Source organism: Phodopus roborovskii, unplaced genomic scaffold (assembly GCF_943737965.1).
Source record: "Phodopus roborovskii unplaced genomic scaffold, PHOROB, whole genome shotgun sequence".
NCBI lineage: Eukaryota > Metazoa > Chordata > Mammalia > Rodentia > Cricetidae > Phodopus > Phodopus roborovskii.
The window spans coordinates 2,753,902-2,825,990 of NW_026126550.1; the positions used below are offsets into that span (position 1 = coordinate 2,753,902).

At 44.0% G+C, this 72,089-nt stretch overlaps 1 protein-coding gene across 1 annotated transcript; it reads right to left on the reverse strand.

The window, feature by feature from the left end:
- Positions 1–23,868: 23,868 nt before the first annotated feature.
- On the reverse strand, positions 23,869–44,063 carry Lipg (lipase G, endothelial type). Its single transcript, XM_051201260.1, has 10 exons — positions 43,694–44,063; positions 40,064–40,245; positions 38,298–38,477; positions 37,060–37,171; positions 31,884–32,105; positions 30,719–30,961; positions 30,000–30,120; positions 28,746–28,964; positions 26,190–26,294; positions 23,869–24,418 (listed from the first exon to the last, which is right to left on the reverse strand). Exons 1-10 carry the CDS (start codon positions 43,788–43,790, stop codon positions 24,397–24,399), a joined length of 1,503 nt encoding a protein of 500 aa, XP_051057217.1. The 5' UTR covers positions 43,791–44,063; the 3' UTR covers positions 23,869–24,396.
- Positions 44,064–72,089: the final 28,026 nt, after the last annotated feature.

The window sequence follows — 72,089 nt, forward strand, 5'->3', positions numbered from 1 at the left end:
TCTTGTTTAAAAGCCCCCAGGTTAGCGGCTCGATAACACCACGGTTCTGGAGACCCCTCCTGTTATTCAGCCGCTCTGCTCACTCCCTCTAAAGCCCCAACTACAAATCTATAAAAAGCTTCTCTCTAAAACTCACTCTCTGTGACTTGTGGATTTTATTCTTCAAATTTGTGAGACAAGAACACAAAAGCCACTGGCTTGGAGCACATTCAGTGACTGTCTAGTTACTGGGAACTTAGCTCCCCCCAAAAGCTCCAGTCCTCTTAAAGACACCCCAATATTTCATGGTACAGGCAGGACCAAGGGTGGAGCTCAGCAGATTTCTTGTCTAGCATGTGTAAAACCTAGGGTTCAGTCCCCAGTAGCACATAAAACTGGGCATGTCTGATGATGCATGTGACCCCAGCACATAAGGAGTAGTGGTAGGAGGACCAGAGTTTAAGGCCAGTCTGGGATACAAGAGACAAACCAACATAGATGAAGTCATCTGATACATACATAACTACCTCTCTCTCTCTCTTATGACATGTTTGAGGTTCATAAACATTATCAATCTTCATTCCTTTCATGCCTGAATAATATTCTACCACATGTATATAACACTTTTTATTTGGGCATTTATCAGGTGATGGACGTCTGTGTTGTTTCTATTTGGGGGCTATTATAAGTAGTGCTACTATGAGTGTGTATGAGTTTGTGTGGGATGTATTTTCACATCTTGAAGATGTACACTAGGAGTGAAGTTGCTGTGTAGCATGATAGCTCTAACTTTTTTGGGGAGGTATGAACAGAATGATGAAGGTACTCTAAGAAAGAGTAACTTACTCTAGAACATCCATGTTGCCAACAGTGGACTGTGGTCATCCAGATCCTCTCACTAAGGGTAGCCCCTACTTGAATGCTAGCACTCTAGCAGGCCTTGTCATAAATAGACTCTCAGGCTGTTCCAGAAATACTGAGTCTGAAGCAAGTTTAACAAGATTCCCAGGTTATTCATGTGTGCATTAATGCTCGAGATGCAGCCATCTTAAATGATGTCAGTTAAGCAGCATTCAGATTGTCTCCCCATCTAAAACAAACATCTTACCACAGTGAGATATGGGTCCACTAAATTGTACCTTTAGATAACAGGCTTCTCTTCAAATTCAACATTACATAACTCTCAGCTATGCATATCTTAACATAAATCTGTTTATCAAATAGTTTATCCTACACTATCCTCTCTTGGAAGCTTTCTCTATCAGCAAACAGAGTTGAGCCCAGATTAGATCTCATTGCGTCTGACATGTCCCGTATATGCTTGTTCCCCAGCTGGTGGCTTTGGTGCCTGTGGGAGGTAGTGTATAGTTGGTAGCAGTAAGAATGGACCTGCTTCACCTAGGGTGGGGCCTTTGAAGGTGAAAGCTCAGGTTCCAAGTTCAGGTTGTTTTCTGCTTCCTGGTCCGCCATGATGTGGACACATTGCTATGTGTTTCCACTGCTACTGACTGAGCCTCTCTCATACAAGTGACAATGAGGACTCTTAACTTCTCTAGCATGTTTTGTTTGAGACAGGTCTCATATAGCCTGAATATCTATGGAGCTGAGAATGACCTTAAGTTCTTGACCCTTCTTCCTCCATCCCTCTGCTGCTTGGGTTGCAGGCATGTGCCACCACACCCACCCTAATTTCTTGCCATCCAAGTTTAAATTGAGTATCATTTTCTGTTTCCCCTTTTTGTGATTACTGCTGTCCTTGCAGATTGGATATTACCTCCCTCTGTAGTTCTGATTTACATTTCCCCAGTAACTGATGATATTAAATATCTTCTCATGTCTCTCTTGACCATCTGTATATCTTCTTGGAAGAATGTTCCTTGACCATCTTTAGGCTGAAAGGTTTTATATTTAGTTCTGTATGTATCTTGCAGGTCCCTTTTCAAATGTATGATCATGTAAATATTTTATTCAATCTCGTAGGGATTTTCCCCACTCCCACTGTCTTGGTTTGTTTTCTTCTGCACAGAAGTTTTAATTTTGATTATGTCTAGTTCATCTATCTCCTTCTCTCGGTACTTATCCTTTCATTGTTGTATCTAAGACCACTACCAAAGTTATGGTCATGAACATCTAATCTTTTTTCTTCTAAGAATCTTACAGTCTCCCCAGACTGACAACTGGGAAACAAGCATAGGACTGACCCAGACCCCCTGAATGTTGGTCTCAGTTAGGAGGTCTGGGTGGTCTATGGGACTTCTGACAGTGTAACCATGATGTATCCCTAGTGCACAAATGAACTTCGGGAGTCCATTCCCCATCGAGGGATACTCCCTTAGCCTAGAGACATGAAGGAGAGCCTAGGCACTACCCCAAATGGCTTGACAGATTTTGATGATTCCTCATGGATGGCCTCACCCTCTCTAGGGAGTAGATGGGGGGATTGGTGAGGGGCATGGGAGGATAGGAGGGAGAGGAAACTGGAATTGATATGTAAAATGAAAAAGAAACATTAAAAAAATAATCTTAAAGTCTCAACCCCATCTTATTTTACTTTTGAGACAGGGTCTCATATGTCCCAGACTGGCCCTGAACTTGCAATGTAGTAGAAGGTGACCTTGCCTCTTGCTTCTACCTCCCAATTACTGATGTGGTCACAGGTGTGTGCCACAATGCATGGTTTATGTGGTGTCAGAGATCGAACACCAGGCCTTATATATGATAGACAAGGCAAACACTCTGCCAACTGAGCTGAACCATATAGTCAACCCTTTGTTTTAGCTCTTATATTTAGGTTGTTGATTCAATTTTTTGTTGATTTTTGTGCATTTGTGCATGGTATGAGACATCACCCAACCTCACTCTATTGCTCAAAAATATCCAGTTTTCCAGCACCACTTATTACAGATACTGTTATGGTCCCTCCAAAGTTAAACAGTTTGGAGACCTGTGGTAATGCATCGTGATAAAAATATCTCTTACATTCTAAGAGACTGAAACTTGCTGAACTTGCTGAAGCTCACAGCCAGAGTTAATAATATACCTTGAGGTCTCTTAACACGGTCTTAAGACTTGTTTGTTTGAGGAGAGGAGAGAGGAGGAAGGAGAGGAAGAGAGAGAGAGAGAAGAGATGAAGTTGGCAGGGGGAGGATCTGGGAGGAGTTGGGAGAGGGGAAACCATGATCAGAATATATTATATGAAAACTATTTTTTAAAATAATACTGTAGAATGGACTGGGCTCTGACTTGAGTGTTCGCATCTGCCAGTCTCACCTGGAGCTTCTATATACCAACATTGGTGTTGGTGAAGAAAAATTTATGTCACATAAACATATTTAAAATTAAAATAAAAACTTAAGATTGTTGTACTACTGTGTACTCAGCATATTTGTTTAGCCTGAGGAAAATGTAACAGCTCTTATTTGCTTTGGATTTTTCAAATAATCAGCTTTTACAACCTAAACTAATGTATATTTGTAATCTTAACTAATGTGCTCTTCCATGCCCCTGCTCCAAAAGTACTGCATATTTGTATATGTGTTAACGATAATCATTTGATGAAACAGATTCTTATAAAATAAATATCCACCATAAATGTTGAAAGTAACACTCAAATATCACTTGCTAGTGTTTGTTTGCTATCTGGATCACTTGGTGTGAGTTGGAGTCCCTTGTAAAACTCTCTTAAAGAGTTCTGTAAAACATCCCTCATTCCTTCTCTAGATGAGAGAACAAAAGACTCTGTTAGGAATAGACAGGGAGGGATGGATAGACACAGGGACAGATACACACAGAAACAAGAACAGGCAGATTCATGAGACAGCATTCAGGCAAGCACAAGTTCATATTCATAACACACATACAGGGACATGCATTTATCTGCCCATTATCTAGTTAGGCTTAAGGGTGGCTGCATATGTCTCTTCACCCAGTCTTCTACAAAGCATTCCTAGTTGCACCTTTCGCCCATCCATTTGTTGCTCTTTATCTCATCCTTATCATCTCTTACCCCTTGATTATAATGTTCCATGGCTGTAACAATCTGTAAACCCTAACAGATCCCAACTTTCCCTTCAAGCTATTTTCCCCACTTAAACTCTGTTTTCTAAACCAGCCTAATGCTTACCCCTGTCCTCACCTCCCCACCCACCCCCACCAACTTTCCTCCAAATCCTAATCTTGCTAATTTAAATCCCAAGATTCTCCACACTAGTCTTAGTTTGCTGTTGCAATAATAAAACACCATGACCATTCAGATGGTGGTGGCATTCCAGCCCTTGGTAGGCAGAGGCAGGTGGATCTCCATGAGTCTGAAGCCAGCCTGGTCTACGGAGAAAGTTCCAGGACAGTCTCCAAAGCTACACAGAGAAACTCTGTCTCAACTCCCCACCCCAAAACAAACAAACAAACAAAACAAAAACAAAAACAAAACAAAAAAACCACCATGACAAATTGTGTTAGTTTGGTTTTTACCACCTTGACACAAACTAGAGTCACTTGGGAAGAGGAACCTTCAACTGAAGGATTGTCTCCATCAGATTGGTCTATGGGACATTTTCTTGGTTACTCTTTTTCCTTTTTGATGAAAGTCCCAGCTCACTATGAGATGTGCCATCCCTGGTCAGGTGAGCTTGAGCTACTGGGGGAAAGCAGTTGAACAAACCAGAAGTGAGCCAGTAAGCATTCCTCCATGATCTCTGCTTGAGTTCTTACCTTTAGGTTCCTGTCGTATTTGAGTTCCTTCCTTGGCTTCCCTAAGTGATGGGATTTGATTGGGGGTGTGTAAGCTAAATAAACTTTTCTCCACCTTGGTTATAGTGTCTTATTACAGAAACAGAGAAACTAGGACACTGTCTTAGTTAGGGTTTCTATTGCTGTGAAGAGAACACTTATTAAAGAAAACATTTAGTTGGGGTGGCTCATTTGCAGTTTCAGAGGTTTAACATATTATTGTCATGGCACGAGACATGGTAGTATGCAGGCAGACATGGTGCTTGAGACATTTTTTCCTTTTTTTTTTTTTTTTTGAGACAGGATGTCCTGGAACTCTATTCATAGACCAGGCTGGCCTCAAACTCACAGAGATCCACCTGCCTCTGCCTTCCAAGTGTGCCACCACTGCCCAATGAGAGTTCCACGAGTTCCACATCTTGATCCACAGGCAGCAGCAGTAGACTATTGGGCATAGCTTGAGCATATGAGACCTTAAAGCCTGTCCCAGAGTGGCACATTTCCTCCAACAAGGCCACACATCCTCCAACAAGACCATATCTCCTAATAGAGCCACTCCCCATGGGCCAAGCATTCAAACACATGAGTCTATGGGGACCATTCCTATTCAAATCACCACAGACACCAAAGCAATTTATAAAGGGAAGGTTACTTCTTACTTACTATTCCATAGTCATTGCAGAGACACAAGAAGCTGGGAACTCACCCTCAACCATGAACATGAAACAGAGAGAGTGAACTGTGAATGGCTGACATGAGGCTTTTAACCTTTCTCTCTCTCTCTGTCTCTCTCTCTCTCTCTCTCTCTCTCTCTCTCTCTCTCTCTCACACACACACACACATACACACACACACAACCTACTTTCTCCAGCAAGGCTGCGCCACCTGAACCTGCCCAAACAATGCAACTAACTGGGAGCCAAGTGTTGAAGTGCCTGAGTCTACAGGGGGCATCTCATTCAGACCACCACACTGTCCTTGGTGGTTTATCTTCCAATAGTTATTGAGGTCAAAGAAGGCACTGGTGTCAATTGGCGAGTACATCTGCAATGTTGTTCTTAAAGTTAGTATTTCTGCACCAGACTGCACCATCCTGGGCTTCTGGTCTAAAGATCTACTTTCTGAAGTGCATACCTTAACTCTACCACATCCCAGTCCCAATTGAACACTGCAAATACTTACTTCAGCTGAAAGAATGTAACCAATAATAAAGTTATGAAGCAACAAAGTAGCTCCAAATGTATAAATTCCAAAGCAGTAACCTAAACACAAAAACTAAGGCAACATAACTGCTCCAAAAACTGATAATCCTACAGCCATAAAGAAAAATTAAAGTATGGAATATGCAGAAAAAGTGAGCAACTGGAAATAGTATATTCAATAAGGTGAATGGGGCACAGAAAGACATACACCTTATGTTGTTTCTCATGTGGATTCTTGCTTTGAATTTTTGTATTTGTGCCCAACCACCACCACCACCAAACAACATAGACTATCATCATTACCCTTGGTTGTCTATCATAGCTAAGTGCTAAGTCCCTATTGCTGGAAGCACAATATGTTTTAGTTGCAAGGCACAGAGAAACCAAGCTGTAACTGACCAGGAACTGTCATCTCTGATAGCTAGTTTCCATAGTTCCAGAGAAAGATCATCAACGATTGATTTACCCAGTAGTGCACCTTGCGTGCCACAATGCTAATCTGCTAAGTGAGATATGCCTATTGGTACAACAGTGCCCAGACCATTATTGGTGTAATCAACAGCTTTCTGATTGGATCTGAGGCTTGCTTCTCAGAAGGAAACTCATAGCTGATGCTATAAACTTGGACAGAAGTAGCTTTGCTAAGGACTTACCTTGTCAAACTTTCTTCTGAATATTTATATTTGTATCCACAGATTAGTGCTGTTCTCAGCCTGGGTCAAAGAAGCTTCTTTTACAGTGGGCAATGATTAATGCAGAACTAACAACTAGGCTAACTGCTGGGCATAAAAGTGATTGTTGAGAGCTCATCATTAGACTGAATGACTATATCAATACTCCAAGGCTCAGGGAACAACACAGAGACAAGGAAAGAAAGAATGCAAGAACAGGGGATGAGGAGACCTATGAAATATTATATTCTGTATATGACATGTAGTCTAGTTAGGCTTTTTGTTGCTGTGAAAAACACCGACTGAAAGCCACTGGGGGAAGGAAAGGGGTTATTTGGCTTACCGGTTACAGTTCATCATTGAGGAAGAAAGACAAGGCAGGAACCTGGAGACAGGGACTGAAGCAAGGACCATGGAGGAAGGGTACTTACTAGCTTGTTAAGCTTACTTTCATATACAACACACGACCACATGTTCAAGGATAGCACCATTCACAGTGTGTCGGACCCTCCTACATCGATCATTAATCAAGAAAATGTCCCACAGGTGTGTCTATAGCCAATATGGTGGAGGAAATTCATCAACTGAGGTTCCTCCTCTCTTGTCAAGTTGACAACTAAGAACAGTCATCACAACATGGCTGTTGTGCTCATGTACTCACATCATCTATAGTTATGTGCACAAGATCAAGCCAGACATCATTCCATTATGGACTGAGGAGGGACTCATGAGGCTCCATCCCTAGTGAGTAGCTATTGCCAACAGATGGCTTCTGTAGAGAAGGAGATTTTTTTTTCTCTTAGGGTGTGGTCACTGGTAGGTTGCCTATGCTCTGGTAGACCATCATACACTCTGCACCCATGCACCTGCAGGCACACTCTTGGACTTCTGGGCCTTTTCCACCAACTTTAGCATGTCTATTGTTCTTTTTCAGCTCATGTTTAGGCAGTCATGTTGGTAAGAATTATGGGTATAGCTTCTGACACTCCTAGGAGATACATTCTCACAACAAACTCTCTGATCCTCTGGTGCTAACCATCCTCCACCTCCTCTTCCACAATGTTCCCTGACCTTAGATGCAGGTATTGTTTTGTAGATGTAGCTATCCATTGGGACTGGGCTCCACAACTCTGCATTTTGATTGGCTGTGGTTTTCTATATTGGTTTCCATCTGGAAGAGTAATCAGTTCTGATCCCAGCACCTACATGGCAGCTCACAAGCATATGTAACTGCAGTCTCAGGGGATCCAACACCCTCTTCTGGCCTCTGCAGGCACTGCATGCAAGTGTTACAGACATACATGTAGACAAAACACCCATAAAGGTTAAAAAAGAGAGAGAGAGAGAAAGAAAGGAAATTGGTATCATTATGGAAAAAAGTATCATTCAGATATCACCAGATGTTCACAGGTGCCCTGCTTCCTTGGAGTGGGAAGAACCACTCACCAACAACTTCCCTTGTATGGTCTCACTCCTCTGTAGAGTCACTCCTCTGTTTGGATGGAATTAGGCCATGTCATCAAGCCACTGGAACAATATGTCTATACCTTAGGGTTAGGATGAGCAAGGCCTAGAAAATTCTACAAAAATATCCAAGCTCACTCTCCAAGCAGCAGTGGGACATTCGTCCAGTCTTTTACTTGTGAGTGTTCAGCGCATCTTCAGAGCTTACAAAAATCTTGGGAATTCCAGGAACTAACCCGTGTTCTACTGATTAGGGTGTCTCCTGGGGCCTCTAGGATGGTTAGTCTCAGTTCAGCAGAGCATCCATCTTTTATCTCTCTTCTGATAGTGATCAGAGTTCTGACTAGCACATTCCAGGAGGGACAGGCCTTGAGAAAGTGTCAGCTCTTTGCCAGTTGCCTCTGCTCATTGTTACCTCTTTCTGTTCCTCTCCTCTATTACCTGCCCTCCATTTATGTGTGCACAAGCTATTAGCTTACCTTAGCTCCTAAATGTTAAAGCCATTTAGTCATAACAAAGGTCTGTACCATGATGGATGTTTGTAAGTTACCAACCCCTTGATGGGAAAACACCCAAATATATATATATATGGACCTGCATTCAAACTCCCAGCATCTATGTCAAGCAAACCAACCAACCAATCAACAAACAAACAAAAAACGAGGCTTGTCATTGTACAACTATAGTTAGAACTCTAGCACTGTGGGGATAGAGAGAGGAAGGTTCCTGGGGCTCACTGACCAGCCAGCCTAGTCAATCAATGAACTCCAGGTTCAGTGAGAGACCCTGCCTCAAAAACTATGTGGAAAGTGAGAAAGGAAGACATCTAACATTGAACTCTGACCTTCACATGTAAATACATACATGTGCATATGTATGTGTACACAGAAAAGCACATACACACAAATATGCATTTACACATATGAGATATAGAGAGAAAGAAGAGAGAGGGAAGGAGGGAAGCCTAGTGCTTCAGGCCTGTTATCCCAGATACCTTGGGGGCTGAGGTCAGAGGATCACAGGTTTAAGGCCTGCCTGAACTACAGAGCTAACTCATCTAGTTTGGGTAACTTCATTAGACTCATTCCCAAAATAAAAGGCAAAGAAAGAGCTGGGGATAAAGCCAGGCATTGTGCCACACACCTGTCATTCCAACACTTGGGAGATAGAAGCAAGAAGGTCAGGAAGTTAGCCAGATGGTGGTGGCACACGCCTTTAATCCCAGCACTTGGGAGGCAGAGGTAGACAGATCTCTGTGAGTTTGAGGCCAGCCTGGTCTACAAAACGAGTTCCAGGTCAGCCAGGACTTTTACACCCAGAAACCATGTCTCCACATAGAAACAAACAAACAAAAAAAAAAAGTCAGAAAGGCAAGACCAACATTGGTTAGCAGGATCAGCCTTGGCTACATGAGACTCTGTCTCCAAAAAGAAAGGGAAAAGATTTGGGATACATCTCAGTGGTAGAGCACTTGTGTGGTATGCAGGAAGCCTAAGGTTCAAGCCCAGTATGGTAGGAAAAATACCAATAATACACACATACACACATATATCTACATATGTACATACATAAATACACACATATATTAACAATGACCGACAGAAGGAAAAAGGAAGGCGACAGCCACTGGTTATCATGTGACAAATAACCATGTCCATGGATATGTAGCTGTAAATACTGATTTCCTGGATGGCTAGCATTCTGTAGAAAAGCAGGGGCTGTGGTCTGGGAGGAAGCCACATAGAGCACAACTAAGAAAAAAAATATATTGTGAATCCCTAACCCTGCTGATTCCCAGCAAGGATAGGTGTACTAATATCCACTGTAGAGACAGGCTCCTGCAGATGAGGCCTTTTAACCCTAGGAACTAACATTTCCAGTCAGGCCTCGTTGCCCTGGGCAAAGCAGGCCATAAAGAAGAGACCTGGAGATAGATGTGGGAGCTCCAGAGTGTCCTAACCCTTGTAATACCAGGGTCATGGAAGAAATCAGCCTACGAGCCGAGTGCCCAGCACAATAATCTGTGAGATAGCTCTCAGAGTCTGAACTGCTCTACTGTGAGGGACCGATGAGCTGGTTAGAGTGGGGAGGAAAATATCTCCCAGGAGCACTCAAGTAAGCACCGAGCAGTATCACCCACACCTCCCAAAGAGAGAGCAGGGCCCCTCAACTCAATTGTCTTTTGAGTGATGTATCAAGCTGGGTGCTTCCTTCCCCTGCACCTGCTTGGCTTCCCACCACCAGCCTTTTCCCTACCTCGGTGTTGAAGAAATACTTTAAATACAGGTCTGAAGGTGTGCAGCAGACGCATGCTGCAAAGCTGATAAAAATGGAAGATTAGCATTCTGGAAGACCTGACTGGACTCAGGGCTTCCACTCCTTAGGCAAATCAGCTGCCCCACCCCCTCTGTTTCCAACCTGAAGCAAAGGCATGGAAATCTTATCATCTACCAGTATAGTGAGACCTGTGTGTGACAGGCCTGTGAGGACCTGGCTTCATACTCATTCCATCTAGAACCTTCTGGGCCTGTGTAACTGAAAGCTGGAATGTGTCCAGGCCTCACCTCAAAGACTCCTCCTCCCAGCACCTCTCCTTGAGTAGTGCATCCTCCTGCAGCATGAAGTAGTTCTGCTGGTAAACCCTCTCTAGGCTGTCATCAGGGGTGTGTGTGATTCTGGGCATCCCACAGCAAGCCAGTTGGGCAAGTCTGGGAATTCTAATGACTGCCAGTTTCCCTCTCACCTGATGCAATGGAAAGATCACTTCTTCACTACACTGCAATAGAAAGTCTTGATATGGGTGTTTCCCAGAGATGGCTGGTGGCCCACAATCATAGGCAGACTTCCAGACTCATACAGAAGAAAGAATCTCTATGTGAAGCCTCTGAAAAGTAAACCCTTTGTGTTCCCTGTACAAAACAATGGGTTTCATACATTTATAGCTCGGGCAGACCCGATCTCACCATGTAACCCCAGCTGGCTTCACACTTCGAATGATCCTCCTGACTCAGTGTCCTGAATGCTAGATTACAGGTGTGAGCCTCCATGGTTGGCTGTATTTCCATATAGGTACATGAAAGGCAAGCTATGCTAGTGTTATAAGGACTGTGGTCAAGAAAACAGAACGTGTGTGTGTGTGTGTGTGTGTGTGTGTGTGTGTGTGTGTGTAGTGTGTGTGTGTGTGGTGTGTGTGTGTGTGTGTGTGTGTGTGTGTGAGATTGTCTGCGTTAGTATATAAACCCAAGTTTAAGTCCAAGTTTATCCATATACTAAAAGTCTTATCCCAGTGTTACGTATGAGGTCAAAGGCTACGAAGCCACTTGCTTCTTTGGACTTCAGTTTTCTCCTCTGCAAAGGAGAAAATCCTGCTGCATAAATTAATATAAAAGTCAAGTACTTAAATAAAAGGACTTCATACTATAATTACCATGTTAATTACTTTTTTTTTTTTTTTGGTTTTTCAAGACAGAGTTTCTCCATGTAGCTTTGGCTGTCCTGGAACTCTCTCTATAGACCAGGCTGGCCTCGAACTCATAGAGATCTTCCTGCCTCTGACTTTTGAGTGCTGGGATTAAAGGCATGCACCACCATGGCCCAGTCATATTAGTTACTATTTTATAATTACACTTGCCAAGGTGATGCTTACACAAGGTGATCTAACATTAACAGTAATTAATAATAATCTAGCTAATGATGTTACCTTGCACCTGCAATCCTAGCAGCTGATAGGCAGAGGTGGGAGTGTCCATGTTTGAGGAAGAGCATATTTTTTAGGTGAACCTGGTCTTCATAGGGGCTTCTGTGAAGACCAAACAGGACTATATAATGAAATCCTGTTTTAATAGTATCAGTAGTAACAACAACAATAATGATAAATATTATTCTGAGTTAAAAAATAATTGTGCATGCAGGGGGAATCCAGGGGGCACATATTTTACAGACTTGGTAGGACAGAATCCATATCAAAGCTGAATGTTAGCTAACGCTTTTGGAAAGAACAGTTAGGAAATGCATCCCTAAGACCGCACTGGCCGGTTTGTCCACTCTGACCACTCGGTTTCCTCAGCATCAATAGGTGAGTGAACACACGTGAGTAGCTGTTTGGGTTCTGTTTGCTCTTCCTTCCCCGCTTGCACCCAACCACACCAGGCAGGAGTCAAGAGAAGGTAACCAGCTAATTTCTCCAGCTCTCTCCAGAGCTCCCCTGAAGCCCCGAAACACCCTGTTTCCACCCACCCTTCCCGTCTCTCCCCACTGTGTCACCATGTCCCTGCCACACAGAAGAGGCAGAAGCTTGCCAAGTCCTTCCTGCTCTACCCAAGGTGAGAGTGTTTTCAGGATTTCACAGGCAGAAGGGAAAGCAGCTCGATGAGGTCATCTACTTTGACTGTGAGCAATAGTCTGTTTTCCCCACCCCCAAACCCTGAGCCAACCTGGGTTGACCTTGCATCATTTGCATGCTGAGTAGGAATCAAGCATGGTCTCAGGCTTGATTCTTAGCCATGGCCTAGGGCTATCTCTCAGGACCACACCTGCAGGAGTGACCACAGCAGGGACTGGATGGGAGAGGGCTATTTGGTCCTGCACAGGTGTCAGGTCTGAAAGCAAAGGGCCAGGCCTCACCAACCAACACTGCTGCTATGGAGGGAATGTGACCATAAGCCCCTTTGTAAAACAAGGGCAATTCTGGGAAACACTCAGCAGAGAGCCCAACATTTGGTGCTTCAGTCCTGATATTCCCACTGTATCAGCATATCATCCAAAGTGCATCGTGATATTCAAGAATGTTCATAGCTTTCTAAAATAACACATTGCAAATAAGTAATTGTGTATTTGCTTAAAACTGTTTGTATTAGTCGGTAGCACTGGCTGCTCTTCCAGAAGACCCAGGCTCAATTCCCAGCACCCACATGGTAGCTCACAACTGTTCATTACTCCAGTCCCAAGGGATCCAGCCCTCTCCTCTGGCTTCCATGGACACTGCATGAACATGGAGCACAGGTATACAGGCAAGTAAAACATCCAGACACATAAAATTAAAAGAATATTAATCTTAAATTAGTCCAAACCCATAAAAAAAAATAAATAAATAAAATTGGAGGACTACTGGCCAATACAAGGTTCTGAATATTATTATAAAGCTATGAAATTCAAGACAGAGGAGAGGCTGGAGACCGAACCTATGCCCTCACCCATTCCACCACTGACACTATCCACTAATTTTAAAATATTACCAAAGGGGGTGGGGGGAAGGTATGTTGAGTGGACGAAGGCAGACAAAAAGAGAGATCATTCTATAGCAGTAGTTCTCAACCTGTGGGTCGAGACCCCTTTGGGGATTACACATCAGATATCCTGCATATCAGATATTTATATTACTATTCCTAACAGTAGCAAATTACAGTTATGAAGTAGCAAGGAAATGAAGGAAATGTTTCATGAGGAACTGTATTAAAGCATTAGGAAGGCTGAGAACCTCTGCACCATATGCATATTTCTACTATATGTGACTTCACTGCTGAGTGTGGTGACTCGCATCTGTAATCTTAGCATTCGCAGGCTGAGGCAGGAGGATCAATCTGAGCTACACAGGAAGAAAGAGCCTGTCTCAAAACCACCAAAAATCTAGAGAGTGCAAGTTAATTGTAGAAGTACATTGGGGAGGAAGTAACAGGAAGAGCTACAACAGGGAATAAATTCCTGGAGGCACAATATTCACAGCCTTGATTGTCATGATGGTTTTATAGTTTCATGACAATGTCACATACCAAAGTGTCAAACTGTACAATTTACAAGTACACAGTTTATGGTTATGCCATTACACCTCAATAAAACTGTTAGGTGAAGGAGCCAGGTGTGGCTGGTCACATCTATAACCAGCACTATGGAGCCATGGGATTACACACCTGAGGCTAGCTTGGGCTACATAGTAAGTTCTTACTTCAAGGAAGAAGAGACTGTAGAAAGGCAGGGAGAGGGGAGAAGAGAAGAAAGGGGAAGGATGGAGTTGAGAACTTCATAGGGTAGAATGCATGCTCTCACAGTCACTAGTCCAGGCTAGACTTCAAAATAGCCCTCACAATCAATAGTCAAGGCTAGAGTTCCCTTGAGCTTGTAACAGCAGAGGATAACTTTACTTTGAAACTCTTAGATGGGTGTGGTGCCACACACCTGTGACCACAGCACAGAAGAATGGCCTCAACTTAGGCTCCGCAGTCTGTCTTTCTTCGTGAGTACAGTACAGTGTGATGCATATAACATAATATGTTCTCATTTTTGAGGAGATACTTCAGCCTCTGCCTCTGGCCTCAACATTTTCAAGATGCACGTGTAGCCTCACACTGCTGTTGCATTCTGGTCACAGCTGAGTCTTAGGAGTTCAAGGACACATATTTGCCTTTGACCTCACTTACCTGCCTTTGGTGAAAGTCTTAACTGAAGCGGAGCATGAACTTGTTCTGGCTGACTGAATTAGCCTTGATCCCATACCTGTGTTCACTGCTGCCCCAGACCTTTCCTAACTTCCAGACTTCTTCTGTCAGCCCCTTTTGCAGGGCTATGGTACAGGGAAGCCCTGGCTAAATGGTATTGAAAATCGAGTTTTAGGAAAACAAGTGGCTTGAGCCCCATTTTGTAATTCTTTCCCTCTTACTTCTTTTGTTTACTTGTTAAACTGTTTTGAGAAACCATCCCCAATTTATAGACAAACTCTCCATGGCAACAGTAGCTGCCATGGAAACCACAGGGGAAGAAAAGGAAGAGACAACAAATACCAACACTTACTTAAAGGCATCCTCAGTCCCAGAGTAGAGGAATGAAACCAACTGTGAAAATCAGGAATATTTTAGGGGACTCGGTGGGAGGACAGAGCCCCAACAGAAGCAGCTTGTGGGGGGCCTGCTCAAGACTTTTCTCCCCTAACAGGAGATGCCTTTTAATTTTTTTTTTCCTGCTGTCTCACTGCAAATCAAAGATGATTTTGAGTAACTCCATGTTCTGTTGGGGGGGTCAGTTGGGTTTTGTTTTTGTTTTTTTTTTTTTTGTGTGTTGGTTTTGTTTTGTTTTTTGTTGTTGCTTTGTTTTTGTTTGTTTTTTCTTTTCTTTTGTCAGCTTGACACAAGCTAGAGTCATCTGAGAAAAGAGAGCCTCTGTTGAGAAAATGTCCCCAAAAGATTGGCCTGCCTATAGGCAACTCTATGGACCATCTTCTTGACTGATGATTGATGTGAGAGGGCCCAGCCCACTGTTGGCAGCCCACTGTTGTAGTCCTGGGTGGTATAATAAAGATAGCTGAGGGGCTGGAGAGATGGCTCAGTGGTTAAGAGCATTGACTGCTCTTCCAGAGGACCCAGGTTCAATTCCTAGCACATGGCAGCTAACAGCTATCTGTAACTATAAGTCTGACACCCTCACATAGACATACATGCCTGAAAAATACCAATGCAAATAAAATAAAAATAAATAAACTATTTTAAAACAATAAATAAAGGTAGCTGAATAAGCCATACAAAGCAAGCTAGTGAGCAATGTTCCTTAAAGGCCCCTACATCAGTTCCTGTCTCCAGGTTCTTGTCTTGAGTTTACCCTGACTTCCCTTTGTGAGGAAATATAAGCTGGAAGCCAAAAAAAAAAAAAAAAAAAAAAAAAAAAAACCCTTTCTTCCCTGAGTTGCTTTTGGTCATGCAATCCATGTTTCTTATTTGAACATCCAAAATAATCCTGGGGCTGGTAAAATGGCTCTATGGGTAAAAATCACTTGCAGTGCAAACCTAACAACTTGAATTCAAGCCCCAGAACTTATGTAAGGATGCAAGAAGAGAACTGGCTTCTTAAAGCTGTCCTCTGACCTCCACACGTGTGCCATGCTACACACACACATGAATACACACATCATGCACATACACACAATATTAATTAGCTCTGCATCAATTATGAGTATATAAGCCATTGATACCTGAGCATGACTTAGTTCCTTAAAGAACTTCCCAATAGTCCTTGTGCAACTAGCTCCAGTGATTAAAGAGAAGTTGGACTAGTATGTTTGGAAAGTGGAACAATTGAGGTTTCTAAAGGGATATTTCAGGGCAGGAACAGAAAAGGAGGCAACGGAGAAACAGAGTGGCTGAAAATAGAATGTTGTTGGCAGCAGAGGAACCCCTAGCAAAGGAGGGCTATCCATCTACCATTTGAAGATTCTTCAGCCATTCAAAACTCTGTGGCAATCAATACTTACATCAATAAATACAGAAATAAGCAAGAAGCATTCAAAAAATCTCAGCTATTGACCAATACAAACTTCACCTAAATGAAAAAAAAAATCTATATTTTTACACTGATTTGTGTATGAGTATGTGTGTGAGTATGCTTGGTGTGTGTGTGTGTGTGTGTGTGCGTGTGTGTGTATGTGTGTGCACGTGCACATGGAAGTTTGACAGTAAGAGCCTTTCCCTGCTCAACCGTCTCATTGGCCCCAATTAGATATTTTAACTAAAATTGCCTTTCTTCTCCCCCATCTCCTGTCTTAGACTCTGGTCCTCAGATAGAGCTTAAGTAAGGTCCACCCCTTCACTTTGTGGGATAGACTGCTGAGACCTGGCAGATTACCCTGTTTAAAAGTGTTTTGTCACCATAAGTAGGGAGGAGACCAGTTGTGGGTTCCAGTGGGAGCTGGAGAGAAATTTTGTTGAGTGCTGATAAAATCAAAATATTGTATAAATGCATGAAAATTTCAGAAAATAGATTAAAATATTATTTTTAATAATATATATTAATTTAAAACACTTAAAAATGTTTTGGCAGCCAAGTGTGATGGCCTACATCTCCGACACTCAGAAGGCAGACAGACACAGGTGTATCTCTGAGTTTGAGGCCAGCCTGGTCTACTTAGTAAGTTTCAGACTAGCAAGGGCTATGTGATGAGAACCTGATACTGAGAAGTGGATGAGGGATAGGATGGGGAGATGGTGGAAGGAGTGGGAGGAAGGGAGGGAGAGGGAACTGGGGATTGGTATGTAAAAAAAGATTGTTTTTAATTTAAATGCAAAAATCAATGAAAACATAAAAAGCTCTGTCTTTCTAACAGTATGAAGTAACACCTTACTGCTGAAATTTTCAATTGCTTGGTTTCTCTGAGCTTGGAGTTTTTGCATATACCTAGACACTCTCCATCATCCCCGCCCCCATCTTCAGGCTCCTGTGTGGCTTCCTTTAATGATGACCTATGTATGACCTGTGGCCTGAAAGCTGAAATAAACCCCCTGGCTACTTTTGGCTATGGTTTGACCACAGCAACAGAAAACTTTTAGGACAAGTTTCTGTTTCTTAAGTTTTCTCTGTAGATGATTATATGAATTACAAATACTAAGAGTTCTGTTGCTTTCCTTTCAGCTCTATTTTTTTTTAATTATGTAACTGTGTGTATCGGGTTGTCAGGGTGATGTTAAACAGTGAGAATGACACCAAGGGCCCTAGTCCTCTCACAGGCTCTAAAGAAATGAAGCTTAGTAGGGGTGTTTCGTGACATTACACAAGTTCTAAAATCACTAGGAAATATTTTTCCTATATCTATCGCTATAATTATGTTGTATTTGAATTTTAGTACGTTGATCGAATGAATTACAGTGGTAGATTTTCTAACGATAAATCCCTCTTGTATTTCTTAAATTAACCAAGGCCATCATTCCTTGCTTTACAGTACTTGCTAGGTTCAGTAGCTGAACAAATTTACTAGGCCTGCCATAACAAAATACCACAGACTGATTAGTTTAAACAACATAAATTCATTTTCTCCAGTTCTGGGAGGTATAATCCCAAGATCCAAGTGTCTGCAAGACTGATCTGAGGCCTTTGCCCTGGTTTACAGATAGCCATTGGCTCCTCACATGGCCTTTTCTCTGTGCATACACATTCCCATGACCTCTCGTGTGTATCTAAATTTCCCCTTCTTATAAGGACACCAGCAATATTGGATTAGAACCTACAATGTGACCTCATTTCACTTCAGTTAGCTCTTTTAAAACGCCATTTCCAAATACAGTCACCTTCTGAGACACTAGGATGTAGGACCTCAGTACACAGACTCTAGGAGGATGTGGTCCAGTCCCTAAGAGTACATAATCTTTTCGACTCTCACACATACACTGATGGGTGAACTTGATCTACAAGTTCTCCACAAATGAGTTGCGAAGTTTTGGAATGGTTTCATGTAAATCAGGAATTATATGGCACTTGTAATTTTGATAGAATTTCCCAGTTAAACCTCCATGACTGAACTTTTTTTTTATGTATGGGACAAAGGAGTTTTTACATTTCTTTAGTACTTGTTTATTTCTTACTTATGTATTTATTTTGGCTTTTTGAGACAGCATTTCCCTCTGTGTAGCCCTGGCTTGTATTTTCTCTGTAGAGCAGCCTGGCCTCCAATTCACAGAGATTTGCCTGCCTCTGCCTCCCAAGTTCTGGGATTAAAGGCATTCGCTACCACAGCCCAGCTTCCTTTTTAAAAAAAAAAAAAAAATTAGAGATTGGACCCAGGGTCTCATACATGTTAGGCGAGTACTCTACCCTCGGGGTCTCTAGCTCTTACTATCCTAACTGTGACATTTCACACTTTTTTCACTTTTTACAAGGTTTCAACTTTCTTCACATTTATACTTTGTGTTGATATGGAATTCATCTGTGTATGTGGGATAAGGTTGGGATTTAATTTTATGTTCCCCCTTAATGAGACTCCTTTCCTACAGTTGTCTAAGTAACTTTCCACTTATTTCAGAAATTAATAAAACTCCTTATATATAAAATTTCTAAATAGAAACCAAAAGGTACTTATGTTTATATTGCCTAAATTTTATTATCTTTTTCTCAAGTCAAAACTTATTTTAAAATTAGTACTAAAAATTAATTTTTCCATATACACTTGCTATTCACAACATCCCAAGCAGCAGTCTTCATTTTGGATGGGTTGGGTTGGGTTGGGTTTGTTAAGACAGAGTTTTCCTCTACAGCCCGAGCTGGCTTTGAACTCATGACCCAACCTCAGCCTTTTGTGTCTGTTTCTTAAGGAAGCAGGCAGAGACTTCAAAATGTTCTGTAAACTAACAGTCACATGATCCTGAACAGCAAGCTGAGACTTCTGATGTCATATACTGTGTGTGCACTCAACCCCCTACTGTCCAATCAGCAGGTCCCCTAGGACCTAGTTTCATCTCACAGTAAGTGATCATTTGGCACCCACTGTTCCAGATATTGTCAGAGGCTCTGTGTTTGGAGAGTTCCTGAGAGGCCCATGGAGACTTCCCTAACTCTCCTGAGAGTGGATCAAAATGGCCAAGTCAGACAAGAAACCAGGGAGTTTCTTGTCTCCCCCCCCCCACCTTTAAGCAATTTCATTTTTTTACTCTACTCTGCCAGAAACACTATGTCCGCTCTCTTCTCTGACATGTGACACCTGTGTTGACAACTAAGTTAACAACATACCCAATAATAGTCCAAATTCCAGCTGCAATAATACACCTGCTTTGGGATGTCCTTTGTGGAAATGGAGAGCTTTACAGAGAGTCTCCTTTTCATTTTAAATGTCTTAAGGATTTCTCTGCCCTGTTTCAGGGCACAAACCCTGTTATGACAGTGTTTCTGACCATCTGAATCACAACAACATTGTCAAGTTCCCTTGACAATGTACTCAGTTTAATATCTGAGATTTCGATGGTGGTTAAATAAGAAATGAAAGGTTTCTTGGAACTGTGCCAACATCTGGACTTAACAAGTCGGCTGTTATCACAGGCACTGGATAGGTCATTCCTTTTGCTGTTGGGACTCAACTGTAGGGGACTGTCTTCTTCCAGAGAAAATGGGATTGTTTCCCCTTCTTGAGCATAAGAGAATCTCTCGAAATATTGTTGCTCGTGTGTCAAGAAGATCTCATGAAGGCCACTCAAAACACATAACTTTGTGTCCAAATCAGACACAAACTGAGCCTATGACTTCTCTCACCATCATGGCCATTGTGCATCAGTTCCTGGATCACAGCTTTGGTCTTCTGATCCAATGGCTGCTTGTGCTGCAGTCGGCATGGGACTGGGTCCTCCTGAAGCTGCCTCTGAAACTGCTTTGATGTTTCAGATTGAAGATAGTAAGATCAGTGTGCAGTACAAATAAAAACTCTAATCTGCGGCATGCACTGTTTGTTCCACAGGAGCTTGTGCTGCAGAAGGCTAGGGTTTATGACCATGATGATGCTGATACAGTGGTGGCTGGGCTTTCAGAATCTTGCATTAGTCCTTCACTTCTCATGTGATTTTCCAGCCTGGGTTCTGAGCATACTCAGATCATGATTGGCTTATCCATTCCGTCTAAAGATGGTTTTGTGATGAGAAAAAGTGCCACTGTGCTAGTACTGGAAGAACATGACTGTGCAGCTCAAGGAAAGACCTGGACCAATGGAAGTTTGGGGTAAGGACTTTCATTCAGTTGATGCTAGTTACGTAAAAGCTCATGATGCTGAAAGGCAAGGTGCCTTGACATGCCAGCATGCTCTTGTGGAAGACACAGTAGTACAATGTGAAGAGCTATCCTAAACCAGCATGCACACTATGCCCATGCCCCAGGGAGGTGTTGCTGCAAATAGGTCATCAAGTACCTCCTTAGGGACCACTCATACACACCCTTGCAGGTTCTTCAAGGAAGTAACCTCAAGACTGGCTGAGAGCTTATGGGGGGTGTTCATGACTGCTTATGCTACACAAACTTACTTTTGAAAACTGCTGCCAGCTGGATTAGACAGACCCACAATTTGATAGCAATGCTGTTGTACTACTAACTATGGAGACACATGCCTGTAATTGCAGCACTTGGAGGCTGGGGCAAGAGGGCAGCCTGTGTCACAGAATGAGTTCTAGGTCAGCCTGGGATAACAGGGAGACTTTGTCTCATACAAACAACAAAAAATCAATTATAGGCACAGGTGTGTAAAACTGAGGAAAGATCTACTGGCTCACTGTGTGGTATTACTGCAACACTGTGTCCCTAGCATGCCAGGTAAGTCATTTGTAACTAGCTTGGTAATGTTTTCAAAAATGTTTTAAAAGTGTTTTAACATTTAAGACTAGAAATAAAGTCAAATTTATATAATCTACCTAAACTTAAAGTCCTGAGATACACACTGAGCAGTGAGTTCAAGACCAGCTTGGGAGACAAACTAAGACCCTATCTTTAATTTAAAAACAAAACAAAACAAAACAAAAAACCCAGAAAATGATTTAAACAGCACCTTGGTTTATCCCTGCCTCCAGGGAAAACAGTTAATTTCTGGTAAACAGATGGCAATATCCAATTTCCTTTTTATATCCAACAACTGGACGTTTGGTTGGGCCCATGGGAATCCTGAGCAGAAGCAGAACCCCAGCCTCTCTTGTTGCTGTGTGAGTGAAGTCAGACAACTGTCTGTCAGTCAGCCCCTAGAGAAGGGGCCTCCTGTTTATTTTCTAACCTTCCCGTTGCTGGAGGAGGACCTGAGGGGCTCTGGAGATGAACAGATCACACTATGAATAGCTAAGGGAAAGACCAAGCGCCTGACCTCCTCTTGTCCTAGCAGAGACTTCAGTGTAATCAAGAAATCAGCTCTACCCAGTTTATGACACTGTCATCCGAGCCCATACAACCAAACCTATGAGCTCAAGAATGTCCTCTGATGTCCCACCACTCTGTTCTTAAAAACGCCCATCCTGAGTGTAGAATTCAGGCATTACGCTGGCCTACCCCTGTCACCTGGCAGAGTGCACTCAGGCAGTACTCTGGTCAGCCCAGGGTTCCATGAGTACTAGTCTGCAGGCAGGTGCAAAGGACCCCTTTAAAAGTCAGACCCCTGCCCACTTACGCTATCTTTTGCTTTCTCTTTTGCTATTTCTCTCTCTCTCTCTCTCTCTCTCTCTCTCTCTCTCTCTCTCTCTCTCTCTCTCTTGGTTGGCTACCAGCTACCCCCCTCTTCTTCTCTCCCCTCTCTGTCTCCCCCCACCCTCTCTCTTCTTCTCTTCCCGGTGCCTCTATGTCTCTTCCCTTCCCTCACTCCTCATTTAAGCTCTATCTGCCTGGGGTGTTATTTCCTCCCACCTCGCTCACCCTCGCCTGCTATGGAACCTGCTATGCTCTCCCACATGGTCCCTTACCTTGGGACCCCACTCACTTGGGACCGTCACTCTGGACCACCACTCACCCCCACCCTTTCCCCAGCTTCTATTCTTACAACTGTAACAAAAGAAAAACATTTAGGGTCTTCTGTAATTCAGATAACTTTTCTTCCCATCCGTTACTGAAAGTAGTTGTCCACTTCCTGGTAACAATAACTATCAAATAGAGAATATATATTATACTAAAGTAATTATGTATCAAGTCCAAGACCTGGGCAGCCATATTGTTCCCAATTTTAAGAAATGAGTTACCAGACAATTAAAAGTTATATCGTTTTTTTTTATTTTACTATTAAACTTTTTTAAAATCCTGAAATGGGTTAATCTTTAAGTAAAAACTAGCTATAAATTTATCTTTATACATAATATACACTTAGAAATAAATAGTGGTCTAAGCATTTTAAAAAAGCATCAGATATACAAACAAGGCTTCAAGCCAAATATATAAATACACAACTCACAACTCACAGAAGATGCAGTTCTCCAGGCTTCCATTACTAAACACAGAAGCCGGAAGTCAAGAGGATATGTGGCCAATAACAAGCTCCACTTTGGTTAGAAAGCAATCGCAGAGGTGCACAGAGGGTCAGAGAGATCACTCTGCATTAAGGTTGAACTGGTTATAGCTTCGGAAGTTTGGCTTTAAACAGTGATATAAATTTGGTACGGTACAGTACAGATACATGTGCATTGAAAACCTAAATACAGACCCACCCATAAAACCTCAGCCCTTCTTTCCAGCATTCTTTTTTGTATATCAACGAAAGAGTTTGATTTTATGAATAGCTCTGGAAAAAAAATGTCCCTGTTTGTCACATCGGAAACATAACTGATAAGAAATAGTTGCAGACATCTCTGTGGAGTGGCAGAGAGCATTTCCTGGACTTCGTCTCCAGGAAACCTCATTTGGTCCTCAGCCTGGTCCCGCCCCTACCTCCATACAGCATCTAAGCAGGTGGCTGGATTTCCCTAAGCTTTGATTTCACAAAACAAGAATAACGGCTTCCCTGCACTCTGATCAGGTGATACACACAACAAGCTGTCTAGAAACTACAGAAGGGTGTCTCGGGTATCACAATTATTAGTTCACATTAAGATCTAGAACAGCAGGTTTCTCCCAGAAGCTTAACACAGAGGGGGCACTGATATGAAGGCTACCTATTTCATTGAAGATAGAGTATTGTGTCAAAGCTCGATGCCAGGTCTGTCCACAGCTGCCGGTTTCTGCGTGGCAGGTGTGTGGAACACACATAACACTGTCTAGCTCCCTACACAATGGAGACTTTGCTCCGACACTGTGGCCACCAGGCGTGGTTTTCTGCTTGCTGCTCTACTAGTGATCAAGCATGGCCCTTAGAGAAAATGACACACGAAAGGTCTCAGAGTCCCAGCTCTTTTAGCCTGTAGCTCTCCCCTTGGCCTTGTCTGTCTTTAACCACATGCATAACCCATGAGCCAGTGAGCCTGAGAGGTTACAGAGATCCTGATCCCATTGGCTCCAAATGCAAAGATTAAGTTGTGTGTCTACTGCCCTGTGCTAATTAGTTGAAGTGCCCAATAACCGTTTGCTCAATCCGAGTATGAATGATATAAGAAGAAAAATGCCAACAGTGTGAGCTTCAAAAGGTGAGCTAGGGAGCATGATGGGATACCTAGTTAGAACCAGGATCCATCAGTCTCACAGAGGAGGACAAAAGAACATTAGCACCAGCCTGATCTAATGTCCCTTCTCTAGGTAACAGGTCTGTCACTGGGGTAGGAGTCAGCTCTTGAGAGAAAGACTACAGTTCAGTGAGTGTAAGCAGCTGCCACACAGGGCCACTTTAGAGCCTGTGTTCCCTGTGGTTAGACAAATCCAGGGCGCACCAAGCAGCAGTGACAGTGGCCCATGGTGCACCAGGGCTCTGGACATTCCAGTGCTCACACACAGCTTCCTGAGGGGTCAAAGGAAGTTTGGAGTTAAGATCCTCACTAAGGCTTCAGCAGGGCACAGGCCTCTCTGGGAGAAGTCATGGCTATCAGGGGAAACAAGCTGAGCCCAACGAGTAAGCTCCTCCCAGGGCTCCGAGGCTGAGGTCTTCTATCAAGTGGGTCTTCAGCAGTAACTTTGCTCCATGTGCACAGTCAGTCGGGTATGAGTGGGTGCAGGCTTCAGGACTTCCTGGGCCCTCAGGGCAGCTCCACAAAAGGACTGGAAGGAACCATGTGAATATGGTGTTAGCTCACTCAACCAGCAAATGGGCAAAACTGTACCAAGGTCTATCTACCAAGATGTGAACCCAGACTGAGTGTTCTGCACACAGGCAAGCCATTTTACTGACTAGCATGTAGGGACAATGGAAAGCTCTCCTGAGAAACACCCATGGGAGCCTGTCTGGGCTGCCAGGTGCACTTGTCACAGTCATTGCATTCATGAGCTCTGCCCAACACATACGTACACATGTGAGGACTATCAAACGTCTTTGCCTTTATCAGGAAACATACAAGACTCTCCTGTGGCAGGAAGGGAACAAGGTTGAGTCAAGAGAATTGAGTCCTAGTCTCAACTACAGGAGCCCTCTGAACTTCAGACTCCTTGTTGGTGAGGAAGTTCATGTCAGAAGAGAGAAAATCTGATGGCACTGCAAGGGGCTAAGGATGCCCTGACTTCCTAGTGTCCCTTTATTGCTTGGCCTCCTATTGTTTTCTGTGCTTTAGAGAGGAAACAAAGGGCTAACTCATTTCCCCCAAAAGAAAGAGTGTGATCCAAGTTGTATAACTTAGAGCATTCTAGAACGGAAAAAGAAGTACTTTGTCCCTCATGTGAGCCCTTCCTGGGTATAGTCTATCAATGAAATTAACAGGAGCACTTTGAAGGAGGTAAATTTAAATACAAACAAAAAATTAAAATAATGATGGAGGAAGACCAAATGAGCCTGCCTGCCCTAGACTGCATCCCTTAATGGCAGGGGATGGGGGTGAGTCCTCAGACCCCACAAGTCTGTGATTACTAAGCTTGGGATGCACCCATGCTCCTTAGCAGAACTCATATCAGCTGACTGTACAGTCAAGCCCACTGGGTTGGCAGACAGGTAATCACAGGGGATCCCTGCAAATGTCTTGTTTGATAATTAGTGCCTAAACAGAGGCGGGGTGCTCCATCTGAGCAGGTGCAACTTCTCTACTGAAATGAGCAGGCTTTAACGGAAAATGACCCATCTCACACTAGGGAACCTTGGGAGAGCGACTTCATTTTCCCAGGCCTCAGGTTTCTCAGTGTCCACAGGAACAGTGACACCTGCCTCCTGAGACTGTCCATAAAATTAAATGACTCTGTAAGTCACTGGATGCATGTGGGCATATACTGCACACCCAGCATTCCCTAGCAGGATTATCACCCAGTCCTCTGCTGAAGATAAGGGCAAGAAGAGAGAGTGTATATAGAGACAGCCACCCTCATCCTTAGAAGGTATTTTGGCTTAGGTGGCATAAGATAGGCTCCACTGAGGATCCCATTGCCACACACCATGATATGGGTCTTCCTTCACCTGAAGCCATGATATCACACAAGACCACCAGCCTCTCTGTCATCCCACTTGGTTCTACACACAGGCAATCCTGTACCTCAAAGTGGAGAAAATCAGGCCCACTAACATCTGCTCATACCAACCAGGTTTCTAGAAAAATCTAATAAAATCTATTAATCTTGCCTCCCATCCTACTGCCTACTACACCTGGCGGCAAAGGGAAGCTAGGAGATGAGACTTCTCCCCAGCCCTGCTCACAACCTAAGGTCAGGGGAACCAGACACCAATGCTGGGGATTTGTGTACAGTGAACACCTAGAGGGTAAGACAGAGCAAGACAGAGGGACAGTCACATTACCTGAGGCCTAGTATTTTCACTTAGGTGTTTGTCTCCCACCCTCCACCAGGTAAGTTTTATAAATGAGGAACTTTCCATCAGTGGCCATTTGCAAGTTACCTGGTTTCATTTTTCATTCTCCAGCCATCCCGGCACTTGTAAAACCACAGCTCTTGGCCGGGAGAGATGCTAGTCTTCTTAGGGTCTTGAGCACAAAATGTCACTCTAAGAGAAAAAGAAGCCACTGATGTATTCCAAACTCTAGACAGTGTTTTCTGGGTTCAAAATAAGTGGGAAAGGGGAGGAGGAAACTTGCCACATGTTATACCCACTCCAGACCCTTCAGAACTACCTGTCACTCCCAGATGCACCACTGTCCATCCCTGCTTTAGGCTGCAGGCTTTACTATTGCTGCTAAAGGACTGCCCATCCCTGATGCAGCATGTATCTTGCTTCATGATTCAATCTCATGCAGCCTTGATCATACATTACCTGATTTTCTTCTCTATCTTGGAAGCTCCCATCCCTGCCCAAGTCCGCATGAACCTGACCTTAGTACAAAGGCATATCTTTACATAAATGTTGCTTTGGTAATTGCATTGCTTACAACTTGAACTCTAAAATTAAAGTTTTGTTCTACTTTACAATAGACAATGCTCCTTGAAACTATTCTAGGGTTTTGAGATCGATGGTCAGCTTCTCCACGAGACTCAAGGTCTATGAAATATCTATTAACCAGAGTACTTGGAACTCAATTACATGTTAGAATCAAAGGTAACTGGAGAAACGACTCAACAGTTAAGAGCACAAACTGCACTTGCAAAGACCAGAATTCTGTTCTCAGCACCCAGGTCAAGTGGCTCACAACCACCTGTAACTCTAGCTCCAGGAAACCAGAGGTCCTCTTCTAGACTCTGTGGCTACTCAGGTGCACCCCCCAACCCCCCCCCCACACACGTAATTTTAAATTTTTAAATTAAATCTTTTTAAAAAAAATGTTCAGCTCATGGACAGCCAAAGGCATAGGAAAAGCCAAAGGCCTGATAATCGCCATTTCACAATAGTTTGTGAGAAACGATAGCTTGTGGCTGTACCACACAGCCTTGGTGATGTGATTGCCACACTGATAACACTGGGCAGGAAAAAAGCCATACTTTGGATCTTTCTAGGGGAGTTTAAACACCTGTGGACCTACATGTTTATAAACCTACAAAAAGATAGCTTACCTCACTCACAGTCAGGAAGTACAAATTAATACAAGGCCAGAAGAACTGCTGTCACCTGAAAGGCAACCGTGTCCCACTGTGGGAGAGGACAAGCTAGGGAAGGGAAGCTAGGGCCAATACTGAAAACTAGTCCAACCACTTTGGAGAGTTAGCTATGACTAGACTACAGACATGTAAATGTTTAAAACCAACTCTTAAAAACAGTGTGCCCAATCATGGGAAATCTAGCTGCATCTAAAACAATCCTACATAGTGCTAATGGGTACAAACAAAGGTACCAATGGGCACAAAAACATAAAGGAAGGGAACAGGTTACCACCATTAGTTAATTGATACAAAATTTTCATTCTATCTGGTTTGGAAAAAGGGAAGTTGTGGGCAAAGGAAGGGCACAGAATTGACTCCAGATATTTTTGTGATGCTCGACTTTTGAAATCTTTTATCTGAACACAAACTGGGATATTGCTTATATTTGTTATGCCTCGATGGTGATTTAATGAATGTTTACTATATCTGAAATATTTTATAATAGTAATTGTATTTTTGCTATCACACCTTCCAGCTCAGTCTGCACTTAAGAGCACAAGGAAGGAAATCAGATACAATTGTGGAGATCATAGCCTGGGTTCAAACAGATCTTCACTCAAAAACTCCCCAAGTCACAGGTCCTGGACTAGATACTCTAAAGAAGGATTCCAAGTGCCAAAGCAATGCTCCTCCTGCCAGCCTGACCAAGGACAACAGACACAAACAAGACACAGCAAGAATTATAGTAGAAACGATGTCAGAGGAAAGACCAAAAGGATGTAGGCTGCTTCCTCTAGCCTGAGGCTGATGGTGGCCCCTGCAGAAGTTAGGGAAGAATGCACCCCTCTGCCGAGGGAGGTCTCCAGAGCCTCACTGGCTTTGAGCCCTCCTTGGCAGAGTTAGGGCACAGTAACAAGAGTTACTCCCAGTTTGGGGTTCAAAGAAATGAGGGGCTGCCAGCTGGCACAGCGTAGAGAGCTCTTTGCTGGTGGAAGTCACAACCCCAAGTGAGCAGCGTGACTCAGAGCCTCTGGAGAAGATTCAGCAATGCTCGGAGAAGTGGGCTCTGGAAGGGTAGGCTTTGTGGAAGACTTCACTGTGTACCCAGATGCTCCAATTTGGCCCTCAACGCTGCACACCCAGAGAGCCCTGTCCTCTGGGCTGGCACAAGACTTGGTTGGCAAATAGCACAAGCACCAAACTCCAGACAGACAGCCCATCCCCATCCCTCCTCCTGAGGGCTGTGGTCAGGACATAAGATGTACAGACCATAGTTTCCAGAAGCCCTTCTCTGGGCATAACAGTCCTTGCAGAAGTTTAGCTGGTGGCCCGGGGCCACTGGATATTACTCATACAAAGGAGGAAACACAGAAGAACCTTGTCCCCTCCCCTCACAAAGACCAAGAAGGGCAGGAACACTTACTTGCGCTGAGTTTCCCCAGACTTGATACGAATTCTTCGCACGTGCAGCTCCCTTGAGGGGTTGCTGGGTTGATACAGGTAGCTGCGGAACTCATTCCACAGATTGTACCAGGAATGAGATATCCCCTCCCAGGAAAGTCTGAGCCTCAAGAGGTCACCCAAGTCCTCCTCAGTGTAGATCAGGAAGGTGTTGGTGGCGTTCAGCCCGATGCTGTCCACTCTGCAAAATGAGAGACAAACTCATCTCCTTCCCCACCCCTTGGGAAACTGGCACAATGTGTCCACCCATGCCCTCCATGTCCCCACTTCACAGGAAGCTGGGTTGCACTCTACACTGACAGGTCACTTTGCCCAAAGCACCTAACATCGTATCAGAACCATTCCTGAGCAGGTATGCCTTTGTAGCATTAATTCCTAGGAGACAGTGCGAAGGGGGCGCAGAAAAGAGAAAACACAAATTTGCCTTCCCGAGGAGCACACTTGCTGTTTCTCAGCCCAGAGACAGAGGTCTCCCTTTCTCCCTCCCTTCTTCTCACCCCTCTCTTCTTGCCTCCTCCCCCATTCTGTATGGACTGCCTTGCTGCATCACACTAACAATTGTGGTTGCCAAAGCCTTGTCCTCCAGCAAGACATTGAGCCCATACAAGTGTGATTGTAGTGTCCTTCTTTCTCCCTCCCTGCCTTCTTTATTCCTTATCACTTGTTTGTTGATCAGATCTCACTGTATTTCACATGCTGGCCCAGAACTCACAATTCCCCTGCCACAGCCTCTCTAGGTGCTGGGATCCAGACTACACCCTCACACCTGGTTCTGATATGTCTTCACAATAACAACACCGCTTGGCAGGATGCTCTGTGCCTGGTGGGAACTCAACACATCTCTCCAGACCTCCATGCGCCCCTCCCACAGATGATCCACTACAGGTCTAGGGATGATGTTCACAGAGTTCCCAGCTCCCTAAGGCCTCAGGTGTCAGGTGTGGCTGCAGATGAAGCAGCATTTTCTGCGAGGCTGATCCAGCAGTTTCTCATGAAGCTGATTCACATTGGCAGCTTCCTTTCCGTGAAACCCTCTGAGTCAATCACTCCAAGGAGCAGAGAGGAAAGAGCAGATGTAGATGCCGGGCTAGAACCATGCAGCTCCTCCCCAGTTTAAGGCGACTTGACTCTCCTGTATTTCTTCCAATACCTTCCCTGCACTCTCAGACTAACTTCTCCATCCTGAACCAAAGTTGCAAAGAATGTTCACACTTACACTTCCAAAGGCAGATTCTGGGAGTCTGCATTGCTGCCATACAGGGTAATATAGAAGGTGGGCTGGATGCCTCCAGTGTTCTTGTAACTGAAGATGTGGAATTTCATCTGATAATGGTAAACTGGCGGACAATGGAACAAAGACCTTTATGAGCCTTGCTTGTCACCTCAAGAGCCACATAGTACCCTGAATTTTAAAAACAAGCATCCCGTTGGCCCTGTCTAGCCTTAGCTGGGCTCTGGTCTTGATCTGCCTGATAGCATAAGAAGTCAATGAAGAAGTGCCCTGATCTTGGGGGTTCAGATGTTTGGGGACTTGGAGCTATTTATTTTCTATTGTGTGACACTGGGTTAAGGACCAAAATATAGGCTTCTCTGGATCTCAAGGCTTCCATATATAAACTACTGTTTCACAAAATATCATGAACAGGTTATGGGAGCAAATACTATTCTTCCAGTCTTCTCTGTACTTTGCTTCCCATCTGTTGAACATGAACATAGAACTTTGAGATATTGACACTGATGATTATGGGGAGGTATTTATATCACAAAAGGGGTCCTTAGCCTGGATTTCTTAAGCCATTTTAGTGGGGCATTTAGTGGGGGGTTTATAATAACCTGGTACATAGACCACAACTCATGGGCTGCTACATGTCCTGTTCTACAAGAAAGCATAAAGGAAGAAGACTAGGGGCACCGGGGAGCATGAAGGTAAGTTACCTCTGAAAGGCATGCCAGCCCGGGTTTTTAAGTACATTTTGCTATTCCTCTTCTTCCTCATCTTCTTAGCGTTGTAGCCAATGCTATTACAACGGTTCTTCCGACAGCTGAGACAGATCCCCTTTTTGAAACGATTTGAGTCCGTACACTGGAACGCAAAGCTCGGCTTGTCCTGATTCACCAGAGAATCAACAAAGAGATGTACGGCTCGTTCATGCTCACATTTCACCACCTCTGTGATTGCTGGGGAAAAGGGAGACAGAGAACACATGGGATGAACCACTCCTGGATGATTCCACTGTTCAGTCCGTAGTCCCTGTACACCTCATCAGGGATGGGCTTATTGAGCCTATGGTGTGTGATAATTAACATGGGTAGGTTCAGTGGTATTCTGAGCTCCTATTAACCTACAGAGGAATTAAGACCATTCCAGCCATCTAACTGCCTACTCTGTAGGGAAAGCTACACTAATATACTTAGAGAAATGAGAAGAGAGTTCATATACTAAGAGTAAAATAGAAGGCCAGGAGTGGTGGTGCACACCTTTATTCCCAGCACTCCCAGGCAGAGATAGGAGGATCTCTGTGATTTCGAAGCCAGCCTATTTTACATAGCAAGCTCCAGTACAGCAGAGACTGCATGAAAAGACCCTGTCTCAAATAAATAAATAAATAAATAAATAAATAAAAAGAAAGAAAGAAAGAAAAGAAAAGAAAAGAAAAAAAAAAGGAAACAGAAAGAAAGAAAAAGCAAAGTAAAGCAAAATAGAGTGTTAAAGAGAAGCTGTGTGATAGAGTCACTAAATCTTAACATTTCTCTGAGTAGAAACACTAGAAATGAATGCTGGGAATGGTTGCATGTGTCTTTAATTCAGGAGGCAGCGGCAGACAGATGTCTGTAAGTTCAAGTCCAGCCTGGTCTACATGGGAAGAACCAGGCCATCCAGGGCTACATTAGTGAGATCCTGTCTCAGGAAAAAAGAAAATCACTCAGTGACAACTGTGACTTGGAAGCATGAGCAAGCCCATGAATGTTAACAGGCAAATAGTGTGCATCAGCACTGTGGGAGAGATAAGAATGATGTGTTGTCTGTACTAACAGCTCTGACTGACTTAGAAGATGGATGAAGTGAATCAAACACAAGGCAGGTTAAGTACAAACTCACTTCCATATGCAATAGATCCCAAGATGTCATTGAAGCCACAGCCTGGCTGGAAGTCACCGCCATTGGGATAGATGTCAATGTGACCCACAGGCATCCGAATCCCAATGCTCAAGCCAAAGGAGAGTGTGTAGGTGTGCAGGACATCCACAAAGTCTGCATCATCAGGAGAGAGCCTTCTGTTGATGTCCACCCCTTCAAACATGGGTCCTGCAGGATCCAGACCTACAGCAAAGAAAGCCAAGATGGACTTAGTCAGAGCATCAAGGCATTGAGTCTTAACTCAAGAGTCCAAGTACGCAGAATGAAGATGCTCACTGAGCCCAGCAGCTAAATCCAGATACAGCAGACCGGGAAAAAATAAGAAACTCATATATGATTGATCCAATTTGTCATCACCAGAACTAAGTCCTATAATTATAGAACCAGCATTTTTTTTCTGAAACCCCCATGCCTCAGCCATCACAATATACTAATAACAAGATTTACCCTGTCTTCAGCCCTGGGGAAACCACAGGAGTGAAAACTAGAGTTGATCCTGATCCAAACCCTTCATCCGAGTCATCTGCCCCTAGGCACCTTCCACAGAACTCTGTTCCAAACCAGATGGTTTGCATTTGGAATCACTTTTCCCCTTCCTTTTAGTCATGAGTCAGGCCAAGGCCTGGGCCCAGGTACCGATGAGAAAAGCATCTCCAAATCTCAACATGGTGTGAACCCAAACACTGGACTTCAGCATGTCTTCTCTATTGCAGCCACAGTGAGAAAGACATTCTGCCTCCTTCTGTGTTGAAGCTGAGAGCTGCTCTACACGAGCCACTGGTTCTCCTGCTCTGGACTGTTCAGATCATATGAAGGAGCTTGTACAAACTTGGATTCTACCATGTAGCTCTAAGAAACACTGGAAGGACACCCAGGGGAATAGGGAGCATCAGGAGAGCCAATGGGGAGGGAACTGATCGGGTATACAAAGCAGTGTGCGACCTAACACTGTCTCTTCATTCTGAACTACACAAATGTAAAAACACCGCTTAAAAGAAAGAAATAATGAATAGACCCTCAAAACATAAGTGCAGATTTCTGAGTCCAATGGGCAGGGCTGGCATACAACACAGAAATGTAGATTGATTCTCCAGGTGATCCTGTAAGTCAGTGTTTCTGGTCTTCACAATTATATATGAAGTGGAACCTTGGTCCTCAATTCATTTATGTGAAAAAAAATTAAGAGATTAAGAATTTGTCTATATTTATTATCAAGCTGTGATTATACAAACCAGATTTATCCCACCAGGAAGGCTCTACACTCTACTGACACACAAAAAGGATGTGGAAAGAGTCAAGAAATAAGATGTAGGGGGAGAGGTGGTTCAGTGGTTGAGAATGCTGGCTGCTCTTCCAAAGGTCCTGAATTCAATACCCAGTACCCATGTGGCTTTTCCAAGCTATCTATAACTCCAGTTCCAGAGAATGCAACACCCTCACACAGACATGCATGCGGGCAAAATACCAATGCCCAGAGAAATTAGAAATAATAATTTTTTTTGAAAAAGTAAAGAAATAAGATGTACACAAGATGGGCGCTGTTTTGTCCAAAACAATGTTGGACACTGAGAGTGTTTTTGCCCTCAAGAAACATTTGGTGATTTCAGGAAAAAAATTGTTTAAGGCACTTGTGGGTAAGAGACTAACATTACTGAGGACAAGCCAGAGATACTGATAAACATCCTAAAATGTGCCACATGGCCCTAACACACACACACACACACACACACACCAAGTCCCCCATGGACCCCCATAACATCACTTCCCAGACTAAGAGACCCCAGTCTAGAGACACCAAGGCCTGGAGGTAATATGGCCAAGAACTGTGTCATTTTGTGTTTTGTTTACTTGGTTTTGAATTTTTGAGACAAGGGCCTGGGGAGTTGGCAGAATGCTAATCAATGCCACATGCAGCTGCCCTTGTGTCTCAAAAGCAGGTCCTCCCCTCCAACCTCTCTGTGGAGCAGGGGCCCGGCCTCTGTCCAGTTGGATGTCCCACACTTTTGTAGGACTCACTATGTAAACCATGCTGGTCTTAAAGTCTTAGAGATCTGCCTGTTCCTGCTGGGATTAAAGCAAACATCACAATACCCAGCATATCCATGTCTTAAAAGGAGGCAATGGGTAATAGAACCATGTTCCCTAGACCAAGAACTAGCGGGGTCACTGGGATGCACATGAGAAGGTACCCCTAGGACAAAGACTTTACATGCAGAGTGAACAAACCAGGGCTCATTACTAATGGAGACAGGTGGATGCTAAAACCAGAAAGTTACAGAAGTTTGGATGATTTTATGGCAGAAAGGCATCCCAGGATACTTAGGGATCAACCCTAACCTGGGACCAAAAGAAAGATGGGATGATAGTGTGCCCTTCCAGAATAGCCAATAATAACCTATTGGATAGACTGCAAGGGCCAGAGTATGACATAGAAGCTTCCCCCTGCCTCTCACCATGTGCACCGAAGAGGAAAGGAAAGAAGAAGAGGGGAACAGTATGCTTTGCAACCAATACAAGAGAGGGGCTCTTTGCTTGGTGCAAACAAAGGTCCCCACCAGACGGGCAGCTCCATGGAAACGAAGCTGTGCTGGAGGAATGCTGGAAGCTGAGGGGGCCTCACAGGCCAGTGTGGGGCCTTCACCTACCCAGCTCCCTGCTTGGACTGTGTGACACACATCCCTGGCCCTCAAGCTCGGGAGAAAAGTGGCATAATCTACTTTTTATTATATATTTTATCTGTCCTTCTAGATAGTAGCTAAGGGCAGGCCCTGCAACCCAGTAACCTGGACTGAATCCCAGACCTGCTACTTACAGTGTGCAAGATATTGGGCTTATTGTTAATCATCCCAGCCTCCTTCCCCTAACTGTGAAAGCTGCTGTGTAGCTTAGAGATGGCATGGAGGAAGTACCATGTGCTTGGGGATTGGACATTAAATAGCATCTATCCTATAGCCTGAACAGAATGTATACCTCACTCATGTTTCTTAAAGGAATCCACCCTCTTGCTTATTGCCCATAACTATCTAGGCACAAGTTCAGTTAGGAATACATGACCTCTTCCCGACTGCACCACAGATTGCTCTGTGAAGCTGTTTGTGACAAGCTCCTGAAAACCCCACACCCTTTAGCCAAGCAAGACTGAGACTCCGATCTCTTCCAGGCCCCAAGCTAAGGACCCCTGCAGCCTCCGCACAGTAGCATCACTCCCTGGTGACTAAACACAAGCTATGGTCTCCATCCTCTTATCAACAGGTTCTCATGAGAAGCCAACAAGTTAAAGAATGAGACAGCCTATCTCCATGAGACACCTACAATAGTGTGGCAAGCATCTGGACAGAGGTTAGGCCTCTGCTCCACAGAGAGGTCAGAGGGAAGGCCCTGCTGTCAGGACATGAGGGTTACCGCATGTGACATTGATTTGCATTTTTCCAGCTTCACGGATGGCCACAGACAAGAGGCCCTATCCTCAGCAGCTACCACCTAAACAAGCAAAAAGAACCGGAAAGCTCTTTAGCTAGCCCTATCTCACTTCAGACTGGAAACAAGGAAAAGCAAAATCTTTGGTTTGTCCTTGTTGCCAAGGACATACTGAACCTTCACTCTGGTAGAGACACATGAGCACCACAGTTTGCATCCAGCTGGCCCAGCCCTGAAACACCAGAGAACGGCCACACAATCACAGCCTCCTTTGGGACATTCAAGTCTCAGGGCACTACAGTTCAGGAAGAAGGACTCTCAAGCTATGCTGGATGGAATCACTTGCTCTAAAAAAGTTTGCATGCATGTCTGTGTGCACCTATTAGACTCTGTGTGTGTGCACCTATTAGACTCTGTGTGTGCACCTGTTAGATTCTGTGAGTGTACCTATTAGACTCTGTGTGTACACCTATAAGACTCTGTGTGTATAACTATTAACTCTGTGAGCACACCTATTAGACTCCTTTCCACTCGAGACCTATTTCAAAATAAAAGCATTACAGGGAAAGACAGAGGCCAAACCTTTTCTTCTAGGTGCTCTTTGATTGTGGCTCAAATGTATCCTCCCTGAAAAATTCATGAGCAGGAAAAGTAATCCCAAATCCAAATGTGAATGGTATTTGGAAGTGAGATGTCTGAGAGCCATTATCTTTAGAGAAAAGTCATCAAGGTGGCATTCCCAACATGATGCTGATGGCTTTACATGAGAAAGAATGACCTAAGCTAGCATGCTTACTATCTGATCATGTGATAGCCTCTACCACTCTATCATGCAGCAAAAAGATGCCAGGAAGAAAAAAAAAAGCCTCCTATACATTATAACTTATCCAATCTGTGCCATTCAGATATAGCAACAGAAGGCAACATATGACTTCATTCTTAATATATTAGGGGTGGGAAGGGAGCTAGGGTTCAGCGCCTATAAAAAGAGGAGGAGAAAGAAGGTCAGGGCAGCAAATTTAACAACAATTTTAGTGTAGAAGAAGTTCTCTTATGTACCTAAAGATCCCAAAAATGGATAAAGGATCTTTGACATTTTTCCATAATCATTAAATAATTTAGTCCAAATTCAAGCATTAAAAATTCACTATGATATAATTTCCAATACAGAGAAAAACAAAAACAAAAACAAAAAACAAACAAACAAACAAAAAAACACTTTCTATTGGGTACCTGGATAGAGATATCAGGAAAGTCTCTTTAATTACAAAATTCACTCTAAACAGTAACTGATATCTAGACAGTAACTTTATCACTAATAAAGACACAGCCTTACCATTGGAAAGAAGCTATTGGTTGATGAAAGAGAAACCAGAGGCAGGATTCAAACTAGACTCTACTGCTCACATCTGGAATCTCATGGGAGAACTAAGAGTGAACACTCAGAAGCTTGGAATCCAAGACTTCCTTTTGGCCTCTACTCTTTAGTTCTTAGCTATTTGCCCCTGAGCAAGCTGACTCACTTTTGCCTGAGTCCTCACCTCTTAAACTAGACCAGTGATGTCCAGGCTGTGCTCCCTATTGCTTGATGACCTTGAGATTTCCCCACCTTGAATTTCTCCCAGAAAGGAGAAAATCTGAAAGGCATGGCTAACACAACACATATGGAAGAACACTGCTAACATAACTTGAAAAAAAACATGGCAGAAGCAGATCTTACCAGTTATTCTGCCCACTGTTCCATTCACAAAGTTGCCAGCATATCCAGCCACATGCGCTCCAAGGCTGTAGCCAATCAAGTGAACATTCCCAAGAGAAAATTCTTCCTTCTCCTGCAAAAAAGTCATCAAAGGGTGTAGTCCTGAGCCTTCAGGGCCACCAACAATTCAACTTATCCATCATAATAGAAGGGTCACAGACATAAGACTCCCTGAGGCATCACTAATGTTGCTGGGCATACAATATGAATGGCCCACCAGGGACAGGGAGTTCTAAATGACTTGGTGACACTTGAAATGCCAAGGGGGCAGGGTGGAAGATAAGACGGCAGGAGGCATGCCTGAGCATTCCTTTACAAGGTTTCCTGGCTTTGGGGCAGTATTTAGAGAACACAGATAGATCAATGTAGACCAAAGTGCCAGCCATGACCACAGTGGCCTGCTCCCTGCCAGTACTCTTAGGCTTTGACTTCTACTCTACCCCCAGAAGCATCTGACTCCTCACCTTCAGCTACCTGCGCTCCCACTGCTGGAGGAGTGTCCCCTTCCAGAGTACTCAGCTGGGGAAGGGGGGATGCTGAGGTGGGGCTTTGACCCCTGACTCAGAAAGCAGTCTTTCTGAGCACCCCAGAGCAAAGTACTGATCACAAATCTTGCCCAGGATCCTGCCAGGAATCATAAGATCTCCTGGTGAAGGGTAAGTCAGGCTGGAAATACTCAATACCTAGGGTCACTTTGCTAGCAGTCCTCCTTGTCCCTCCTGCCTGTTAAGTCTACTGGTTGACTTATAAAAAGTTAAATCAGGCCCTCAAGATCTGTTCTGCCTACACTATTTTAAACAATGCAGTGGATGAGCCTTCCTGTCATTCCTTCACACAGACACCCTTCAAAGGCAAGAGCAGCTTTTAGATGGAAAACCAGCCACCAGCCCTGGCTCCTGGCCATTCTCAACAACCCTAGGGCATCAGATTCTGAGGTCAGGAACTAATCTCCTACAAGACATTTTTTTTTTTTTCAGAAAATAAAGTAACAGAAAAATCCAGAGATCTATCAATCATTAAAAGGCTCTGAAGCAGGCTTTGAAATAGTTCATGCAGTGCTTTAATTTAGCAATGCTGGAGATTTTGATCATCCTCGAAGTTCATAGTAACAACATGTGCTCTGCATTTCCTAAGAAACTGCATTAAATAGGAAGAAAGAAAAACCTAATGATAGATGGCTCACCTTCATCTCTGCTTACCTGCAACCAGTCAAGCATCGCAGCCACCCTTTGTCCCACCACCCTGGTGTTGTTGACTGCATCTATGTACAGCTGGTGAGCCAGGGGCAGCCAATCAACCACCACTACATTAGCTTCTTTCTCTCTTGTTTGCAGGGCTGACACAAGTTTATACAGCCATTTTTCCAATATGCCACTCATCTGCAAAGAAAGCAGGAAGATTATTTTTCCTTTAATTCTCCTTCTGGACTTCAGAAATCCTATGATCCTCTGCCCATCTGACCGGTCCTTCCCAGTGGCTGCTGAAGAAATGAAGAATTGCCCACGTGCAAGACAACCAAAGGAAGAAAGGCTTGCTGCTTTCTTTCCCCCATTGCTCGTCACATCTCCAGTTTCCCATCAGATTTTTCACAGCTGTTGTGCCGTGCTATACTGCTCAACTGTCCATTACATGGGTATTGGTAGTGATAATGGCAGGAGGTTAGTCTGAATCCCCGTCACAGGCAGGCAAGTGGTCCATCCTTCAAGGAGTTAGAGAAGGTTGCCTTGGAGAATTAGCTCCTCCCTTAGAAACACACTGTCACTTAGGCAAACATCAAGTTAACAAATGATTCCTTCCCACAACCCATCTCTGCCATCTTCTTGACCCCAGCATAAGAAAAATCTACCCCTGGAATCCCAAATTAGAACTCAGAATACATTTTCCCACAGAAACAACATTACACATGGTGACTAGAAGCAGTTGTAACCTATCCACACGTACATTATCAAATAAATAGATTTTCTGTGCTTAGCCTGGGAACCCAAACACTATTTACAACTGGCTTCTATGGGAAACTACCATTCCAAGTTCCAAACACATTACAAAAGAACTTTCTGGAATGCTCCCCATTGGTAAGCTGCAGGCAGTTAGTATTTGCATTTTGACAGGAGGACTTTAGAGAAATTAAAATGTAAGATTTCCCTTGTGTCCTGAGGGATGAAGACAGACAGCCCCTCAGTCATCCCTTTGTTCACTATAGGAAGGTAGACTCCTACCTTCCCAACTCCCAAGCCCATTCCTAACTGTTGATGGTAGATCTGAAGACCTACAGATATGAATTTCTCATCATTAGGAGGAGGAATGTCCCCTCCCAATTAGTCCAGGCAGAAACCTGCTCACTTAATAGTGCCATTTTTCTACAGACTGTCATTCTATAAATGAACAAATCCCTTGCTGGCCAAGAGTTTCTGAAGCTGAGTGTTAAAGCCCTTTTTTGTTGAAGTTTGTCATGGGCCTTTCAATGGAAATTGCTCAGAGAGGGCACATAAAGAACCCCAGTGCCTTTAAAGGGGGCCATCTCTATGCAAACAGGAAGGCAGCGTGCCAACAGAAGCCAGCCAGCCAGGCCAGCTGGCTGGGCCCGCAGATTCTCTGAGCCAGTTAAGTTGCTTCAGCTCCACTCGGAGGCTCTTAGAGCAGGATGGGCCCCCTCCAGGCAGTGGTTGGCCAATGTAATTAAGTATAATTAGAGCTCCTTCAGAGCTAAGGGAGTTGGGCTTCCAGAGAAGCACTTCCTGAAAGCCCATTGCACGCCAGCACTAAATGCCACCCTGCTGAGTCCAGATTGCCCCCTCAGAGAAGCGCCCATTACATTCTTCACAGCTGTCTGAAATACAAGCAGCCCACAAGGAAAGGGGGGGGGGGAGGGTTTGGAATCTGGAAGCACTGCTATTCTTTTTAATTGACCAAAACAAAAGGAATCAAATCTTATAAAAAAAGCTGCAGAACCCCCTCCTGGGCTCACCGTCCATCCATGAATGACGAAAAAGGTTTTGGCTGTCATGTTGAAGCCACAGTCTTCCAAGAGTTGGTTGTCACCAAGGGAGAGATTGCACCCTTGGTGCTCTGGGTCCTTGGAAGTGTGGATGGTAAAAGCCACAGAGGGTTTGAGGGTAGCAGGTACTCTAGTGGGTTTATGGTGTTCATCTGTGGAGAAAGTACAGGGTAAATACTTGTTGTGGCTAGGGTAGTGACTTCAAGTTCAATCTTAAGCAATTTACTTGTCATTTGGGTTTTAGATTTTACGACTACTGAATGATTCCTCTTTGCCCTCTTAGGCAGTGGTTCTCAACTTGTGGGTCAGATAGTAACATTATGATTCATAACAGTAGCAAAATTACAGTTATGAAGTAGCAATGGAAATAACTGAAGCTACTGTAAATCCACTACCTCAACTATCCTCACTAAATTCTGTTGCTCAGAAATGAGTAGCTGTCTTTCTTACTTTTCTTTATTCTTCCCTACCAACTGATTTTCCTTCCTTTCTTTCCTCCCTCAAATTCCTACCTTGGAGGCTCCTCTTTTCCTAAAATGCTTCAGACTAGTTGAGTCAAGAAATATATATATATATATATATATATATATATATATATATTTATATATTTATATATTTATATATTTATATATTTATAAAGCCTTATGGTCAGGCACAACGGTGTTTGCCTGTAATACCAGCACTCTTGAGGCAGAGCTAGATGGAGGCAAGATGAGTGTAAATTCTAAGCTAGCCTGGGCTATCTAGAGTTCCAAGTAAGTCTGAATGCATGCTCTTTCTGTGTCTCTCTGTCTCTCTCTCATAGACCTGGTGGCTCACACCTATAACCTATAATCTCAATACTTGGGCGTCTGAAGCAAGAGGACTCCTGTGAACTTGAGACCAGCATGGGTGACATAGTAAATTTCAGGCCAACCTGGGCTTTATAGCAAGGCTGGGGGATGGGGAGGTGGTGACAGAGAGAATGACAGTGACATTAGAGAGAGAAGGCAAGCTTGTGAGACACACCACATATCACATGACAGCCCAGTAGAGTGTGGGGTATCCCCCATGGGTCAAATGCACTAGTATCTCTGCAAAGAAACATAAGACAACTCACGCTCCACAGCGAAAACACAAAGATTACAAATAGCTTTCTGTCAGGGTCAGCTGTCAGATGAGCTGAGAGCATGTAAGGTCAGGTTCTTGCCATACCACACACCAGTAAACTGCAGTTTTGAGAGATCTGGGATTTTGCAATTGGAGGTAAAAGGTTATTGACCTACTACAAAAGCAGCTTCTCTGGCATTCCTGTTTTTATCCAACACTTACTCCAAAGACCTTACACATTCTCGGGCCTCTTTGCAATGGCAACAGGCGCCAGTTAGTTACTCGAAAGGCTGAAGCCATGGTAAAATTCCTCACAACAGCAAAGCTGCCCCTGCCAGCTCTCTGTTATATATAGTGCTGCCTTTTCTTGCTCCCAAGACACAACACTAATGGCTACTGTGGCCATGTGACAACAGGTAGGTACTGTCATTAAAGATAATCACTAACTGACCCCCTCCCCCTCCCCTTCATTCATTCACCCATTCTAGTAAGCCTCTCTGATAATGGATTAGGGAAATAGAATTCACTCTCCTGTTACCCAGGAATCACAGGGAGATACCAAATGAGCATCCAGGAGCTTAATTTAGAGTTAAGAACAGAAGGATAAGCCAGTTCTGGGGGCACAAGGATGTAATCCCAGCTACTGTGAAGGCTGACTGAGGGCAGGAGGATTGAAGATGAGGGACCTATCTGAATACTGAATGGACTGAAGGCAAATCTGAATAACTTAGCTAGTCCTGGCTCCAGCTTTTTAAATATTAACAACAGTTGTAAAGGGCCAGAGATGTCACTCTGTAGTAGAATGCTTTGGGTACACACTTATGGCCATAGATTGGATCTCCACCAATGAAAAGACACAAGGGAGCTAGGAAGCAACACAGTGAGTTTGATCCCCAGCACCCCAGAAACCAGGTGTGGTGGCCCATGCTTGCTCAAAGCCAACCTCAGCTGCCTAGTGAATTTGAGCCAAGACAGGGCTACAGGAGATACCACCCCTCATTCCCCTCCCCCCCCAAAAAAAAAATAGGAGGAAGAAGAGGAGAGGAGGAATTGGACAAAGAAACTATAGTTACGGAGAGGTGGTGGTGAGATGGGTCAAGGAGATACAAGGGGCTGGAGACATAAGCCAAATGTAAGCAGGAGCTGAGGCTATACCCACACATGGACAAGGAGGACCGCCCTTGTCTGGGTTGTGCAGACCCCACCACAACCTAGCTTGGTTCCTACTCCTTAAGAACAGGGTCATTTTGGCATTTGGGCCTTTGGGATTGTTCTTCACCCAGGTGTCCTTGCAGTTCATTCTCTCAGTTCCTTGCTGAGTGGTCAAGTTCTAGAAAAATGACCTCCCTGACCACACACTAAAAGGCACCGTGCTCCCTCAGCAGCCCTTTAGCCTCCACCTCAGGGTCACGTTCCTGCCTCCCTCTGAGTACCATTGACATACTTTTATTAGTTCCCACCGCGAAATAAGGTCCCACAAGGATAGGGACTGCCATCTAGTCTGTTCTTTGCTGCCTTCCCCCACCATCAAGAGTTCCTGGTATTAAAATGCAGCCATACTTTTCAAATGAATGGCACCACCCTCTAAATACTTGGAACCACAGAACGCAGAAACTTGAAGGAACTTTAAAATCCTTCAGGAAAGGAACTAGAGATGCCACCTACCCCAAACCACGCCTCTAACTAACACTCAAGCTGGAAACAAGGTAGCAGAAGAAGGTAAATGTTTCCTGTTCCTTCCGACCTAAGCTCCCATGTGCTGAACAGGGACTCGGAGCTTCTGGCGCGCTTTCTGCAGACTGAATAAAATGGTAGGTGGTGATTTAAGTGCTCCGGGACCCTCCACTGCTTAACCAGCTGATGCTGGTTTTGGATGACCCCGCCCTCACTCCACCAGGGCAGGTTGCCTCTGGTGAAAAAGTCCCACAGAACCAAAAAGGGAAAATGATGCTAGAAGGAAGGGGAAGAATGGGGGACTGGGCAGAGCAGAGGAGGGAAGGTTATTTGGGAAGACGTTACAGAGCAGATGTCTCTTACAAGCACTTAACAATCTGAAGCCCACTCCTCCGCCACCTTAACTTCCAAGACACCGAAGCGCTGATGAAGGATACTGGGGTGAGGGTGGGGTGGGGATGGGAACAGACCGCCAGAAGTCAGAACTCTAAGAATTTTCTGGACTCTCCAACCTCCAAAGACAAGGTTTAAAACATGGTGAGGCTGGAAGGCAGCTCAGCTAGCGGGACAGCGCTGATTAATGGAAGTGGGAGGAGGCAAAAGAGAGGACACTCCAGCCCACGCACCCTCCCAGCTCGCCAGCAGCTTCCAGGATAGCTTGCAAGCGATGCTCTCATCTGAAACGCCAAGACAAGTGGTCTCCAACACCGAGGAGAGCACAGCGCAATGGGAAAGGATATCGTTGGGACAGGGAAGCACCGAAGAAGGGTCCGCAGGACTGTGAGGGCCCAGCACAGAAAAGTGGGAAGAAGAGAAATAAAAATAAATGCACGTTACCTCGCAGCGACCCCTGGGGACTTAAGGTTGTGAGACTTCCCGCCGGGAAGCAACAATAGGCGCTCCAGAGGTAGAGCAGGAGAACCCCGTTTCGCATCCTTCCCTGCCACACCCCCTCCTCTCAAACAAGTTTTTGTTTGTTTTCTGTTTTTCTTTTTAAGCCACTGAAACCTCCCAAGCCTAGAAGTGGGCAGCCTGGCCACGGCCAGGAAGTGATGTGCTGGACAGCTGGAGGAGAGTCTGGTAGGTTGGTAGCGCTGCGCGCGGCGAGGGAGAAAAGCCAGTGGAAGGACACGCTGTCCAGCCCGACTGGTCCTCTCCCCGAGCCTCAGCAAAGCCCGGAGTTCGCCGCTGTCACACCGGGAGCTCCAGGAGAGGTACTTTTTAAAAGTATTCCAGTCATCTGACCCATCGCCAGATGGTTATTTGCATAATTTATTCCCGTCTCGCAACGCTGATTGGTCATACCACTGACGCCAAAGCGAGAACTCCCCAAAGTTTGAATGAAAGTGCCACACACCCACCACGTGGACGCCCACTGGGATGGACTAGCTACCTCGCTGGCCCGCTCCAAGGGCTGCCCCGACTACAGCCGCCCCTGCGCCCCCTCCTACTCCTGGACCCCCAGATCCTCCACTTGCCTGCTGGATCCCACAAAGAACATCCTCCCCGACCCCAGAAACAATGCTCCCACTGGAGAAGAGATCCCTGGAGTCAGGAGGAGGGTATCCTCCTCAAAGTGGAGAGCCAGTCTGCGCTGGGATGCTCTCTCCACACCAGAGGCTGAGGGTCAAGATGGGGAAAACCACATGGTCGTTTGTTTCCTCTTTCTCTGGCAAGCTTTGACCCAGGTGCAAGCCCCATGATGGGCAAAAGCTAGACAGATATAGGAGCTGTGCTCTGGGACATGCTTTTTAGAGTTACACAAACCCCACTTCAAAGACCTCGTTTCATCTCTAGCTGCGACACTCCAGCCAAGTCACCCAACTTCTCCAAGGCGATTTCCTCACCCGAAAGTAAGGGGGTGGAAGTTTCTGAAGCTTGGGGATCGTGGGCAAATTAACGCACTCGCGAAGCAAAGCACTTAACGCGCGGGTAGGCTTTCTGTAGTCACCGGAGAGTAGGACTGGTGTGCTACAAGTCACCCTTTCCAGAAAGCAAGGTGAGCCCAGAGAGGGTCTAAGACTTGTGGCTTAACCTCAGCCACGCGCCAAACTTCTCGCTGAGTGAAATTAAACATCCTCCTTCCCTTTCTCTGTCCTTTTCTCCCTCCGTAATCTGGATCTTTTGGCTGTGAGCTGCCAGAGATGAAAATGTGATCCCGAGTCCGCAGTTCCAGAAGACCCAAGTTCCTGAGCCCGGGGCGGCGACAGTGAAGAGTTTGAATGCAAGGCCAAGTGGAACCCTCGACTCAGGGCTGAGCGCCACCATCGAGCCTCCTTCAGCTAGGGAAAACTGCTCTACTGGCCTCACCTTGGATGATTGCGGGAAAGGAGAGGACCCGCGCCCCTTCTCCCCTAGATAAGCGCTCCAGCTGCAGGGGCCCGTGTGAGGGAACCCGGCCCTAGCGAGTAGGTCCTGTTCTGTGACTCTGGCTGCCACATCGCTCACGCTCACGTGTGCTGTCATCAAATAATAAGAGGTAGATTGCTTTATCTTTTGAGTATAAAACTTGGTGCAATCTAAGGGATGGTTAATGTCACCCTCCTGGCCTCTCCCGCTGGCCCATTCCATTGGCAAAGTACAAGCGCAGGCCAGGTGTCTCTTGTAAACAGGCACCCAACTGGCTGCGTCGGTGAAGGACGCCCTATTGCCTTAGGTTGACCTTGGCATATTGTCCTCTAGATAGGAGCCTGGGCAAGCTTTATAGCTAAAACCAGAGGCTGGCCTGTTATAAATAAATAATTAAAAAATAAAATAGTCTTCCCTAGCTGGGAACAACCAAAGGAACTGTGTGCTGAAGTTCCCAGAAGCATTCTTCCAAGGATCCCTCCCATTCTCTACTTTTCTTTTTTTTTTCTGCCCTTGTCCCAATAACATTAACTGAACAATATGCAGGATGTGTCTTGGAGACCTTTGTCATAGTGAGACAACCTAGGGAGAATAAGAAGTGTTCCTGCTTATCCTGCTTGGTGAAACAAACAAACAAAAAAGGGTCAACTAAATCATCTTTTTTTTTTTTTTTTTTCAGACAAGGAATTGAAGTTTCACTACTACTTGGTTAGAGTGCCCTCCTGTGTCTCCATATTAAAACGCAAGGTGAGACAATCTTAGCGTTAGAATGCAGAGTATCTGTTGTCATTCTTCATACTTCCAGGGGAGTTTCCAGCTGCAAGATTTTTGGTAGAAACTTCTGTTGGGCTGCAGCCAAGATGGCAAGGGCTACCATGGTAAAGGACTCTACCCATTCATTTGGGGCAGCCAGCGTCTGAAGACCTGTGTTAGAAGAGTGAATCAGTCGGCTCATGTGCTAAGAACCCACTTTCTGAAGCAGGCACTTAACCCCCAGCCTTGCTTGCACGGGTCCCCAATTTAACCTCAATGAACTGATGACTGCACTGGAATCTAATGAGGTTCATATCTTGCCACCATGCCAGAAAGGGCCAGCTCTACTTATCTGGTGTGGCAGTGGGGTCACCACTAGATTAGTGTGCAGAGAGGTTCTGACTGCATCCTTCACTGAGTCTTTCTAATTGTGTTGCTCTGTTTTGCAGATTTCAGCTGCTACTCGGTACCCCAGTAATAAGTTCCCTCACATAAATTATCCAGAGCTGTTTACATTACTTACAACTTTGAAAATGGCTTACTCATCTGGTGTTTACGGAGCAGCTACTAAAAGAAATACAGGACTGGGGGATTCAGAAAGTCCTAGAGAATCAATCACCTCCCATAGCCACAATCTGGATATGGAGGTATTCCAAGAAATCCAGAGCACAGCTGTGTTAGTGAGCTCAGGCATAGACAGAATGCCCTAAACAGCTGTTTGTTTTTGCAGTTCTGGGAGCTACAAGTTCAGGATCAGTATGACAACATTGTCCAGTTCTAGTGAAAGTGACTGCCTTCTCACTATGTTGTCACATGGCATAGAGAGTGCCAGTGTCTGGTTTAACAACTGCCCTAGTCCCATAATAGGTCCCACCTCAAGACATCATCAAAACATAACTATGCTCCAACCCCTAACACCATCACACTGGGACTTTCACATATGAAACTGTAGGGGACATGATTTAGTCCCAAGTGTCATGTACACAATCTTACATGTATTTTCTAGTACCTATATTATAAAGGTTAAAAAAGAAACATGTGACATGAATTTTAGCAATGTGTTTTATGACAATAAACTCAAGATACTATTTCAAAATTGTTTCACGGACTGCAGAGATAGCTTAGTCAGTAAATGCCTGCCATGCCAGTGTGAGTTCAATCCCCATCACCTGCTTAAAAGTTAGAACCTGCAGTGAATCGTGTGATGAAGACAGGAGACTCTACTCTCTGGGGCTTGCTGTCTACTCAAATCAGCAAGCTCTAAGTTCAGTGAACAACTCCTGTCTCAGAATATAAAGTGGAGGACAACAGAGGAAGAAAGCAGATGTTGACCTGTGATAACCACACACACAGAGACACACACCCACACACCACACTATTCCAACATGGTGGCAATATGAAACTCATTAATGGAACATTTAAAATTCTTTTTTTGAAATCCAGACTAGCCACACTTCAAGTGTTTGATAGTCAATGGCTACCACATTAGACAGACAGCTCTGTGGTATCAAAACTAAACCGAATTGGAGAGATTTGCCAAGTGCATCGTTTCCATTTACAGATAATGGAACAGAGACCCAGCCAGATTAGCTTGTCGAAAAGGCAGGGATGGACCTAAACTGGTAATCCCTGTGCTTAGAAAGCCAAGTCAGGAGAAGCCCAGGCTCAAGGCCAGCCTGGAACACAAAGTGAATTTCAAAGCAGCCTGGGCTCCATGGGGACACTCTCTGACAGAAATGAAAAGGAAAGGAAAGAAAGGGTAATGGTGGGCTAGGACAACCAGACTTTGAAGAAAACCTGGAATAAATCTGCACCATTGGCTCATAAAAAGAAGAAAACTCACAAATATGACCCTATCAAATATTAATATTACTAATATTAAACACAGCATTGTACTAGATGCTATAGGAAACTCAAAAGAGGTGAAAATACACTCCATGTCTTACTCAACATTCAGAGAAGAGAAAAGACACATTTAAATGGGGCAGGTGGGAAATACTGTGGGTGAAGCTAAGACTCACAGAGACCTTGATAGATGGGCTTGTGTCCCAACCCCTAGCTCCACGATCTTCCTACATTATTTATTGCCTGCAGGATTAGGAATGCCAGTGCCAGAGCTAGGTCAGAAGAGTGGCATCTGAGTAATAAATAGCGTGACACTCTCCTCCACAAAGTCAAATGCCAGCCTCTTCCAACTCCTGAAGTTCCCATCAGCAACAACACTTCATATAGAAGAGGTAAACTAGCTCAAGGTGGTTCAGGGTGTGGCCCCAGGGTGTTTACATGGAATAAATATGGAAAACTGAGTAAAGCAAGCTGAATCTGGCTTTTTTTTCCCCTGCAGTATTTCTCAGGAGTATTCATGTGCTTGCATCCACCCTATGATTTCAGCTACAAGATCAGTGTTCTTAACATGCCCCAAACCCAGTGGTCCACAACCACTCTATGAAGGACCTCGGGGTGGCATCATCTCATCTCACATCACACCACTCTTTTCTCTGCAACTTGCCAGTTGGTCTTTCCAGCTCCTCTGGTTCCATGCAAGCCAATGCTAGCACTTTGGTTCACAGAACTTACTTCAGTTTGTAAGTATGCATTGTTTATTCGGAACTCCTAGAAGTTCCATGAAAGCAGTGGTAGGCTTTGGTTCTGCTTATTATTTCCACAGATCCCCATACAAAGCCTGACACACAAAAAGAGCCCATTTAATATTCGTTGAATGGCTCTGAAAACGAAATACATTGTGATTCTCTGAGACAGGGTGAGATTATTTAGCCTTTGTTAAATTAATCTGAACACTCACCCCATGAAGGGCTTAGGGAGGGGTTAGAATTGTATGGGAACACAGTTTGGAAAGCAGGGAGATGGGGACTGAAGGGAAATGACTCTAAATCCCAATCCTATTCCCTGTATGCTCCCAGAGGGCTATGCTGACACAGCTCTGGGTGGGCCTGCTGTGATTTCTTTCTTGTTTGTGTCTCCTCTTTTACACATAATGACTTGAATTATTTTTTTTTTCCAGAGACATGGAAACCTTTGCCATCCCATTGTTTAGGGGCTGACGAAGTAAGATGAAGACTTCAGGCCAGTTCAAGACTAGCCTAAACTATATAAGGAGACCTCATTTCAAACCAATCAAAACAAGATGGCAAAAGCAATAAGTAATTCTCCTTGTAAAGATAGTTTAATGAGACCTCATTTGTGTGGTCTGTACATGGTTTCATTTTCCTCTTGTATACGTATCCAAAAAGCACACAAAACTCAGTTTTATCCAGGGTCTTGAGTAATTCAAAGAAGTTACTTTCTAGAAACCGATACATGTTATCACATTCCTCTGGAGAGAGGTCATGTATCATGGTCTTGTTACAGATCAACTCTGAGGATGATATGAGAAATAGGAAAAAAATAAAAAAAAACTCTACTCACATTTAACCTCCCCCAAAACACAACCCAGAGTGGTTATTTTAATCTACTAGATCTTCTCTAACCAACCCTTAAGCTGATGAGACAGATCATCAGAGACCTTCAGGATCCTGAAGAGGTTGTCATCTCCAAGGCAGACTGTTGCCAGAGCTGTTCCTGTTGGAGGAAGCCCAACTGAGGGAAGATAACATACTAAACAGCTTGTCCAGGCCCTCCCTCCACACTCTGCTTCCAAGGGAATGGAGATGGGCAGAAGATGGGGCCAGATGACAAGTGGGAGGACCACACAACCAAGTTAAGTTCATCATTAAGGGACATGCACATTTCCAAACCATAAGGGAAAAATAATTAAACTTGAACTGAAATGCTCCATTTTCTCACAATAACTGGCCCCATCAAGTTCAGCAGAGCTAAATGAATAGACTCTGTCCTACTTAGGGCTACTATTGCTGTGATGAAATATAACCAAAAGCAAGTTGGGAGGAGAGGGTTTATTTGGCTTACACTTCCACATCACTGTTTATCATCAAAGGAAGTCAGGGCAGGAACTCAAACAGCAAGAATCTGGAGGCAAGAGCTGATGCACAGGCCATGGAGGGTGCTGCTTAGTGGCTTGCTTCCAGGGTTTGCTCAGTCTGCTTTCTTATAGAACCCAACACCACCAGCCCAGGGAGGGTACTGTCCACATGGGCTGGACCCTCTCACATCAATCACTAATTAAAAAGATGTCCTACATCCAGAACTTATGGAGACATTTTTCTCAATTTAGGTTCCCTCCTCTCAGATGACCATAGGTTGTGTCAATCTAACAAAAACTAGTCAATCACAAGAAAAGATGGTAAAGTAACCAACTATCCTGCCCGACCACTAACCCATATGAACCAAGTACATATGGCCACTCCAGTAAATTTATTTATTTATTTGTCATCTTACATCCCAAATGGTAAATTTCTTTATGCTACCAAATTCCTGGATAAATTCAGTTTTTTAATCCACTGTGGTTCTTACACTAATATAGCAGAACACAGCTGAGAAAAAAAACACTAGAGTCTTGTACTAAATTAAATCCATGACCACTGGCTTTTCAGTTCTGCCTAGTGATAAAACAGCATTCCCCTGGACCATTTGCCCCTCTTCACCTTCTCCTAGGCCACTATTGATTTCCTCTCTCCTCAAACTTCCAGTGCCTTGCCATCCTCATTCTCAGCTGATATATTTACATCCACTTTATTAGGAAAACAAAAGGCAGATAGGTCCATGGGTTACATTCCAGATATGTGCCTATGTCTTCATCCTGCTTTCTTGTTACTGTGGAAGAGCTGTCTGTACTTCTGTCTAAGCAACACACAAACACGCACACACACACAGGATTCCATTTCATCAAAATATATGAGGATATTATGCAAATGGTTTTCCCTCTCTGTTGGATCATTTCTGTCAACATACACGTTGTAATCTCTCTGTTATATATAATAAAAGATAATACAGGTTAGTAGTGAAGAGCTGAGACAAACTACACATTAGAAGACTATGGAGTTGCAGCCATGGTCAGACCCAGAAAGGAGAATGCAAGATGCAAAATGTGTGTCAGTAGGAGAGACAGGTGTCAAGGATAGCTTGGCAGGACTTATAGAAGGAAAGACCCCTACAGCCCCCCCCATCTCCAAATAACAAAGGGAGTTTCTCACCCTTGCAGGTTCTTTGTGGTGGAAGGCAGTTCATATAATATGACCTAGGCTAAATATCAGGATTCACAAGGCAGGCAGGCACTAGATGAAAGCAGTTATAATTCAAGGCTGTCTTGGGCCTGGGTGTCTGGAACTATATGACTTGCTCATAGCTGCAAAGGGGAGGGAGACTGCAAGGTCACAGCAGGTCTTACTTATCAGCTCTGGGGAGGGACTGCACTGAGTGACCTGGTTTCTGGGAGAGGGGAGTGGGACTCTATGATCTAACGCTCTCCAACAAGAAAAAAATAATTGCTTCTTGACTACTTCCCACTCCAGACTCACCCTATTTCTCTGCCGCCCTTTGAAGATTTACCCATGACTCTGGGTACAGTATACCTGCCTGTCATCTGAAGGCTGAGACAGGAAGATTGTGAATTCCTAGTCAGCCTGTACTCTCTGTTGAAATCCTGACCCAAGAAAGAGAGGGAGGGAGGGAAGGAGGGACAGAGGGAGGGAAGGAAAGGAGAAAGAGAGGGAGGGAAAGAGGGAAGTAGGGGGGGAGGAATAAGGGGGAGGGAAGAAGACAGAGGGGGAGGAAAGAAGGGAGAGGAAGGGAGGGGAGGAAGGGAGGCATGGAGAGAGAAAAAGGAATGGGAGGGAAGGAGGGAGGGGGGAGGGGAGGCATGGAGGGAGAAAAAGGAATGGGAGGGAAGGAGGGAGGGAGGGAGGGAGAGTTCCATATGTTACATATGCTCCCTTAATTCCAGTTCCTCTTTCCCATCACCCTCTGAGCTCCAGTCTGGCTGGCCTCCCAGCACTCAATACAACTGCTATCATCAGATCACCAAGTCACCAACAGCCTCCAGCAAGCCCTGTCAACCCTTGGCACTCAGCTCCACTCCATCTTCCAATGCTGAAGCTCCTTCTCCTCTCCCTGGTGCTTTTCTCTAGGCCCCTCTGCTCCCTGACTCCTCATAGATGGGGTACCCCAGAGGCCAAGCCTCCCAACTTCTCTGTTTCCCTAAAGTCTCACCATTGATAATCTGTCTACTCTCATAGACATCTGGGAAGCTATTAATAACGCCCTTCCCAGAGCACAACTCCAGCCTCAACTCCCACCTTGGACTCTGTATTGTTTGTAGCTATTTCCTCACAATTGAAACATTTCCTCTGGGAAGGAAGAGGGAGGAGTAAGACTCAGGAAGTTCATGAAACTTAAGAAGGTTCAGAAGGTTACACAATTCCTAAGTTTCCCAGCAGCCATCTTCCTGCTAGTGTAGGGTTATCCGAGCATGCAACTTTTATGAACTGTCAGCCACCACAGGTGGGCGTTTTTGATCCGGCACTGCATTTAGGTCATCCATGTTTCTGTAAGTGCCCAGTCACTGGTAATTCTATAAATAGCTGCAACACAGTCACGAGTTCACTAGACTAGCCTCGAATAGAATCTTTTATTTGATCTGTCATAGATTGTCAATCTGGAACCAACAGACATTTATTTGTCTCCCTAGGAAAAGTCGCACAACACTCACCAGCTTAGTCACCCAAAAGGCATTTGAGACCCTGAAACTCTGATCACCTCCCCAAGTCCACTCCTGCCTCCGTTTTCTCAAACTTAGCAAGTGGCAAACTAGTCCTTCTGATTGTTCTGACCGACAGCTAGAATCGGATTTCACTGCTTTTCTTATCCCACATCGAATAAATTCCAGAAGCTCCATGTGATGGCTATTTTAAACTGTCTACTTGACCAAATCGAGAATCAGCTGAGAGTCTCCACGAGGAACTGTCTAGAGATGAGGCTGGCCTGTGAGCATGTCTGGAAAGACTGTCTTATGTTAATTGATATGGTGAGACTGGGTTTGGTTCCTGGAGTGTACGAATGGAAAGCTAAGCATTCGTGCAATTATTCTCTCTGCTCTTGACTGCGGATATGAGAGCTGCCTGGATTCCGGTGATGGACAATGACATGGAACTGTGGGCTAAAATAAATCCTTCATCACCTCAGTTCTTTATGTCAGTGTGTTTTGATGTAGCAGCAGAAATAAATCTAGGACACTTCACCTCTGAGATTTGTCTAGAATCTGACCTTCTCTGATGGCCTCCACTGTTCCCACCATGATCCAATCACTAGCACCTGTCACCTGCAATAAACCATAGCCAGTGACTCACTAATCCATTCAGAGTGAAGGTGGCCTCTGGCTCTGCAACCCTCCCTTACCTGTTGGACATGAGTTCTTACTGCCCTCCCTCCTTCATTGTGGCCTTCATATACTGGGTGTGTTCCCATATTGGACCACTGATCTCGGAGATGATACTAATAGGGCTCACTCTCTCATATCTGTGCTAAGATGTCTCTGACTTCCTGGGCACCAGATTTACAGGTGGAACCCCCTACCTTGCAATAGCTTGTTTTCCTTTTTTTTTTTTTGTTTTTTTCTTTATATCCATAGTGCTTACCACCATCTGACACACTCTGCATCCTGACTATGTGTTTGTTCACAATCTGCTCCACCCACTAGGATGGGGAAGATTTGTTTTGATTTTTATCATTACTATATTCCTAACACCAAGGCTTCCCTATTAAATAAACACACGATAAATTCCCGAAGTGTCTAAATTTTTTGAGAGCCAGGCAGAAAGTAAAATCACCAAAATTATTCTTCTTAACAAGGTAGGCTAACACTGATGTCAAATCTGGCAGAGTGAAAAACAAAAGAGAAAAAGAAGAAACTATGAACCAGCTTTATTTCAAATAATTTACATAAAAATATTAGCAAATAAATCTTAATGACATATGGAAGGGAAAAAAGCATGACCAAATAATTCCTAGATTCCATCTAAAACAAGCATAGATCAATGTAAGGAAATTCATGAATGTGATTCACCACATTTATACATCAAGTGAAGTCAAAGAAAAAAATCAGAAATAAGATAATTCAATGGGGATCTAACTTAGGGACAGAGCACTTGCCTAGCATGCATAGGGCCCTGCTTTGAATCCCAGTACCATTCCCTAACCTCCCAAAATCAACAGGGTTGCACATGATGATGCATGCCTATAAACTCAGCCCCTGGAAGAAGAGGCAAAGGGATAGCAAATTCAAAGCCACTCTGGGACTGGAGAGGTATCTCAGTTGTTAAGAACTTGTCCACTATTCCAGAGGACTAGGATTTCAGTGCCCAGCACCTACAGGGCAGCTCACAACCCCAGTCCCAGGGGCAAAATAATATGATGCCCTCTACTGGCCTCTGCCAGCACTGAATGTGTGCTTCATAGCTATGCATACAGGCAAAACAGCCATACACATAAAATAGAAGGTTGGGATTTTTTTGTTGTTACTGTTGTTTGTTTGTTTTTTTTTTGTTATTGTTGTTGTTTTGTTTTAGCTCAGTAGTAAGAATGATTGTTAATCTCTGCACTTGGGAGGAAGAGAGGCAGACAGATCAGACAGATCTCTATGAGATAGAGAATGAGTTCCAGGTCAGCCAGGGCTACATGTAGAGACCCCATTTCTGAAAACAAAATAACAGCGAATGATTGCAGATTTGGTATACAAAAGTCTACCACAATCTCACCAGCAACTCATCAGGAAAGCTTGGCCTAGAAATCCCAGCACTGGTCTGTAGAGTTCCAGGACAGCTAGGACTATCTAGAGAAAACTTTCTAGAAAAACCCTGTCTTGAAAAAAAAAAAAAAACTGAAGGGGCAGGGGGAAGAGATAAGGGGAGAGAGATAGAGAGATCCCAGTGTTTCTCTGGTTCTCTGGGACTCAGGTCTACAAAGCTGATGATGAGCTCCTGAAAGCCATGACACTTTTTTGCTGAAGGGCACTCACTATTAAAACATTTCATTGTATTGTATAAACTATGATCTCACACAAAAGCACTTGTTTAGCTGAAGCGTCACTTTGACTAAATTTACACACTATAAAACATAACGTAAAAAAAGATGATTACGAATGCGGAGGATAAGCCAATTGTCCAGGCATGACTGGCTAGGTTTCAATGTTTCCATTCCTGCTTCTTGTTTATGGGTCTTTTTTTTTTTTTTCTTTCTTCTGAGATCAAGCAAATGGTAGAAAGCTCAAAGGCTTCAAGAAAAATAAAGGCTTTTCTATGAGCCCAAATTCAGTTGGGATAAGTTTTTTAAAGGGGGAAAAAAAAAAAAAAAAAACAAGAAATCCGAGTCTGTGTCTCAGGAAGTGCGGGGTGGGGGTAGGGGGGGTGTTCTGTTTCTGAGCATTGTGTAGTGTTCATAGACTTCTCCCTTAGGGTCAGCTGCTGGGGTCGTCTACAGAGCTCATGAAATAAACGGAAAAGATGGACAGTTTTTGCAACCTTGCTGTAAGGCAAAAACTAGGAGCCTGGATGGCGGAACACACTAATCTCAGCTCTCTGAGGGTACAAAGATGAGAACTGAAGTTCAAAGCCAGCTTTTAGCACAGACATCCTCTCAAAACTTAGTACACAGAGGACGGGGCATATACCTCATTGGTGGGACCTGCTAACCAGACTTGAAGCAAAACAAAGGCAGTGTGATGCCAACAGAGACCCAAGATGAGCAATAAGAGACCATAAGGCCAAATAAGGTTTTCCTGCCCCCACCCCACCCCCAGGAACCTAGCCTGTGTGAGTCATGTCTTAAGAGATTTTGGTCCACTGCCTTGGGAAAAAACTCCATGGAAGGCACTTTTTTGTCTTGGCAATGTAGCAAAACCCTATTGTCTGAGTCCTGTTATCTCCTCCTCGAAAACAGATCAACCAGAAATTCTGTGACTCTGTTATGAAGCCAGGTAGAAAGACAGCGGAAGCAAAAGGGACATGGAGAGAAAAGCATCTCTCACTCTTGTATCTAATTTGTGTGTGTAGCTGAGTTGAGGGCAAGAAATTTTAGTGCAGTTGATAAAGAAGTAATTACACACAGAGAATGCTTGTTTCAAAAGAGATTATGACCAGGCTAGGGCCTTTGATCTAGTCTACAGGAGGCAGGGGGGGGGAGCTCTGTGGTCTGTGGTTAACATAAGGAATTTCAGGCCAGCCAGGGCTACATAGTGAAGCCCCGACTTTTAAGAAAAAAGAAAGAAAACAAACAACAAAAATAGTAATAAACTGTGTTTCCTCAATCCCAAGAATGTTTGTGGCCTGGAGTTTTACTGGGTTATCACCTTATCCCTACATCTAAACAATGAACTTCATAAGATCATCTTACAGGACTGGAGAGATGGCTTAGTGGTTAAGAACACTGGCTGATGTTCCAGAGGGTCCAAATTTGATTCCCAGCACCCATTTGGTGCTCACAACCATCTGTAACTCCAGATCCAGGGTATCTGATACCCTCTTCTGGCCATCCTGGGTACCAAGCAAATGATACATAGACAACACTCATACACATACAATTTTAAAAACTTAAGAACCCTTTTAATTTTAGAAAAAAAAACTTATATTTTTGTTTACAAAAGGAAGTTCTTTAGAACTATAGAAATAAGTAAAGCAGTTCATATGCTCTCTTGTTTTACACTTACTTATTTATTTGCTATTGGAGACAGCCTCTCTAAGTAATCCTGGCTGTCCCAGAACTCTCTATATAGCCAGACTAGTGTAGAACCCCCAGATATCTTCAGGTGTCTTTCCCCTGCGTGCAGAGATGAAAGGTGTACAACACCACACCTGCCCCTGGCTTTTCACTCATTTTTTTTTTTTTTACTTAACTTTTAAAAATTTATCCAATCTTTGAACCTTGGCATAAAGTATATACTTATGTAACTTAGATGGAAAAAAATCATTACAAAAACATCTAAGGGGGGCAGAGTGATGGCTCAGCAGTTAAGAGCACTGACTACTTCCAGTGCTCTTCCAGAGGACCTACTTTCAATTCCCAGCACCCATATGGCAGCTCACGCCTATCTGTAACCGGTTCCAGGGCTTCTGACATTCATGCAGGTAAAACACCAACGAATGTAAAATAAAAATAAATTGCATTTTAAAAATACATCTAAGTACGATTGCCCCTTCCCTTGAGGTCCCTGCACATATCTTCAAAGTGCAGTGCACAGCGAAAGCAGAGGTGGTGGTGAAGGTGGAGGAGGCAGAGGTCTGGAGGTCATAGTGGGGATGAAGGTAGAGATGGTACAGATAGAGGGAATGCAGGCAGTAGAGGCAGAGATGGTGGTGAAGGCGGCGGTGATGCTGGTGGTCGCTGTCATCTGCAGTTGTTGATAATTCTTCCCTTCCTCCCTTTCTTCTTTAGAATGGGGCTTCATATAGCCCACGTTAGCTTAGAACTCGCTGTGTAAATGAAGCTGGACTGTATCTTGAACTTCTCATCTTCCTGTCTCTACTTCCTGATGGGAGATGTCATTCTGTAAATATGTTTCTCTTATTGGTTTATGAATAAAGCACTGTTGGCCAATAGGAAAGCAAGATAGGAGGGACTTGGAGACAAGGAGGAGATCCAAGAAGGAGGACAAAAAGAGAAGAATGCCAGCCCCTCTCTCCAGTAAGATAAGGCCACATGGAAATACTTGGATTCATGGAGATGGGTTAATATTTAAGACAGAGCTAGCCGATAAGAAACTAATAACTGCCCAAAACAGAATTATATCTAATGCAGTGTCTCTGTGTGTTATTTGGGGCTGGCGAGGCTGTGGGCCCAGACCGGTAGGGAAAAACCACTCACAACAAAATGGCGTCCAACACAGACTGAAGAACTTCCACTTAAAACTTAACAAAAGCTTAAAAAGGGGTTTTAGAAACCAAAGAACAGAGGTAAGCAAGGTTTCTTGATAGCAACATTTTTCTCATTAGACTCTGTTTTGCTAGAGACAAGCAGAGAATTGCACGGTTCCTTTAAGGGAGGTTTCTTGACTCAGCATAAGCGGCAAAAAACCAGAAGGCTTTTAAAGAGCTCTGCTAACAACTGAATGGTGTGTACAAGAGCTGGCAATGGCAGTGACCACATCCCCAAGCCGGCAACATGCTGCTGGATGGCAGGATAAACCAAGTGAGTGAGCACAGCTCTCAGTCTGTCAGTAAAAGTACTGGCAGCCATCTTGGATAGACCATGGCTAATAAAGCTGTGGCTTTCATTTTAGCAATGTTGTGTTGTTTACCAGATAAAAGACTTGTGGCTACAAAAAGAGAAAGATTTACAGTAAAGACAGATTCAGATTAAGAAAAACCTCTAAAGGTTTACAATGTGTTTTAAGATATACATAGGCTTGGGAGAGAAAACGAAACAGGATACAATGGTTTTAAAAAAGAAAAAAAAGTAGAGTAGCTGGGTGTGGTGGCACACACCTTTAATTCCAGCACTCGGGAGAAAGAGGCAAGTGGATCTCTGTGATTTCAAAGTAAACCTGGTATACAGAGTAATTCCAGGACAGATAAAAGTTACACAGAGGAACCCTGTCTCAAAAAATGAAAAAATAGAAATAGAAGAAATAGAGTAATAAAAAAAGCCACATAAAGGTGGAAAGCGCAGAGAAAATCTGGATACTGTACAGTATTATATTGTCTGTGTATCATTTGACTGGTGAGGAAATAACAACTGTTAAAAGAAATGCTGCTGGATTAATTTAAAATGCTTTGACTCCAAAATTTAAGTCTAAGGACAAGTTACTGGGGAAAAGGATTTCTATTTTTGTTTCCACAGAAAATCCCTTCCAGACTAACATGGTTTGATCAAGCAAGACCCCCTGAAACAGCGTCCCAGGTGATCCAACAATCAAAACAGTTGGGACAAACCAACCTTTCAGATTACAGCCAGGATTTCTTCATCTTCTTAGGATCCCCCATGACAGCAACCCCTACCAGCAGGAAGTAGTTTGGAAAGAACAGCACCCAAATTCCCAAATATTGTTTATAAATGTTTGTTTTTATTTAAAGAGGCTTGGTTATAAATGGTTAATTATCACAACCAATTCTTGGTAAAAAGGGGATTATGGTATAGAAATGAATGCTTTGTTTTGGAATGGATTTTCATTTATTGATATAAATTTAAGGTAGATTTTGTGATATGTATATTTCTCCTCTTGTTTAGGTAATATATATATAGTTCATTTAGAAATGTAATATATAATTTAATACAGATTATATATAGTTACCTATAATAGTCAAAACTTAAAGTTAAGTTAGTTAGGATTTCTATATATAGAGAGATGTATTTGAGATGAATAGGCATTCTTCAAACCTTTCAAAGACCTACAGGAAAGTGACTGCTGATACAAGATGGACATTGCTACAGGGTTCCTGCTTCATGGAAGAGTCTGCCAGACATTCTGCAGGACTCAGAGAAAAATGACTGACAAACTGCCAATACAAATGGACAATTTAGTTTCCTGCTTTGCTGAGGAGTCTGACAGACACACTATGGCCTATGGGCTGAAGATGGAACTTTATAGAAGAACTTAGGGTGACTGACCAGTTAGTGAGTTGTCTCTGTCATTTCTAGAGTTTATATATTATCCTTCTGTGGTCTTTGATGGAGTTGAAGACAGATAGTTAGGTTATAGTTTTCCTTAGTTAGGATTAAAGATAAGTTACATAGACTTTAGACTCACAAAGATAAGATAGATGATAGAATATTTTCTTTAAATATTACTAAATGTTAATGGACTAAATATTGTTAACTGTGATTCTTATGTGATAACTGTTGTGTGCTATATTTTACTATGTTAAATTTAAAATCCTTCTTTTTATTTTAGACAGGAAAGAGGAGATGATGGGAGATGTCGTTCTGTAAATATGTTTCTCTCTCGTATTGGTTAATGAATAAAGCACTGTTGGCCAATAGGAAAGCAAGATGGGTGGGACTCGGAGACAAGGAGGAGATCCAAGATGGAGGACAAAGAGAGAAGAATGCCAGTCCCTCTCTCCAGTAAGATAAGGCCACATGGAAATACTTGGATTCATGGAGATGGGTTAATATTTAAGACAGAGCTAGCCAATAAGAAACTAGTAACTGCCCCAAAGCATTTATATCTAATACAGTGTCTCTGTGTATTATTTGGGGCTGGCATGGCAGTGGGACCAGACCTGCGAGGAAAAAACTACTCTTAATAACTTCCCAAGTACTGGGATTCCAGGTTTACACCACCATATCTGGCTAGGACTGTCCTTTATTTCTGAGTGCTTCTCTCTCTCTCTCTCTCTCTCTCTCTCTCTCTCTCTCTCTCTCTCTCTCTCTCTCTCTCTCTCTCCCTCTCTCTCTCTTTCTCTCTCTCCCTCTCTCTCACTCTCTCTCCAAATACCCATGCTTAAACCCACAGAATGTCTATGCTCCTCTATCTGTATTCAATAAGCTTGCTGATCTGGCTTCTCTGACTCATTCAAAGATGCACTTCACCAGAATAGAGGTCCCTAATTTGAGAAACTCTCCAAGGGACAGTGCTAGGATAGCTCTTCATGCACCACTGACAAGCCCACATGGAATGAAGTTACATGATAAATCAAATGACCCACTGACTCAGAGGTGGACTGTGGGTATCAGGGAGCATGACTCAGGGTTCCCTGCAAGATCAATGTGCTGATTTTTCTGGCTGGAGAAAGCTTTACTCCTGAAAGCTAAGGCCTGGCCTAGAGTTACTCTTGGCTTAAAAAGATAAAACACTCACTCACACATTTGTACACATATGTACACACATGTGCTTATGTACAAGATCTGTCATAGCATTTTTGCAACAGTAGACATAAATCATCCAGCAGGTAGGAGCTATAAATCACAGCATCCCAAATATAACAAGGGATGCATTGGATACTATAAGGGGATACTGAGAAGCATCCTGGAGACTGAAGAGGTGAGCCACTGAGGTGAGAACCTGTAATCACTCCCAGCACTTAAGCTGCAGAGGTTGGAAGATGGCAGCAACTTGAAGGCCCTCCTAGATATGTTTTTAATATGCAAATTTAGGTGAAAAAAAGCAAGCTACAGAGGAGTATATATAAAGTATACATTTTTTTTTGGTCTGGATAACAAAGAGAGGGTCTAGAGAGATGGATCAGCATTTAAGAGCACCAACTGCTCTTCCATGAGGCCCTCAGTTTGGTTCCCAGCACCCATATGGCAGCTAACAACCATCTGTAACCCCATCTTCCAGGTCTCAGTGGGCACTGCACACATGTACATTCAGATATGTAGGCAAAACACCCATACACATAAAATTAAAGGGTAGATAATCTTAAAGAAAAAAAAGAGAATACACATATATCTTTACAAACTTCTAGAATGTTTTTCACAGACTTAGAGGGGATTAGAAACATGGGCTACCTTTAAGGAAAGGCATTTGGGTGACTAGAAAAATAACTGAAAGAGATTTCTTTCTTACTTTTCTATTGTTCCAAAGGTTTTTTGAAAGCTTTTGACTTTCAAATCACAAGAGTGTATTCTCATTCAAAACTAGATGAAAGAAAAGTACAGTATACTAAATGTTGAGGGCGATTTCAGCTTGGAGAACAGCAGTGATGGGTGGTTCTCACAACAGCACTTTGCACAGTGATAAAAAGAATCTTCTAGGTGGGACTGAAAGCAGAGAACAGGATGGGGGGAGCAGGAAGAGGGTTAGCATAGCAGAGATAGCTTCACTGCTCTGACCTAGACCTCACAGGCTGATGTCTCATCCAAGCCCAATGCTGACAGATGCCTGTGGGAAGCCTAGAACTCCCCACTCCCTGCCCTCAGGAATGAGCCTGGCTGATCAGACTGTTCAGCCTTTGACCTGATGAAAAGACCTTGTAACCCTCCAATGACATGCAAGGGAGAAGGTATCAGGCAAAGGACTTTGGGCCATGAGTCAAAAACCACCAATGAGTCAAAGCAAGATGTGTGGCTAAAAAGAAGAAACATGAGGGCTGGGGATGCAGGGCACTTGCAGCCAACCAAGAGGCAAGGTACAGCCACTGGAGAGTCAGATCATCAGAGAAAGTATCTGTCACAGTAATGGTGGTTACTCAAGGTGATGGCCAGGATCCAAGATTTCTCTAGCCGAAGTTTCCGTGCCTGACTTAAGCCCAGGTCCTGTGAGGCCTAGCTGTAGCAGGATTTCTCACGTGGGTCCCTGGTCTCTAAAACAACCCAGTACCTTTAGCATGGCTTTCAGCAAATCAGCCTTCTTGGGGGTTATTTATCTTAGCCTTCCCAACTGAATGAACTCACTAGAGACAGATTTGTTTGAGATGGGCTCTCACTATGGCTGACCTGGAATTCAATATGTAGACCAGCTAGACAAAAATTTACCAAGATCCTCTTGCCCCTGCCCCTGCCTCTGAAGGGATCAAGTGTGTGCCACGATGCCTTGTTCAACTGGAGTGACTCTTACTGGAAGAGACAAAGATGTCCACACACAGGTGACTCCATTCTTTTGACCTGAAGCAGATAACTTTCCCTTAATGAGCCTCTGTTCCAACTGTAACACTAACATCAATCAGCCTGTACTCTGAGACCCAGTTCCCTGCCCCAGAGGAACCCAAAAGCCTCTCTCCACTGATCCAAATACCTCACACTCACTTCCAGGCTCCCCTCAAGGGCTGCCTCACTGCAGATTACTCCCAACTTGAGATAGCACTCCTGTGTGTTCAGCAGTCACCCCTCTTACCTCTGACACAACACCTACCATCCTGTCCTGCTATCAGCATTCATCAGCACCTCCCATGGTGTAGGAGCATGGCTTCTCTGTATCATCTATGCTACCGGTGTAATATCAACTATTGAAGTTGGTTTGGTATGTATTGCATTTAGAGGGAGAGGGAGTGATTGCTTATTGTTTTACATGAATCGTAGCAACTTTTTATTAAACAATCTCTACCTCCCCCTTATAGTGTTCCCAGCAAGGTCAGCCTGCTGAGTCAAGTGTGACTCAGTGAGCACTCCTGAGCAAGAGTAAGCCTTTGTTTCTGCGACCAGTAGATGTTCCTTGGTAGACAGGTAATGGCCAGGGGAGGTCAGGCTCAGTGCTACATGTCTGTAATTGTAGCACTTAGGAAGTTGAGACAGGAGGCTCATGAGTTCCAGACCAGCCTAGGCTATATAGACCCTTTCTACAATAGAAATAAAAAGGAGGGCCCTGGCAGACAGCTCAGAGGATAAAGGCACTTGCTGTCAAGGCTGACAACCTGAGTTCAAACCCAGGACCCACAATGTAGAAAGAGAACAAACCCCAGTAAGTGGTCCTTGGACATCCATATGTGTGCTATGGCACACACCCCCACAGTAAATAAATGTGCTGTGCTGAATTTAAGTAAATTTTAAAAAAGAAAAATTACAAAGGAAGAAGAGCAGGAAAAGGAGAGTGAAAAAGAGAGAATGACTAAGCTCCGAGCATATCCTTCCTTATTCTCATCATTGGCCGGCAATCAACTTTCTCTCTGTGGTTGGATCAATCACACCAGCCACAGTATGTGGCCAAATGGCAGTCTCATGCTCCTGTCCAATGCAAACCTTACGGTACCTCCCATAGATTTCCTGTCTTGGAAACCAAGACTTCCAAGCCAACAGAATCCAAAGTTGCAAGAACAGCCAAATTTCTGTGAATGACTTAAGTGTAGCAATTCATAAAGCCTCTTCCAGTTTCTCAGACATGTATGTTCTGTCTTGGGGAGAGCAGCAACATACATTGATCACTCGACATTTTAGGCTACTGGCACCATAATGCAGTTTTTATTTCCACACACCAAGCCTAATAGGGCTCATGATAGGAAGAGTGAATTATGAGGATTTGTCCCTGTTGTCACTTGTACCCACTGAATTGATCCCTTGGGCAGCAGTAATGTTATACAGTCTGCATTACAGTGTATGAGTCCACAGTCGATGGTGGCGCTATGTGTCCACACTAGAAAATGAAAAATCCACATTCATGGCGGTACAACCCGCTATCCCAGCACTCATGAGGCCGAGACAGACAGATCACAAGTTTGAGGTCATCCGTGGTTATATAGTGAGACCCTGCCCCCTACTAAAACTAACAGAAGAGGGACGGGAAAAAAAGGAGGGAAGAAGGAAGGGAGGGATGGAGAGAGTAGAGGAAGGGAGGGAAGAAGGAAGGAAAGAAGGAAGGAAGGAAGGAAGGAAAAGATAAAGGAAGGAAGTTCACATTCAGAATAGAAAGTCAGTCCACATTGAGAATACCATCTGTCACTATGGAAACAAATGTGTTCCCTTCATAATGAAGGGATCCAATGTAAATAACCTCTACCACCATCTGGTTAGCTTATCTCCCACTTTACACTAGAACTATTAAGAAACTCTGCACTAGTCTCTGCAATTGCCATGTTGGGTTCTCAATAAAGCAGTGCCTGTACTCATATTGGTGAACAAAGACTTCTGTGATGGTTTGAAAGAAAATGGCCCCCAAGGTGCTGGTACCTTTACAAAGTGTGGCCTTATTGGGTTAAGTGTGGTCTTGTTGGAGGAAGTGTGTCATTGTAGAGGCGGGCTTTCAGGTCTCCTGCACTCAAGATACCAGCCAGTGTCTCAGACCACTTCCTGTTTCCTGTAAGTCTTAGGACTCTTAACTACTTCTCCAGCACCATTTATGCCTGCACACCACCAAGTCCCACCATGATGACAATGGTCTGAACCTCTGAACCATAAGCCAGCCCCAGTTAAATGCTTTCTTTTGTAAGCTGTGGTCATGTTGTCTTTTCACAGCAATAAAAACCATAACTAAGATAACTTCCTAGACCCTCAGAAAGCCTGAGCACCCACTTGGAAAGGCTGGACCCCCCACTGTGAGTTCTGAGGAGCAGGAAGTCCTTCCTCAGTCTGAGCTCCAGATAGCCCCTCTGCAGACATGTCACAGGAATGCCCCTAACCTCTTCTTGTTCCACTGCTCCCAGCTGGTAACTACCCACTGCTGTTAGCATCTCTGGATGATTTCAATGTTCTGCTTTTGTTCTTTTGGCCAATTGGAATCAAGGAGTGGCAGGAAGAAGGAGACTACCTGTGGGATTGTCTTCATTTCTATTCCAGGCATTTTCTCCATGGAGGCAGTGGCTTCACCTAGGGGTCACTTGCTGTCACCTTCTCTCATTTACCTCTGACCTAAGAACTATTAGGAGCTCCCTTCTGTTGCTAGCATTAGTTCCTGCACCTATGCTTGGGTACCTTGACTCATTAATCCCCTAGCTAGCCACTCCCTAGCATTGAATTCCCTCATCTCTCACACATACAGCTGATTGGTCCTTGACTGTTACACATACGTTTCTTAATGTTTGATTTTTGAAGGCATTTCTGCAAATATGCACCCCACTCCTATGGTGATCTTGTATACTTGTACTTCAAATTTCAGCTGAAAATTATTTCCTTCCTGAGAGCTGGGGTTGCAGCTTAGTATTTGCCTGGTGTGATAAGGCCCTGGGTTCAGGTCTCAGAAAAGGATGACTTATTGAGACAAGAGGTAGCTTCCCTTGGGCTAGGCACACAGGAACACATAAGCTACTCATATAGTAAGTGTGCCCCTCCCCAAAACATGTCAATAGATCTCCTAAGAATGCCGAGGAAACAAGCATGAAGAGTGTATACTGTTTACTCACTCCACCTAAGGTGCACTCAAAAACAAACAATCCCAATCAAGACTACCTCAGTCTCCATCCAATTCCTACTCTTAGATCCATAAAACCCCACTAAACAGAACAAAGCTACAGTATTCTTCCTTGGAGCCCCTCCCACTCTCTGGTATTTTTTTCCCTTACTTTTCTTCAACAAATCTACATTCATTCTGCTCACTTTCTATCTTCATTTCCTTCTTGTGTGTGAGACAATGACTACAGAGACCTTTAGCTTACAGCGGCTTTAATGGCCTTTGGTTGTCTTGTACCTTAGCACCCCAAGTTAAGCACATTAAAAGCCAAGGAAGGCTCTGCTACTCTCAAAGAGCCTACTCATTATCTCCCTATCTTGTCTCACCTCCTCTCTTCAGCCCACAGCACTACCTCTGAGCTTCCCTAACCTTTAATTCCGTCATCTGTTCATCATATTTTTTCCCTGTGCCTTTCTTTGGTTGGAGCCCGTGGATAGCAAGAACTAAATTCGGAGGCAGAGGAAATGACTCATCAAGCAAAGCCTCTTGTCACACAAGCCTGATGACTTGAGGTCAACCTTAGAACCCATGTTTTCACACCTAATACAGTGGCCTGAATGTGTAATTCCAGCATTCCTATGGAGAGATGGAAAGCAGAGCAGGAGAATCAGGAAAAAATGTATGGCCAGCCATCTTGGAGTATGCAGTGGAGAGACAGAGACTATGCTTCAGAAACAAGGTAGAAGAAGAAAACTGACTCTAGAACTCTGCTCTCTGACCCCTACACTCACATACTCTGTGACACAAGTGCCAAGGGTCACATACACATACACAACTAATCTAAAAAAAACAAAACCAAACACAATTTCTGGGTATGTCAGTGATCGCATTTAATCCCAGCACTCAGGAGGTGGAAACAGCTAGATCTCTGTGAGTTCCAGGCCAGCCAGAGCTACACAGCGAGACCCTGTCCCAAAATTAATTAATTAGTTAAAAGAACTAAACTTTATGCGTGCATTTTCTTGTTTTGTGCATTAGACCCATGATAGATACTCAGTGAATGGTTATAGAATGGATTACATAATGTTGGTCTTCTCTACTTAAAGTAAAAACAAGGGAGATTTAAGTGGAGCTCTATGGTTTAATGGATACAGTTTTTGATTAGGGAAGACAGAAGTTCTGGAGATGGGTGGTGATGGGTGATAGCCACACAATGATATGAGAGAGTTTAGTAACTGAACTGAATCCTTAAGTGTGAAGCCCAGACATAAGAGCTCATTACTGTAATCTCACTCAGAGTTTGAGACTAGCCTGGACTAATGATGAGTTCCAAGCCATCCTGGGCCACAGAGTGAGATCCTGTCTTAAAAATGGCTCAGCAGGCAAAAGTGCTCACTGCTCAAGGCTGAAGACTTGAGTTCAAGCCCTAGAATTCCCACAGAGGAGAGAACCAACTCTCAAAAGTTGTTCTCTAGCTTCCACACCTGTGTTGTAGCATAGGAGTGCCACAATCAAGGTAGATCATAAACATGGTAACAATAAATTTAATAAAAATTTAAAACAGATAGTTACAGAAACATACTGACCATTAAGACATCCTTGTTCTCAGCTATGAAATGAAGCCCTCACTATGTACCTTCAGTTCAGTTGACTCTAATCCTGTAGATGTTCACTGTTGCCTTGTTTACAATAGCAAGAAAGGCACGAGAGGGCCATCCGGGTGGCTCAACAGGTAAAGACATTTATCACCAAGCCTGCCCACTTGACTTCAATTCTCAGAACTCACATGGTGTTCACGAGAGAACAGACCCTACAAGTTGTCCTCTAATCTCCATCATCTACTCATGCTCTATGACACACACACACACACACATACACACACAAGAACACGAGAGGCCTTTAATCCCAGCATTCAGGAGGCAGAGGCAGACGGATTGCTGTGAGTTCGAGGCCAGCCTGGTATAAACTGCACGTTTCCTAATATGTTGCAGGGCAGGTTTGTGTGTGTGTGTGTGTGTGTGTGTGTGTGTGTGTGTGTGTGTGTGTGTGTGAAATCAATGAGCAGCAATGGAGCAAAGTATAGCAGAGGTCAGCATGCAAACTTTAGAACATTGTTCCATGCAAAAGAGACACTGCAAACTATCCACAGTGCCGTGCCATTTAGTAGGTCACTGGAACAAAACAGCATCATTTGTTGGCACATTGTATATTTAGTGAAAGTATAAGAATGGGCATTTTTTGGTTAGTGGTTAGACTAAAGGGAGGACTGTGGGATATGAGCATCTGGCTTTGTAAGGATGGAAAAATTTAGCCTAATTTTCCCTAGACTCTGCCCCCTAGCAGTGAGTAGGCAAAAGGTCATTCTTGACTGTTTATAACAGGGCGGTTTACTGACAGCACCTGTGAGTGAATGAATGAGAACAGGAAATGAGCTGTGCCACACTACCCAGAAGCCCTAGTGAAAGCAGACTTCCTGGGCTAAGCGTGGGCTTAGATAGTTCAAATTGATTGGTCCGCACTGGATGCTATGAGATGATTGGTTTGTGATGCCGGGCTTTGCTGTAACACTATAAAAGCTGTCTGAACCCTGTACCCAGGGTTCCCAGTCCTCTACCCCACGTGTAGTATGGCTGTGAACCCCAGTGCACTGGAATATAAAAGACCTCATGCTTTTGCATCAAGACCGCTTCTTGTGAGTGATTTTGGGGGGGGCGCCTTTCCTGAGTTGGGGCGTGAAGGTTCGCGCCCTCCATGGGTCTTTCAGCTTCAGCTGGACTTTTAAGAGAGTTTGCAAAGAAACATCATACATCTGCCATATGAAATAAATGACATAAATAGGGTTGATTAGATTTTTTGGTATTGTTTCTTGTTGCTTTTGTTGTTTGTTTGTTTTGTTGAGACAGGATGTCATGTAGTCCATGCTGGCCTTAAACTCTCTATATGGCCAAGGTTGACCTTGAACTTCTGATCCTCCTACCTCTACTGCTCAAGTGCTGAGCTTATCGGTATGTTCCAGGTGTTGATGGAAATTGAACCCAGGGTGTTATTTATACCAGACAAGCAGTCTACCAACTGAGTTACATGCTGGTAACATTTTTTCTGTCTTCTTGAAATAGTTCATAATGTAAAAATCATAAAAAATGAATTAATGAAATAATCGTGCATGGTGCTTCGGCACTCGAAAGAAAGACTCCATTTGACAGCTTGGGTGAAGGGGTTTTTTTATTAGGGGAAAGTGAATGGGAAAAGGGGGAGGGGAAATGGGTCTTTGGGTACAGGAGCAGCAGAAGAGAAAAGAGAGTGGAGGGGACAGAGACAGGCAGAGACGCAGAGATAGACAAAGAGAGAGATGGGAGGTGAACAGGGCCCTTTTAAAAGAGAACATAGTGGATGGGAACAGGTGGTGCTCTTAGTGGCTGCAGCTGAGGGTGTATCCTGTCAGATCCCCAAGGATAGGCCAATGCAGATGCCTATAAACCACACTCTTTGCTTCACCATCCATCTAGATCTTACTTAACTCTGCTCTTCCTACACTCGCCCCCACCAAACACAGCACATCCCAAACACTGCACCAGACTCTCAAGGGAGGAAGTCAACAACATGGGGACCATAGGCAGACATACTCTGGCCTTGCTCATTTTCAGTGAGCAGGCTCCAAACTCTCATCAGTGCAAAGAAGGGTTGGGCTGCCGAATCCCTATACCCTCTTCAGGGCCTGCTACCCTGGCCTTTGTCACAATGTCCAGGCACTTGGACACTGGAGCTTATTATTATTTCCAGGGCCTGGAGGTGGCCTCACCTTCACCACCTATCACAGCCTCCTACAGGACCTGCCAAGAAGCAATGAGGATGTCTGTTTGCAGGCTGACAGGATTTGCAGCCAACAAAACCCTCCGCTGAGCAAGAGGATTGTTGAGACCTGTCTGTCTACAATTCATTCTCCATGGTCACTCTGACGGCAGCCAAGTGCCAGAGAAATTTGAATCTGAATGCTGCTGCCTCTGGAGTCCCATTAAGAAAGTAGATGGGCTCTCTTCAACAAAGAGCCAGCCTCCCTGGATTTGAACAGCCATGTTTGGGGTGGAATAAAGACACCCAGGCAGACACTAGCCAATTCAGAGCAGCCTCAGGAAACCAGAGGGAGATTAACTTCTTACAGGGAGATTAAGGGTTCAGGAGAGACAGACAATCCCCACAGAAGGGTCAAATGAAGGCAGGATTGACCTGGAGGGAGAGGGAGGGTAAAATAGAGTTCATCTCAGGATGCATTTAATGAGTGGAGTGTGAGCAATAAAAGGGCTATTTCAGTGATGTGGTTTTTGTTGTTGTTTGAAATAGGATCTTACTGTGTAACTCTAACTGACCTGAAATTCCCTATATAGATCAAGCTGGCCTCAAATTCACAGAGATCCACCTGTTTCTGCCTTCCAAGTTGTTTATGGTAATTTGAACATAACTGGCCCCCATAATCTCATAGACAATGGCATTGTTAGGAGCCATGGTTTTGCTGAAGTGTTAGAGGAAATGTGTCACTGCAGGGGTGGGCTTTGAGGTTTCCTATGCTAAGGATACCATGCAGTGTCAAATAAATTGAGCTCCGCTGTGAACAGAGTTATGCCTGTTGCCCCAGAATGTGGTTTGTCATCATTTCAGCAGATAAAAGAATTACTAGCAAGACAAGGAGTTGGTTCTGAGGCAACAGCAGTGGGGTGAGTTGTCCACTCAGTTCATTGGTCTAAAGCTTCAGGATGAACTCAACTCTGTTATCAGGTGTGGCTGGATACATTGTGACTGGAAGGGTGACAGGCCCAGCTGAAGGGAACAGAAGAAAAATGAGTGGGACCTGCCAAAAGATAGCACATGGTGGCCTCTGCTTTCCCTCCCTGATAAAATCATGTGCCTTGAGAGGGCATTTGCACATGGGAACAGCTGTGGGTTTCACTGAGACCTTTGCCCCCAGGAGATGCTTAGTGGGGGAGGGTCAGCTTCTCTGGAGAGACTGTGGAACCTCCAGAGATCCTGTATCAGTTACTCATCTTAAAGGTGCTAATGCGGCATGGAGGCAGGGGCCAATTCGGCATGGAGGCAGGGGCCAGGAGCTGTGGCAGCTGTCAGTCAGGAAGCACTTCTTGAAACGGTGCTATAAGGATGAGTCTCCCTAACACCATTGAACTAATCTGGGAAATTATTCACAGACATGTCCAGAGGTTTGTTGCCATGTGATTCTAAGTCCCATCAAGTTGACACAATCAAAATCAACCATGGCATTGGGTGAAGTCCAAACCCACTTTCACCTCAGTGTAACAAGACACAGAGAGCAATTGAGGAACAGCTCCTCATCTGCATATCAGAGAGTTGGACAGGACCTCCTCAGACCTTCCAGCCCTGCCGCTGCCAGGCATTTTGAGTGGCAGGTTTCCCTGGTGTGGGAATATGGGTTCAGTACTGTATCACCCCTCTACAGGCACAGTTCCCTAGGACTCTGGGGTCTTCTCAGACCCGGCTGCATTCACAATCTCGCCCTAGTGAAGCGTCAAAGCCCACTTTCGAAGAAGCATACAGTTCATCAGAACAAAATCACATTTACACGTCCTGACGATCTTTCTCTAAGTTTCTCCACTTAAATGAAGGCGAAAGCATCCCCGACGCTCAGCTGGCGCCATCTAGTGGCCGGGTTGCTGCTCTGCCACGGGTAACAGGAACTTGGTTTTCAAAACACAGTGTTTTTGGATAAATCCTTTACAAAATCTAAGACAAACCTTCCCAGAGCTCCTGAATCCCTTTCCTGGATCCTCCCTCATGGCAGTCAGGTGTAATAGAAATAGAACCAGTGGGGGTCAAGGACCCTGTTAACAGTGCCGTTGTAGATAGACATGGTGGGGGGAGACGCATAGCAGCTTATTCCATTCCCATCTCTTCCCTCTTTGCTATGGTCTGTCCCATCTTCTCTCTGTGTTCTAGAATTACCCTCATTTAACACACAAAGGAGTCATGCTAGTTTGATTGGATTTTTGCTTTTTGGGCCACCAGCTCACAAAACAACAACAACAAAACAAACAAAAAAACCAACAACAACCAAAAAAACCCCACAGAGACTTACTATTAATTATGTAAGCTCAGCCAATAGCTCAGGCTTATTTTTAACTAGTTCTTACAACTTAAATTAAACCATGTATTTTAATATACATTCATTTATGTGGCTCAATTACCTACCTGTACTTTGTAAAGCCCATGCAGCTTGGTCTATGTCCCTGGCAATTCCTTGTGACTCTACCTTTCTTCCTCCCAGCATCCTCTGCACCTGGAAATCCTGCCTAGCCACTGGACATTCAGCTCTTTATTAAATCAATAGGAGTGACACTTATTCCCAATGTACAAAAAAACAAAACAAAACAACAACAGTTATTACACAACATGCTAGAAACTAGACTCCAGCCCTTCAATAGGTCTGCTATTGATAAGGTAACTGTAAATTAGAGTGTAGAGGTTATTTGGTGTAACAGGTACAAAGAACATCCAGTCCTTACA

What these genes read in the sequence shown, in the direction of transcription:
- Lipg (XM_051201260.1), bottom strand. Translation starts at nt 43,790, where the DNA reads ATGCGAAACGGGGTTCTCCTGCTCTACCTCTGGAGCGCCTATTGTTGC. An exon ending in TCGTCATTCATGGATGGACG is followed by an intron (nt 38,478 to 40,063) that starts GTGAGCCCAGGA and finishes CTTTCTTTGCAG; the next exon opens with ATGAGTGGCATATTGGAAAA. An exon ending in GGCTGGCATGCCTTTCAGAG is followed by an intron (nt 30,121 to 30,718) that starts GTAACTTACCTT and finishes ATTGTCCGCCAG; the next exon opens with TTTACCATTATCAGATGAAA.